Raw genomic sequence first — 63,583 nt, 5'->3', positions numbered from 1 at the left:
AAGTGACTGGATACTCTGTAGCAACATTCTATTGGATTTCACTCATTGAAGTTGACATTGATTGAATACCGAGCAGAAAACCGTTTACAATAAAAGAATAGTCAATACGAATTGAAGATCCTGTGCTCTTTAAACTCATCAGGCTTGATGAGAACGGTACAGAGATGGATGTTTTAATAAGCATTGAAAAGATCAATATGAGCATCCCATATATCAAGAAGTTAATATATATCATTTTCTCTAAAGTGTGTGATATTTCTTGTTTTTTTGCAGATGACTGGACGTTATGAGATGTATGCAGAGGAGCTGGCCAGGGTTACGAAACCAGACTTCCAGCCTGACATTGTACGAGAATAATGGGTAGAACTGGTACATGACATCTGTTACACAGCAGTTTTACATGTTCCAATTGGATATTACAACAGATGTGGAGAGAGCTAAAGTGATGGCAATTTGAGGCTGGGTAACCAGCAAACATGGTTTCATCTGGCTAATTATCTTTTCCCTGATGGAATTTTAAATTTAATAAACATAGCCCAATAATTCGTCTTCCATACCTATAATTGCAATTTAGATATTGAATCAGCTGCTAGCTTTATGCCATCACACATTGCAATAGTATTTAAGTTACATAATATCGAAAGAATCATGACAATATCTATTTAAACAAATTAATAATTTTCTATGCCATTATTATAGTATGGTCCTTAAAGGTTTGAACTCTTTTAAATGACAGGTGGAATTTAGAGAACTTGTATGCATTGTAATGATGTAATAGAGCATCATTTGTTTTGTTTTTAGTACTATAATATTATCATTTTGTTCAATATGTTGATTAATAAAGAAATTACCATCAAGTAAAGTAAAAAAAAAAAAAAAAAAAACACCTTTTACATTCCACTTCTAAAACAATATAATGGCACTAGTATTTTACAATCAAACTCTGGCTCTTACAGCTGATATGTAGTCTTGTTGAGAGCTCAATCCTTAATATTAACTAGTACGCAAAGGGCATAAACAGTGCTAAGAATGGACAACTCCTGTGTTAACCCTAAAAAAAAGTGTATATATCTGATGGTTAGAGCATTGGTAACATCACTAAGAAATGGGAAACCAAGGACAGACCAATAAGTGGTCTTGTCACCTAACAATGTATATCTACCTACTTCAAATTCTCATAGAATGAACACGTTTCAGAAGAGCCTTCTTTACCTCTAACTATCCCCTTTCTGTAATAGTAAAGTGCTGCAGAGCTATATAAATATTAATTATAACACTGTTGGTAATAAAGGTATTTATTAAGACAAGTGTCTCAATTAAATTATAGAGAGCTTGTCTGTGATCCTTCCAAAAGTGTTTTGTAACTATTTCATAAAGTATTCTGTACTGAATTATATTCACAAAAACTGACTGTTGTCTCTGAGGTATCAATAAAACTTATACCTGTCATTCCTTACCAATAGGCTGGGTTTAAAGGACCACTATAGGCACCCAGACCACTTCAGCTCAATGAAGTGGTCTGGGTGCCAGGTCCATCTAGGGTTAACCCTGCAGCTGTAAACATAGTTTCAGAGAAACTGCTATGTTTATAATAGGGTTAATCCAGCCGCTAGAGGCACTTCCGCGCTTCTCACTGTGAAAATCACAGTGAGAAGACGCTGACGTCCATAGGAAAGCATTGAGAATGCTTTCCTATGGACTTATTGAATGCGCCTGCGACTCTTGCCGTGCATGCGCATTCGGCGGATGATGTCGGAAGAGGGAGGAGAGTCCCCAGCGCCGAGGAAGCCCGGTGCTGGAGAAAGGTATGCATTTAACCCCTTCCTCCCCCCTTCAGCCCAGTGGGAGTGGGACCCTGAGGGGGGGGGGGGGACCTAAAGACCCTATAGAGCCAGGAAAACAAGTTTGTTTTCCTGGCACTACAGTGGTACTTTAAGGATATCAATGCATATGTATCAGTTGATTGACTGAATTATTTTATTTTTACATTTCTTAATTAGCAGATAATTCAGTCCAACTTTAAATGAGATTGACAAAAACACTGTGTTCATTGTTGGTGATAATTGAAAGGTTTGAAAAACCTTATATTTTCCTTTATGAACTGCTGCAGTATGCACTTTCCACCACTCAATGGCAGGATCACTTAGCAACAGACGACATTGAAGGCAACAAGTATTCAGTGCTTTCACATATTGTACAGTTTTGTAAGTGATGAGCTGTAGTTGTTTGTTCATGAGAAATGCTGCTCCCCCAAAGTAGAACTCCATGTAACTGTGTAAGATAATTACTATTAACCATACATATAGTAATTAACCATACAGATGATGAGTTAGGAACAGACTGGCTGGGAGTTAGAGAAATTTGTTATATATTACTATATCAGGGTAAAAATCATAAAGAATACATTTGATATTTCGATATAAAACAGACTCATCCGAGCACTCAATGTCAAAGTAAAATTGACTCTTCTAGATTATTAAAGGAACATTATAGGGTGAGGAACGCACACACATGTATTCCTGACCCTATAGTGTTAAAACTACCATATAGCCCCCTTGCTTACCTAAATATAGTAAAATCTTACTTGTATTCAAGTCTGCAGCTGCTGGCTCTGCCCCTGTCTGCTGACATCATCAGAAGTGGTGGCCTTAGCCAATCATAATTCTTCCCCATATGATTGGCTGAGACTGTCTAGGAGGCAGATCAGGGGCAGAGCCAGTACAAGTCAAACACAGCCCTGGCCAATCAGCATCTCCTCATAGAGATGAATTGAATCAATGTATCTCTATGAGGAAAGTTCAGTGTCTGCATGCAGAGGCTGGGGACACTGAATATTCGCGCTGCTTACTCTGCAGAACTGCCCAAGGAAGCAGCTATAGCAGCCATGTGAGGAGTGATCAGTGGAGTTATCACTAGGCTGTTATGTAGACACTGCATTTTCTCTGAAAAAATATTGTTTACAGCAAAAAAGCCTGAAGGGAATAATCCCACTCACCAGAAGAAATGCAATAAGCTGTAGTTGTTCTGGTAACTATAATGTCCCTTTAATATTGATTGCTGCGGGCACGGAGGTAAACCACCACAGCACTCTTGCCAAACATTGCTGTCTAAAATGCCAAGGCACCCTCCCATCCGAGTCCTCAAGACACACCAACAATCCAGGATTTATGTTCCCATGGGCAAACAGACAAAAAAATCTGGACCGTTTGTGTGCTTTAAAGGGACACTATAAGCACCAAGACCACTTCATCTCCCTGTCCCCCTTGGCCCTGCAATGTACAACATTGCAGTTTCCCAATGTAGAGAAGGCACAGTTTCCAGTTTAACACCTTAACAATGTTAGGACATGTTATTAAGTCCTAACTATATTGGGCTTTAATGCTGTCAGGATGTACTGACACATCCTAATATTTTGGTGTAAGCAGCAAGTCTCAAACATCAACCCATATGTCCAGTTTTAGTGGCCCCAGACTGACAGATGAGCTCTATACAGCATTCAATGTGATTGCTTAATACAGACATTTAAATGCCTGACTTCCTCACATCATGGAGTCTAAGGTATCAATCATTAACTGGGGCTCCCTTCCATCACACTTAGTGGGGATGGAATGGAGCCCCAGGTAATGATTGATACCTTAGACTCCATGACCGATGAGCTGTATGCAATGTGGTCAGTGAGCAGGATCCATAGCTCTTTCCAGTAAGTCAACATCCTTCCCCTTCTTTCAAGGTAGACTTCTTTCCATTATTGGTATCTGATATCATTGCATTTGTTTGTTCTAATTAAAGGGACTCTCCAGTGCCAGGAAAACAATCAGTTTTCCTGGCACTGCAGGTCCCCTCTCCCTCTCACCACCCATCCCCGGTTGCTGAAGGTGTGAAAACCCCTTCAGTGACTAACCTGAGACCCCACCGATGTCCCTCGGCGGTGGTTTCGGGTCGCCGCCGCTCCTCCCCTTCCTCACGTCAGCCGGCGGGGAGACTGATCCCGCCCGCCGGCTGAGGAGGCGGCATTGCCTCGCATACGCATTAGAGCTCTCGATAGGAAAGCATTGAAAATGCTTTCCTATGGGGAATTGAGTGACGCTGGAGGTCCTCACACAGCGTGAGGACGCCCTGCGACACTCTAGCACAGAAAACCTGTGCTATGAAGCAGGAGGTGCCCTCTAGTGGCTGTCTAGTAGACTGCCACTAGAGGAGGAGTTAACCCTGCAAGGTTATTATTGCAGTTTATGAAAATTACAATAATTACAGTTGGAGGGTTAAGAGTAGTGGGAGTTGGCACCCAGACCACTCCAATGGGCAGAAGTGGTCTGGGTGCCTGGAGTGTCCCTTTAAAAAAAAAAAAAAAATTGCGTTTCATGTAGGTATCGATAACAAGGTGGGTGAATATGCTCATGAGGTGAATTAAAGACATGATGTTATTCTGTTTAACTCAGATGAGTCGCACCAATTGATGTCATATATTGTTTAATTCTTCGTTGCTGTACCATGTGTATTGTGGTGTTATGTAATGAGTATCATTTTGTTGTGCTATTTTCGACCAAAAATTCAAAATTGAAAAAAAAAGAAAAAGTGACCCTGTTATAATACTTATTTTGGCTTTTCTATCCTTATGTCCCCTGTATCTTAATACTTCTACTAAACTTCATGACACTTGCCTTTTGCCGGATTCCAATTGCCGGATGCAGCCATATTCTTCTCCTTTGCCCATGATGTGTCCTGTTTGCCCTTCTGTGGGACTGATTTTACTAATGGATTTTGGGTAACTTTGACTGGCAACTGAAACAGAACTTTGTTTAAGCTTCACATGGTCAAGTTTTGTCATACGCGTGAGGTACCCAAACGGCAGTCCTCATGCATGGATAAAACATATGTAACAGTGTGGTATTCTTGGTTACGTGCACAATTTTTTGATTAAGTGGATACGTAAGGGTAGGAACATATGCAGTACAGGCTTAACACAGCTGACTAGCTACCACTATGTTGTGTAGTCTGCCTATGGTGTGAGAGGACATCACTATAAGTCAATGTGTTGTTGTTCTGTCTGAAACTGAAGCATATATGTAATACAGGATAGTAGTCACAACCATGAAGCAATAGACTTGTAGATTACTAAATATGATAGGCAAGAGAGTAAACAAGCATGTAAATAAACATTTGAGTTGGGTGAACCCCTGCCACGTTTTTAGGTTTTGTGCGAGGCAGGCGGGGAGTAATATATGGCTGCAATTTATTTTAGGGCGCATTAGGTCTTGGGCGGCAGGCTATGGATTTTGAGGCTGCTGTTTTTTGTGGATTGTGAGTGTCACTGTGCTTGCTAGAAGTGCTTGGTCCCCTGAGGCACTTATCTGGCAGCCCAGCAGTGCCCGATGGGGGTAGAGGGGACCGTCCAGTCCAGCTGGGTGTCTCAGGTGCTCTGCTGATTGCGGTAGGTCTCCTTCGTTTGTCAGGCATGATGTCCCCGAGAGCACCACGCTTGTCCTGCATGCGGGTGGTCATAGGTCCCCTTATCACAGATACGCCGCGGCTTGGGCTCGTCGCTCGCCTCCTGTTCCCGGCTCATCATTGGGCGTCTTGTTCGGGCAGAGGGTCTCTCTCTTTCAGATAGAGGTGGTTGGTGGATCTTTCAGGTGCCTTTCCTTGAGGTTTTCCACCAGGGCGGGAGGCGTGACTGCGGCCCACAGGGTCTCCGTGGTGTGGGAGAAGTTGGCAAAGTGCTGCGAGCCACCGCCATTTTGCGAGGCAGGCCTTGAGTTCGCTCTGCCCCTCAGACACCTCACCTTTTGGGCTCCCTCCAGTGGGGACCAGGATGACCCCCCCCCCCCGGTCCAAGTGGAGGGGGGGAGAAAAAGGGGCAGGTTAGCGACTCAGGCAGTCGGCATGTGGTAGCTGGGAAGGGAGATCCGGCAGCGGCCGTCCACCTCGCTCCCCTCCCAGGTAGGCCGCAGTCCTCGAAGCTTGTTGTGCCCCCCAGGGGGTCCAAAACTCCCGATCTCGGGGTATGCTACCTCTCCCACAGCCGTGGGCATATTGTGGGCTCTCTTTTTTTTTGTACAACTCTGCTCTTTGTAGCTTAAGAGGCCAGATTTCTCCAGAGCCTCTCCTGCATGCGACCGGTCAGCATGGCGGTCCGGCCCCCCAAGTTTTGTCATTTTAATGGCTATACATAAGAAAAAAATTAGTTCCTATTTTTCCTTATGTATTTTATGAAAGTTAGAGAGCTTAGGAAAAGAAATTTAGATAGAGTGAGTTATATACAGGGAGTGCAGAATTATTAGGCAAGTTGTATTTTTGAGGATTAATTTTATTATTGAACAACAACCATGTTCTCAATGAACCCTCAAAACTCATTAATATCAAAGCTGAATATTTTTGGAAGTAGTTTTTAGTTATAGCTATTTTAGGGGGATATCTGTGTGTGCAGGTGACTATTACTGTGCATAATTATTAGGCAACTTAACAAAAACAAATATATACCCATTTCAATTATTTATTTTTACCAGTGAAACCAATATAACATCTCAACATTCACAAATATACATTTCTGACATTCAAAAACATAACAAAAACAAATCAGTGACCAATATAGCCACCTTTCTTTGCAAGGACACTCAAAAGCCTGCCATCCATGGATTCTGTCAGTGTTTTGATCTGTTCACCATCAACATTGCGTGCAGCAGCAACCACAGCCTCCCAGACACTGTTCAGAGAGGTGTACTGTTTTCCCTCCTTGTAAATCTCACATTTGATGATGGACCACAGGTTCTCAATGGGGTTCAGATCAGGTGAACAAGGAGGCCATGTCATTAGATTCACGCTGTGGAGTACTTGGACGCGTGTGATGGAGCATTGTCCTGCATGAAAATCATGTTTTTCTTGAAGGATGCAGACTTCTTCCTGTACCACTGCTTGAAGAAGGTGTCTTCCAGAAACTGGCAGTAGGACTGGGAGTTGAGCTTGACTCCATCCTCAACCCGAAAAGGCCCTACAAGCTCATCTTTGATGATACCAGCCCAAACCAGTACTCCACCTCCACCTTGCTGGCGTCTGAGTTGGACTGGAGCTCTCTGCCCTTTACCAATCCATCCATCTGGCCCATCAAGACTCACTCTCATTTCATCAGTCCATAAAACCTTAGAAAAATCAGTCTTGAGATATTTCTTGGCCCAGTCTTGACGTTTCAGCTTGTGTGTCTTGTTCAGTGGTGGTCGTCTTTCAGCCTTTCTTACCTTGGCCATGTCTCTGAGTATTGCACACCTTGTGCTTTTGGGCACTCCAGTGATGTTGCAGCTCTGAAATATGGCCAAACTGGTGGCAAGTGGCATCTTGGCAGCTGCACGCTTGACTTTTCTCAGTTCATGGGCAGTTATTTTGCGCCTTGGTTTCTCCACACGCTTCTTGCGACCCTGTTGACTATTTTGAATGAAACGCTTGATTGTTCGATGATCACGCTTCAGAAGCTTTGCAATTTTAAGAGTGCTGCATCCCTCTGCAAGATATCTCACTATTTTTGACTTTTCTGAGCCTGTCAAGTCCTTCTTTTGACCCATTTTGCCAAAGGAAAGGAAGTTGCCTAATAATTATGCACACCTGATATAGGGTGTTGATGTCATTAGACCACACCCCTTCTCATTACAGAGATGCACATCACCTAATATGCTTAACCCCTTCACGACGGGTGACGGACGAGGTCCGTCATCCTGGGGATGCCCTTAACGACGGGTGACGGACCTCGTCCGTCACGCGGTAAAATTAACCCCAGATCGCCGCAATCGCGGCGATCGTGGGGTTAATGGTGCTCCGGTCTGCCTCTGCATTAGAGGCAGACCGGGAGCACCGGATCGGGCTGTCAGAGTACATGTGCCCGCTCTGACAGCATGCCAGAGCGGGCACATGTGCTCTCTATACTCACCTCCGCCTCCCTGCACTTCTGGGTTCAGTGTGAAGTGCAGGGAGACGGATCTTCAGTGATCCTGCCCCCTGCTGTTAAAAAAAAAAGTTAAATTAAAATCCCACCCCCCCTTTACCCATATTAATAAAAAATTAACCCCTTCCCTGCCAATTGATCACTGACTACAGTGATCAATTGGCAGGGATTACATTTTAATATGATCTGATTTTTTTTTTAACCCCTGAGGGTTAATTCTTTTTTTTTTTAACCCTCAGGGGTTAAATTTATTTTATTAATTAATTTAAATATTTTAAAATTATAAATTTAGCTAGCTGGGGAGGGTGGAAGTTAGTGGGGAATTGGGGGATTTAGTGTTAGGCTAACTAGGGGTTAACGTTAAAAAAAGTTTTAAAATAAGCTTTAAAAAGTTAAAAAATTAAGTAAAAAAAAAAAGTTTTAATAACGTTTAAGTAAAAAAAAAAAAAAAAAATAAACCCTTTACCCAGTCCAAATAAAAATTAACCCCTTGCCTGCCAGTCTATCACTGCCTACAGTGATCAAAATACAGATCACAGTATTATACTGTGATCTAATTTTTTTTTAACCCCTGACGATTAACTTTTATTTATTTTTTAACCCTCAGGGGGTAAATTAATTTAATTAACTAATTTAAATATTGTATAATTCAATATTTTGCTAGCTGGGGTGGGTGGGAGTTATGGGAAAATGGGGAATTTACTGTTAGTGCTGCTTACTGCTAGTTAGGGGTTAACGGTAAAAGAAAAAGCTTAGAAAAATGTTAAATCTGTAAAAAAAAGTTTTACGAAAGTTTAGGAAACTTTAAAAAAATGAATAAGCAAAACAAAAGTTTAAAAAATAGTTTTAAAAAGTAAAAAAAGTTTTAAAAAGTAAAAAAATACATTTAATAAGGTTCAAAATATGCCTTTTGAAATACCCTGGGATGTCTTCTTTAAGAAATGGTATGGCTTTATGGAGTATTTGGATTATATAGCCTGGTAAAATACTCTAAAATGGGACATGGGCACAGCGTAAAAATGTAAAGTTTGAAAAAAATGGAATGGCTGTGTCCCAAATGTGCCCCTCCGATGTCCACATATACCTGGCAAAGGTACATACGGGGGTATTTTTGTACTCAGCCGACATAGCTGAGCAACATATAAAGTATTATAGAGTGGTGGTACACAAAATGTTTGCAAAATATACTGTGCAAACTCACTTTGTGTGTCAAAAAGGCAGAAAAAACGCTTATTACCACTACACCTGGTACAAGCTAGCGGAAAAATTATCCCACACTAATTTTCAAAATATGCCTTTTGAAATACCCTGGGATGTCTTCTTTAAGAAATGGTATGGCTTTATGGAGTATTTGGATTATATAGCCTGGTAAAATACTCTAAAATGGGACATGGGCACAGCGTAAAAATGTAAAGTTTGAAAAAAATGGAATGGCTGTGTCCCAAATGTGCCCCTCCGATGTCCACATATACCTGGCAAAGGTACATACGGGGGTATTTTTGAACTCAGCCGACATAGCTGAGCAACATATAAAGTATTATACAGTGGTGGTACACATAAGGTTTGCAAAATATACTGTGCAAACTCACTTTGTGTGTCAAAAAGGCAGAAAAAACGCTTATTACCACTACACCTGGTACAAGCTAGCGGAAAAATTATCCCACGCTAAGGTTCAAAATATGCCTTTTGAAATACCCTGGGGTGTCTACTTTAAGAAATGGTAGGCCTTTGTGGGGTAGTTTGAATTTAAAACTTACGAAGATGCTTGGAAATTGCACATAGGTCCAGCGTCAAAATTCAAAGTTCTGTAAAAACGGATATGGCTTGGTCTCCAATATGCCACTGTAGCTTCACAAAATAGTGCCAAAGACATTCATTGGGGATGTCTTTTTACTCAGAAGACTTAGCTGAGCATAATTTGAAGGTTTTGAACTTAGTGGCACATATGAAATATACAAAATGCCCAGCAAAAATGCAATCCGTATGTCAAAAAATGCACAAAATTATTTTTTACCACATACTTTGGCATATATTGGTGAATAAATGGGGGCATGCTAAGGCACAATATGCACCTTATGATATACCCTGGAGTGTCTACTTTTACAAATGGTAGGCCTTTGTGGTTTTTTTTTTGAACAGTCAAACTGTTATAATACCCCAAATGGAAGCATAGGCTCATTAAATCCGTCTCTCAAAATTCTACTGTGAATACTGAAAAGGACAGGTCTCCTGTATGGCACTGTAGCTTCACGAAATAGTGCCATAGACATACAATGGGGGTGTCCTTTTACTCAGAAGACTTAGCTGAGCATAATTTGGGGGGTTTGAACTTAGTGGCACATATGAAATATACAAAATGCCCAGCAAAAATGCAATCCGTATGTAAAAAATGCACACAATTATTTTTTACCACATACTTTGGCATGTAATGGTAAAAAAATGGGGGCATGTTAAGGCACAATATGCACCTTATGAGATACCCTGGAGTGTCTACTTTTACAAATGGTAGGCCTTTGTGGGGGTTTTTGAACAGTCAAACTGTTATAATACCCCAAATGGAAGCATAGGCTCATTATATCCGTCTCTCAGAATTCTACTGTGAATACTGAAAAGGACAGGTCTCCTATATGGCACTGTAGCTTCACAAAATAGTGCCAAAGACATACAATGGGGGTACCGTTGTACTCAGCAGAAGTAACTGAAGACATAATAAAACTTTGTACAGGAATAGCACACAACAACTTTACAAAATACACATGAGAAGTTCTTTGTTATACGTTTGTGTGCGAAAACCCCCCAAAAACACAATTTTACTCCAATATTTAGCAGAGGTTGGCGGTAAAATGGCTACGTAGAAAGTGTCAAAACAACCTTAGGTAAATAATGAAACAAAAAAAATATAAAGTATATACACTAAGAGAAAACACGTATACTGAGGTAGTTTCAGGTGAACTTCACAACCACCTGTGGAAATATGTTACAAAGAGACAAAAGTGGAAACCACCCAGAATACGTATAATGAATGAAATACAAAGGGACAACCTGATAAGGATCCAATTCCCTAGAATGGGATCTGTGTGAAAATGAGAAACACTTTCATAGCGTAAAAAAGTAAATATAAATGGTGTTTAAGGTGAGATTAGAAATGCACTCACAAACAAACGATTTTTCAGGCCTTTCACCCTCTCAGGGGTAATAAGATGAACACAGAGGTCCTCCAGCACGATATATGTGGATATAAAAATGCAATAATAGTGAAGAATGTTTAGAAATATATAAATTCACATTTATTCATTGCACTTACAAATTTTCAGCATAAAAAAGGCATCTCTCCATAAACATATGGAACTCCTAGTGATGGTAATCGAGTATCCACAGTCCAGAGTCAGGAAGAAGATACAGCATACAAATAAAATAGAATAAAAACAATAAGTACTTCTCATTGACTTATGTACTATTGTTTTTATTCTATTTTATTTGTATGCTGTATCTTCTTCCTGACTCTGGACTGTGGATACTCGATTACCATCACTAGGAGTTCCATATGTTTATGGAGAGATGCCTTTTTTATGCTGAAAATTTGTAAGTGCAATGAATAAATGTGAATTTATATATTTCTAAACATTCTTCACTATTATTGCATTTTTATATCCACATATATCGTGCTGGAGGACCTCTGTGTTCATCTTATTACCCCTGAGAGGGTGAAAGGCCTGAAAAATCGTTTGTTTGTGAGTGCATTTCTAATCTCACCTTAAACACCATTTATATTTACTTTTTTACGCTATGAAAGTGTTTCTCATTTTCACACAGATCCCATTCTAGGGAATTGGATCCTTATCAGGTTGTCCCTTTGTATTTCATTCATTATACGTATTCTGGGTGGTTTCCACTTTTGTCTCTTTACAACCTTAGGTAAATAGCCTGTGATGTCTACTTTATATAAATATATACTTTTGTGTGGCAATTTTGTTTTATTTTATGGCTATTAGGCTTACAAGACAAACATACCAAATTCTAAAATCGCTCCATATTAAAATTTTATTTTACTCCTTGTGCTTTGTGACCTGTAACTACCAAAAAAAACTTAAAATCCCAGACACATTATATATTCTGTAAATCAGAACAAATAAATGAATTTATTTTTAATTACTTTCCTTAACCTGCACTAATTATGCACACATTATGATTGCAAAAACTGTAAAAAAAAAACAATATTTTTCATTTTTTTTGCATTTTTCTGTATTTTTTTTATAATAAGTAAGCATTTATATATTTATATGTTATATCAAATTAAAGCCCTTTCTGTCCTTTAAAAAACAGTATATAATATGTGTCGGTGCAATAAATGAGAGAGATGCAAATTGCAGTTGAACGCAAACAGCAAGAAAATGCAAAAATTGCTCGTGTCATTAAGCGTAAGTCAAGCTTCTGAAGCTCTGTCCTTAAGGGGTTAATTGGTAGTAGGCTTTCGAGCCTATACAGCTTGGAGTAAGACAACATGCATAAAGAGGATGATGTGGTCAAAATACTCATTTGCCTAATAATTCTGCACTCCCTGTAGAAGCAGACTAGATAAAGTTTATTTTGTCATTAACATGGATATAGCCACATTACATGATCCTGCCTTAAAAGAATAGACTGCCAGGGTTTGCATCAGACCGTTTGTATTTGAACAGTTTCATAAAAATTTAAGGCTCTCCCAGCGCCCACAGCCAAGCCCCTTTGGTGCGACTTGCTAATGTGCAGATGGACTTTGAAATTAACCTTTCCACTTCTGACATCAATGAGAGCATGTGGGTAGAGTTGACCCAGAACTCTTAGCCTAGTATTGCGAACCAAAATTATACAAGCTAATGTATAAATTCACTTAATGCAAGAATCAGGAGTATTTTGTTTTTTTGCCAAATTGTATGGTCCAAAATTGTCAATCCTTTGACAACCACTGAAGCACTAACTGCAGTAGTGCAATAGGAAGAAAACAAATTGTCTGTACTGTGCTTTCATCTTTAGGGCAAAGTTGTTGCTCCATGATGCTCTACGTGCCCCTGGCATCTACAAATATGTACCATGCCATTTTACACCACCACAAAGGCTAAATTAATTTTCAGGTTATGCGCTACGCCAGGGCTGCAAGATATACAGTGTAAATTATTTTTATTTTTAATACATATATCACAAAGCAGATGTAAAGTTTAGAGATATTTACTTACTTGGTCTCTCCATCAATTTGCCCTGCCTGGAACGACTTTCCCATGCAGGGCACACTTCCTCTGTAATGCTGGTAACGTTGCCAGCATCCGAATGATTGACGTCAGTTACTATGTTCCTATATGCCCCAGCCGGTGCTACCAGTGTCGGCTAGGGAGTTTAGTATCTGCAGCGCAAGCGCTGTGGTTACTATGAGTGAAGCGCAAGGACTGCCTATTGTAGGTCTATACTGCTATCTCTTGTCAGTCAGCTCTTCAGCATAGACTCTAAGAATTGATTGACAGGTGGAAGAAAGACCTAATTTAAAAATGTTTTTCTCCTAATCTATACATTTGCTCACAAATATGCTAGCACACTGTATAGATGAAATGTTATGCTCTTTCAGACGTGTTTATGGTTTAGGTACCACGACAGATACTATTTAAAATGCACAAGTTCAACTTAATTGATGATTTGTTGTCTTTGATAACTGGTGAGTGACCAATAATACCACCTTTCAGTGATAGTATTGCAGATGTCCTCTTTTTAGTATTAGTGTTAAACTGCATCTGAGCCAGTTGGAAATGTCCCATCAATACTTAAAAGGTCTTGTATATCCATGCACAAACTCCTGTCCTTTAAAAGATTTGAATTACTTCCTTATCAATGACAGTACAAAGGTCTGGAAGGTTTTTTTTTCCCCCTTTTCCTCAATAATACATTACTATAAAAGTATAATAAGAACATGAAACATTGCATGATATATAAAATCTTTTATTATAAATGGACTAGTGAAGTTTTGTGGTTTGGTTGCATCAGAAAAGGAAGTCTCCTCCCCCCCCCACAGTGTTGCTTTGCATGCCTGCGGACTCATGGTAGGTGCTATAACTGCTATAGGTCAGCGTGTTCTCAGTTTAACTCTAGCTCGCTAAACAATAGCCAAGACGAATGCATTTTAGGGTGTTGGGCAGACAAAAGCAATTTTTGTACTCAAGTGCAGCTGTCATGGTAGGATTTGATAGACTGACCACAGATTTGGTGGTTGCACAGGCTGAAGCAATAATTTAATGCCTAATTAAATATTTGACTATCTTGTTTAATCATATATGACCTGACTTGAGGGCTAGTTAATTAACTGTATTTAATTTCGTGTAACACCTTCTAAAAAGTCCTTTAAATACCCTGTGTGTTTCCAGATCTACTTCACAAAACCTGAAGTTTCTGTTAAAAAAAAAAAGTAAATACTTCTGACTAATGAAATAATCACTTAAATGCATACAGGTAATTTATTTTCATTCCTTAAGTTATCAGTTCTTATCTCATAAGAGTCAGTGCCCTCAAACCCTAGGTTGCAGGTGGTCCATTAAAAATGGCTTCCACTGGAACTACAATGGCTGAGGGAGCTCGACAGTGACTGTCAATAAAGCAATCTTATCTTAAAATAGGCTAAACCAGAAGAACAATGAGACAATCTGAGCTTACTGTGCAAATATACAAACTATGCCATACTACACTATCCACCCCGAAATAATATTGTTTTTTTTAAATATTACATATATTTGTCTGGTGGAGGTGTGATTAGAGTGCAATTCTGCTTCACAGAGTTTTGTGTCCAATGAAATCTCTCCAATGAAATGTCTTTGAAATACCAAGGAATGCAGAGAATGTTCTGCTCAGTAAGTATCTTAATCCTGAGAAAGCATGCGCCCCATTATGGGCACAAGTAAGAGGTCAACTTGCCACATAGATGAACAAGATGTCCTCATCAGTGCCATAGCTCCTGCGAGATTCCTCAAAATTTGTCACACTTGTACGACACAGCCCTAACAAGATAAATTAGAGTTAGACAGAACAAAAAAAACAATAGAAAAAAACCAAAAAACAGCCATGTACAAGAGCATATCGTGTAGCCAATACTTACTATCGGCATATCCTGGGTTGTTGTAGAACAAGCTACCAGAGCTTTTGTTATATCCACATAAAACAATGAAATGTCCCTGGTAGTCACTGCTTCTACAGAAGCATTTCTGCCCTATAGGAAGGAAACAGCAGTACTTGACACGGCTGGGGCACAAGTCACACAGCAGCACCACCGCATTCACTAGTACAATGGCTACATGTCCCTGGGAAAGGTGATCTTGCAAGTCCTGTATGGTCACAGTGCTGCAAAAGGAAAAAATAGTTGCAAATGCACTGCACAATATTATACAATTAGTCATGATCCAAGTGTAACCAGATACTTCTCTATCAATTACTCTTGTGTAAAGCTGCGTTAAAAAGCTTACAAACATCCTCATTGGAATGTTTCCCACATATCGCCTATATGGACAGAAGTATAGGGACACACTCTTAATTATTGAATTCAGGTGTTTCAATCAGATGCATTGCCACAGGTGTATAAAATCAAGCACCTAATCATGCAGTCTGCACTTACAAACATTTGTGAAAAAAAAAAAAAAGGGTTCTAAATTACTCAGTGAATTCATGCTGGTACTGTGATATGATGCCGCCTTCGTAAGAAGTCAGCTTGTGTAATGTCATCCCTGCTAGTTATTCCACCTTCAAATGCAAGTGGTATTGTTATAAAGTGGAAGCATTTAGAAACAGCAGCAACTCAACTATGAAGCGGAAGACCACGTAAAGTCATGGTGTGTAAAAGTTGCCAATGCTCTGCTGATTCCATAGCTGAAGAGTGCCAAACTTCCACTGACATTAATATCTGCACAAAAACAATCTGGTGAAAGCTTCATGAAATTAGTTTTCATGCCCGAGAAGCAGCATGCAAATCTCATATAACCAAGCACACCACCATGTGTCGGATCAAGTGGTGTAAAGCACACTGTCACTGGACTCTGGAGCAATGGAAACGTGTTCTGTGGAGTGATGAATCATGCTTCTCTGTTTGGCAGCCTGACTGGCAACTGAATTTGGCCGATACCTGCCTTACTGCATTGTGCCAACTGTAAAATTTGGTGGAGGGATAATGTACGTGGCTGTTTTTCAAGGGTAGGGTTAGGGCTCTTACTTCCAGTGAAGGGAATACCAAGCATACTAAGACATTTTGGACAATGCTATGCTTCCAATGTTGTGGGGACCATTTTGAGAAAGGGCCTTTTGTATTCCAGGATGACTTTGCCCTCCGGTGTACAAAGCAAGGTCCATAAAGACATGGCTGGATGAGTTTGGTGTGGAAGACATTGACTGGCCTGGTTAACATTATTGAATACCTTTGGGGTGAACTTCGTCCTACATCAGTGCCTGACCTCACAATTGCTCTACTGGATGAATTAGTAAAAAATTACCACAAATCTTGTGGAACACATTCCCAGAAGAGTGGAAGCCATTATATCTACAAAGGGGAACCGACTACATAGTAATGTCTATGTAGTTAGAATGCAATTTCAAAAAGTCCCTGTTGGTGTAGTGTAGTGTCACAATACTTTCGTCCATATAGTGTATATAAGAATTAAGAAAGAATTGCATATATATATATATATATATATATATATATATATATATATATATATATATCTCTATCTATCTATCTATCTATCGGAAAAGCAATTTATTTATTTTTTCTCAATCTTAATTACTAATAATGTACAAAGTGTCAGGAATTCCTAGTAAGCTGGTGTTTGACTAGATTTATAATAACTTAAGCAAGTCAATGTTTGTTTTAGTCTGGATAAACCAATTATTGAACCAATAATAAAATTTAAAAAAAAGATGGAAGTACCATTTCTCCACATGTACTCCGCGAGATTTGGCTTGGGCAAATAGTAGATTTACTCTGTTCTCCTCTGCATCAAAATGTTTCCTGTAGAAGGACTAAAAGAAGACATTAGTCAGTTGTTGCCAAATACTGCATGGCAGTGAACCAAAGGACTTTGGATTTTACTTTTGAATGATATTAAATTACAATGTTCTAAAATATAGGCTCTTCATGTTCCTTTCTTCTTCAGCCTATGTATGCCTAAGTCAGCTTGATAAAGACCTGGGAACATGTCGAAACTTTGCTGTGTACATTAAATATGTCTGGAATTATCACAGTGAGTGCCTGAGATTTTTCTCCTTTTGATATCTGGTTAAGGGGTATGCTGACCAATACACAGTCAGCACCCTGTGATTTATTTGAGTGAGTGCAACCCTCTTTTTCCTTCTGGTATGTATGCCTTAGTGTCACATTGGATGTGAACCTATTAATTCACTGAACAGTGCCTGGAACCATGTAAGTGCTTAGATGATGATAAACCCACCTACAGAGAACAAGTTGAATGGTTGGACTTTGATAAAGGTTCCCGTGGAGCCAAAAGGTATGTTTTTAAAATAAATATGCCTTAACACCATCTGTATGTGCCTGGTCCAACTTTCTTCATAATTATTAATACGTTGGGAACTGTCCACCCTGATCTGAAGGCACAGATGGAAAAATGTTTAGAGAATGCCACTCTACTTTATGAATATATAGGGTTGGACTTTGGGAAATGAAATTAAAATGTAAACAGCCCAATTCCGATTAAGTAAATGCCACTGAAGAAGTGGTACTAACCTGATTCTTGTATCCTTTATCTACACCTAGTGTCTGTGTGCAGAAACGATGCTGGACCCCAAAATGGTGCATAAGGTAGGCCAGGTCAATGGTCCATATGCTCTTAGTAAGGTGCAACTTCTGCATGGCATTCTGAAAGTCTTCCTCACGCAGGAGTTTCAGGTACCTTTATTACAAAGTACATGGTGAGACCATGGAGATGTAGATCATGATATATGAAAAATGGACTCAACATATCAATACATAAAAAGAACAAAAGTGACACCACCTACTTATGTAATGGAACAGGTCTACTTGAGTATTTTTTTCACATCACCAGCAGTGGTACAAACACACTACAATAAGTGACAACTCCTATATGCGTTGAGGTATTAAGTTTCTACACAGACTACTTGTTTAGCACCGACTTTAACAACCCTTTTCAAAGTAAAGAGATTACTCACTGTAGTACCATGCGGGCACATGCTAGACCACAATCCCAGTGAAATGACTGCTGGATGAGAGGGACCTTTAACTGGACGTGATCACCTGCAAAAGATCATCAAGAATTGGGTACAATTTTCCATACAACTTCCTGTACAAAACCTCAAGTGTCACTTGAATATTTACTAATGTGTAAATTATATAAATATATAAATTATTAAATTAATTATTCTGCTTGTACAATCTTTATTCCTGTTTATTGTGGGGGATTTGCCATCTACAAGACTAGCACAGGAGAGAATGTGTACTTAGCTCGGCTATATGATTGACAAACACGTATGAAAACAACAACAAAAACAAAAATGTACATTGTGTCATATTTTTTCTGGCAAAAGATATTTTCAAAACGGCTCAAGGCCAAAGAATCAATTTGAGCTCTCTTAAATTGCATATATCAATATTAGTAGTAAAACTTTTATTTTTATTATTATAACAGAACCCTGATGGAACCAGCTTCTTTACTGTGTTGTTTTAATCTACCTGTCCTCTCCTGATCTCTCCCCGTCCCTCTTGACTAGTGTCTCTGACTGCCTCTCTGCTGTTTCTAACTGGATGGCTGCCCACTTCCTTAAACTAAACTTGACCAAAACTGAAATTCTGGTCTTTCCTCCCTCAAGTGTCGTTACTCCTGTGTCTGTCTCCCTCCAAGTCAATGGTGCTACCATCAGCTCCACCACGCAAGCTCGTTGCCTAGGTGTTCTCTTTGACTCCGACCTCTCCTTCAAGCCTCATGTTCACTCTATCGCCAAATCCTGTCATTTCCATCTCAAAAACATTGCGCGCATCCGCCTCTACTTGACGCCAGATGCGACTAAGGTGTTGGTCCATTCCACTGTACTTTCTCGCCTTGACTACTGTAATCCGCTTCTCAGTGGTCTTACGTGCTCCCAACTTGCGCCGTTACAGTCCATAATGAATGCGGCGGCGAGGCTCATCGTCCTGTCCGCCCGCACCTCCCATGCCTCACCCTTCTGTCAGTCCCTACATTGGCTTCCTATAAAATATAGAGCTCAATTTAAAATTCTGCTTCTTGCAAATGTCTACATAATGCTGCTCCCACCTATCTATTCTCCCTAATACACAAGTATGTCCCGTCTAGGCCCTTACGATCTGCTAAAGACTTACGTCTATCTTCTGTCCGTACTCCCACCTCTGATGCTCGCCTTCAAGACTTCTCGAGGGCTGCACCGTTCCTGTGGAACTCGCTTCCCTCCTCCGTTAGATGCTCACCCAGTCTCCACTCCTTCAAAAAAATCATTAAAAACCCACTTCTTCATAAAAGCGTATCAATTAAACTCTTAATAGCTCCCAACTGATTCCTCTTCTGCAACTGTCACTAGTCTAATACTATCCTTACCTTGTGTGTCATTTTACCCCACTCCCTCTAGCATGTAAGCTCATTGAGCATGGCCCTCAACCCCTCTGTTCCTGTATGTCCAACTTGTCTGGTTACAACTACATGTCTGTTTGTCCACCCATCTTAAAGCGCTGCGGAATTTGACGGCGCTCTATAAATAATATAATAATTATAATATTGTGGACTTTCCCCCCTGCGGGTTACCTTAAAGCTGTTGCTTCTTTACCGGTGCACTGTGAGTCTAAGGCCAAGTACGATATGAAATGAACTGACCTGGAGTGCAATTTCTTTCTTGCAGAGTAACGCATCTTTTTTCTTCCCCACAATGTAAAGGCTAACCTACATTCTAGTAACACTGGGGTGGATTTTCTGGAAGGTATAGTCATAATTCCTGTACATGGAGGTTACATAAGAGGATGAAAAAGATAGTTTTGACATATTTTGTCTTGAGATGGTTGAACTAAAGTGTAACTAAACTGGGAACTCTAGAGAATTGACAATGGCACTGCTAAATGTAGGCTGAAGTACCGGTAGATGCTTTTGAAATTCTTTTTCAAGTTTGGTTATTTTCAGGGACAACATGCAATGCCACTGTTTTGTCAGGTGACCTTCTTTGAGGTGGGCATAATAGATGTACTTTAAGATTCCTGGTCAAGTACATTCCCCTTTAGAAAGTTTAGGCACTTCTTCTGCAACCCAACAAAACGTCAAGCACTGTATTAAGAAGACATCACGGTAGAAATCAGGTTGAGAAAGTCCACTAACAGATTCGATTGATATGAGTTACACAAAAGTCTGGCAATTATAAAAAAAAAAATAACCCAAGAGAGTGGAGATGCAGATCCAGGTATAAGAGGTCCATCTACAAATTATAAAAGAGTATTCACTATTGAAACATTGCTGTAAAACAAAAACGGTTATTCACTAAACTGTGAATTATTGAGGATTGCAAATTTAACACCAAAATAGATTAGCTGAAAATATAGATATACATGACAGATTTTATTTTTTTAATTAACCCATTTAGGCTTAACCCCTTAAGGACCAAACTTCTGGAATAAAATGGAATTATGACGTGTCAGACATGTCATGTGTCCTTAAGGGGTTAAAATGCTATTTGCCATGTGAACTACTTATAATTCACAGTTTAGTAATGCACATTGATAAGTTGCAGTGCAGAGAATCTCAAGTTCTGCTACACACACTGACCTCCTAGACAGGGATACCTGCTGTACCCCCACTAACACTTACCATTTGCACCACAATTAGTGATTAATAGCGCTATAATGACACTTATGAGGGCACGGTCCATCACAAACTGTGCTATGGCACAACATTATCAACAGATAAAAATGGTGTATGGGGTAACTTTTATTAAACTGGATATAGAAACATGCTCTATACAGACAGACTCTACTTGAACAGTACATATAGAAACAGGCTCTATACTAACAGTACATATAGAAACAGGCTCTATACTAAAAGTACATATAGAAACAGGCTCTATACTAACAGTACATATAGAAGCAGGCTCTATACTAACAGTACATATAGAAACAGGCTCTATACTAACAGTACATATAGAAACAGGCTCTATACTAACAGTACATATAGAAACAGGCTCTATACTAACAGTACATATAGAAGCAGGCTCTATACTAACAGTACATATAGAAGCAGGCTCTATACTAACAGTACATATAGAAACAGGCTCTATACTAACAGTACATATAGAAACAGGCTCTATACTAACAGTACATATAGAAACAGGCTCTATACTAACAGTACATATAGAAACAGGCTCTATACTAACAGTACATATAGAAACAGGCTCTATACTAACAGTACATATAGAAGCAGGCTCTATACTAACAGTACATATAGAAGCAGGCTCTATACTAACAGTACATATAGAAGCAGGCTCTATACTAACAGTACATATAGAAGCAGGCTCTATACTAACAGTACATATAGAAACAGGCTCTATACTAACAGTACATATAGAAGCAGGCTCTATACTAAAAGTACATATAGAAGCAGGCTCTATACTAACAGTACATATAGAAGCAGGCTCTATACTAACAGTACATATAGAAGCAGGCTCTATACTAACAGTACATATAGAAACAGGCTCTATACTAACAGTACATATAGAAGCAGGCTCTATACTAACAGTACATATAGAAGCAGGCTCTATACTAACAGTACATATAGAAACAGGCTCTATACTAACAGTACATATAGAAACAGGCTCTATACTAACAGTACATATAGAAACAGGCTCTATACTAACAGTACATATAGAAACAGGCTCTATACTAACAGTACATATAGAAACAGGCTCTATACTAACAGTACATATAGAAACAGGCTCTATACTAACAGTACATATAGAAGCAGGCTCTATACTAACAGTACATATAGAAGCAGGCTCTATACTAACAGTACATATAGAAGCAGGCTCTATACTAACAGTACATATAGAAGCAGGCTCTATACTAACAGTACATATAGAAACAGGCTCTATACTAACAGTACATATAGAAACAGGCTCTATACTAACAGTACATATAGAAACAGGCTCTATACTAACAGTACATATAGAAACAGGCTCTATACTAACAGTACATATAGAAACAGGCTCTATACTAACAGTACATATAGAAGCAGGCTCTATACTAACAGTACATATAGAAACAGGCTCTATACTAACAGTACATATAGAAACAGGCTCTATACTAACAGTACATATAGAAGCAGGCTCTATACTAAAAGTACATATAGAAACAGGCTCTATACTAACAGTACATATAGAAGCAGGCTCTATACTAACAGTACATATAGAAACAGGCTCTATACTAACAGTACATATAGAAACAGGCTCTATACTAACAGTACATATAGAAACAGGCTCTATACTAACAGTACATATAGAAACAGGCTCTATACTAACAGTACATATAGAAGCAGGCTCTATACTAACAGTACATATAGAAGGAGGCTCTATACTAACAGTACATATAGAAACAGGCTCTATACTAACAGTACATATAGAAACAGGCTCTATACTAACAGTACATATAGAAACAGGCTCTATACTAACAGTACATATAGAAACAGGCTCTATACTAACAGTACATATAGAAACAGGCTCTATACTAACAGTACATATAGAAGCAGGCTCTATACTAACAGTACATATAGAAGCAGGCTCTATACTAACAGTACATATAGAAGCAGGCTCTATACTAACAGTACATATAGAAGCAGGCTCTATACTAACAGTACATATAGAAACAGGCTCTATACTAACAGTATATATAGAAGCAGGCTCTATACTAACAGTACATATAGAAGCAGGCTCTATACTAACAGTACATATAGAAACAGGCTCTATACTAACAGTACATATAGAAGCAGGCTCTATACTAACAGTACATATAGAAGCAGGCTCTATACTAACAGTACATATAGAAGCAGGCTCTATACTAACAGTACATATAGAAGCAGGCTCTATACTAACAGTACATATAGAAACAGGCTCTATACTAACAGTACATATAGAAGCAGGCTCTATACTAACAGTACATATAGAAGCAGGCTCTATACTAACAGTACATATAGAAACAGGCTCTATACTAACAGTACATATAGAAGCAGGCTCTATACTAACAGTACATATAGAAACAGGCTCTATACTAACAGTACATATAGAAGCAGGCTCTATACTAACAGTACATATAGAAGCAGGCTCTATACTAACAGTACATATAGAAGCAGGCTCTATACTAACAGTACATATAGAAGCAGGCTCTATACTAAGTACATATAGAAGCAGGCTCTATACTAACAGTACATATAGAAGCAGGCTCTATACTAACAGTACATATAGAAACAGGCTCTATACTAACAGTACATATAGAAGCAGGCTCTATACTAACAGTACATATAGAAGCAGGCTCTATACTAACAGTACATATAGAGGCAGGCTCTATACCAACAGTACATATAGAAGCAGGCTCTATACTAACAGTACATATAGAAGCAGGCTCTATACTAACAGTACATATAGAAGCAGGCTCTATACTAACAGTACATATAGAAGCAGGCTCTATACTAACAGTACATATAGAAACAGGCTCTATACCAACAGTACATATAGAAGCAGGCTCTATACTAACAGTACATATAGAAGCAGGCTCTATACCAACAGTACATATAGAAACAGGCTCTATACTAACAGTACATATAGAAGCAGGCTCTATACTAACAGTACATATAGAAGCAGGCTCTATACTAACAGTACATATAGAAACAGGCTCTATACTAACAGTACATATAGAAGCAGGCTCTATACTAACAGTACATTTAGAAGCAGGCTCTATACTAACAGTACATATAGAAACAGGCTCTATACAGGCAGGCTCTATATACTAACAGTACATATAGAAGCAGGCTCTATACCAACAGTACATATAGAAACAGGCTCTATACTAACAGTACATATAGAAGCAGGCTCTATACTAACAGTACATATAGAAACAGGCTCTATACTAACAGTACATATAGAAGCAGGCTCTATACTAACAGTACATTTAGAAGCAGGCTCTATACTAACAGTACATATAGAAGCAGGGTCTATACAGACAGGCTCTACATACTAACCATATATATAGAAGCAGGCTCTATATCGAAACATGCTTATCTTGATACATAATAAAGCTTAGTCTATGGCAATGAATGCTGCCTGGTTATGTATTGTATATAGCCCAGTCATTATTCGTGGCCGGCACTATATAATGTCAGTGTGATGGGCAGCATGCCGGTAAGTGTGCCATGCACGGTGCTGCCCATTCTGTGTTTATTGACATACACCCGGTGGCTGTATCCGCTATGCAGGCAGTGCAGGGCGCTGTATGTGTCCCGGTAACGCGGCCCTTACATGAATACACACGGTTATCGTTGTCCTGGTTGCTTGGGGGTTGCACAGCTCCCTTGCCCCCCTCGGGCTGCCCCGGATTCTTCATGGCGATGGCCGTGCTCCCCGGGATCTCCTCATACCGACCCCCTCTCCCGGGACTCCCTGAGTGTCCGGGGCGGAGCCGGAAGCAGCACCGAGGGCGGAGAGTCACAGTGATAAACACAGACTGTACCGAGCTCGCCCAGTGACACCGAAAGCGATACCGGTGTAATGACTTCTATATGTAGTGACTGAAAGCTTTATATCGGCAGACACTAAAATCACTACATATAGTGACTGAGAGCCTTATTTCGGCAGACACTAAAATCACTACATATAGTGACTGGGAGCCTTATATCAGCAGACACTAAAATCACTACATATAGTGACTGAGAGCCTTATTTCGGCAGACACTAAAATCACTACATATAGTGACTGAGAGCCTTATATCGGCAGACACTAAAATCACTACATATAGTGACTGAGAGCCTTATATCGGCAGACACTAAAATCACTACATGTAGTGACTGAGAGCCTTATATCCGCAGACACTAAAATCACTATATGTAGTGATTGAGAGCTTTATATCGGCAGACACTAAAATCACTATATGTAGTGACTGAGAGCTTTATCTTTATATCCGCAGACACTAAAATCACTACATGTAGTGACTGAGAGCTTTATATCAGCAGACACTTAAATCACTACATGTAGTGACTGAGAGCTTTATTTCGGCAGACACTTAAATCACTATATGTAGTGACTAAGAGCTTTATATCCGCAGACACTAAAATCACTATATGTAGTGACTGAGAGCTTTATATTCGCAGACACTAAAATCACTATATGTAGTGACTGAGAGCATTATATCCACAGACACTAAAATCACTAAATGTTGTGACTGAGAGCCTTATATCCGCAGACACTAAAATCACTATACGTAGTGACGGAGAGCTTTATATCCGCAGACACTACAATCACTACATGTAGTGACTGAGAGCTTTATATTCACAGACACTAAAATCACTATCTATAGTGAGTGAAAGCTTTATATCTGCAGACACTAAAATTAATATATGTACTGGCAGAGCTTTTTATCTGCAGTCAATAAAAGCACTATATGTCGTACCTAGAAGGTAATCATCTGTGTGCAGGGAACTGGATAAAAAGGCTTGAAATCTGGGAGTATTTATATATAGACTAGAGGAAGGTAGAGTGATAGATATCTGTCTTTTCCAGGAAGAATCCCATTACATTTGACGAAATGTATAAATTAGAGCAGGGATTCCCAATTAATATTTCCTGTGGAACCCTTTGACATAGTGTACTCTACACAAATATTAGTGTTTTAGAGAAATAAAATGTACTATACCGATAATATCTGTGAAATGGCAGTTTATGTATGTAAAATGCAAAAAACAAATATAAATTCTAATTTTGGCAAGGGTTTGTGACTAAGTGGCTACTAAAAAATACTGGACATTTGAATACCTTGGGTTGTCTACTTTTACAAATGGTATGACATGATGGGGTTAATTTTCATTCCTAGGCTGCTATACGGTCTCAAAGGCAACATAGGCCCCGCAAAACAATCTGGCAAATTTCAATGTGCAAACATGGAAAAGGGGAAAGACCTACATTTGATCTCTGTAAGTTTGCAAAAACCCATAAAACCTGAACATTGGGGGCACTGCTGTACTTGCTGGACACATTTTGGGATGTTCTTTGTCAGTAACACATAACAGGAACTGAGAATCCATGCCTAAACTTCAATGTGAAAGAAAAATAACACAAAAAAATGACTACCCAAAAGTTTGACAAAGACTGGTGGTAGAATTAGTGCATGGAAAGTGTTAAAATACCACCATTTGAAATACCCTAGGGCAGTGTTTCCCAACCCAGTCCTCAAGGCACACCTACCAGTCCAGGATTTAAGGATTACCCAGTTTTGTCTAAGGTGTTTTTAGAAAAAAAAGAAAAAACACCTTAGACAAAACTGGGTAATCCTTAAATCCTGGACTGGTAGGTGTGCCTTGAGGACTGGGTTGGGAAACACTGCCCTAGGGTGTCTACTTTTCAAAAATAAATGGTTTGTTGGGAGTAAATTATATTGGCTGGCTTCAATAATTTCCCAAATAGGACATGGGTGCACGATGACCAGCTGTGAAAATTCCAAGATGGAAAACTGGAATGCGCACCCTCCAAATAAGGTATTTTAGCCCCCAGAGAACCTGACACACCTATACATGGGTGGTATTGCTGTACTCGGGAGATGTTGCTGTACACATATTGGGGTGTTCGTTGGCAGTAACCCTTACAGTTCTCAGTATATGTATTCTTAAATTGCTATGTGTGTCAAAAAATCACCAAATATATATATTTTTTTAATTTGGCATAGTTTGGTGGTAAAATGGTTGCATGAAAAGAGCATGAAAAGAGTCAAAATACCCCAAGTGTAATGCATTAGGTTGTCTTCTTTTAAAAAATATATACATGTGAAGGGTTATTCAGGGATTCCTGACAGTTATTAGTGTTACAATGTAACTTGCGTTCAAAAAAATGGTTTGGAAATGGCAAAGTGCTACTTGTACTTATTGTCCTATAACTTGCAAAAAAAAACTAAGAACATGTTAATATTGGGTATTTCTAAACTCAGGACAAAATTTAGAAACTATTTATCATGGGTGTTTTTTGGCGGTTGTAGATGCGTAACAGATTTTGGAGGTCAAAGTTAGAAAAAGTGTGTTTTTGTTTACATTTTTTCATCATATTTTATAAAAAATTATATAATAAATTATATGATATTATGAAAATAATGGTATTTTTAGAAAGACCATTTAATGGCAAAAAACAACGGTATATAATATGTGTGGGTACAGTAACTGAGTAAGAGGAAAATTACAGCTAAACACAAACACCGCAAAAATGTGAAATAGCCCTTGTCCTTCATGGTTATAAAATTGAAAAGCAGTATGGTCACTAAGCGGTTAAAGACTTTTCTTCAAGCAGCATTGAGACGTTTGTGATCGGCATGAGAGCTTGCATACAGTGTGTGTTTTAGGACTGATTGTCTGCTTAAAAGCCAGGCAGTGTAACAAGGTTAATTTAGAAAAAATGTTTGTAAAATGAATAAAAGAGGACACACTCGTCACACATATAGCATTTCAGCAAATTGCCTTAGGAGTCTGGAATGTTCCTGCAGAGTGTTTAAAGATGACTCTCCCAGTAGACAGAATAAAGATATACCCCGATTCAATAGGACTGTCACAATTTGAGGTCATAGGGAAACCACAGACAGGTCTCACCAGATGCTTTTGCACTGTGCAAATTGCCCTCATGGCGTATAGTCAGTGCAGTTCTCACATGGGCTACACTGAGTGGGGCTAGCCAGCAGGGCTGCCGGTTAGCCTGGTGTACATACACACTAGGCCGACATTATAACACCTTTTTGGAAGCCCTACACACAAAGAGATAATAAACACATTCTTTTTCGCATATCCTCTGTACCGCATTCTTACAGCCCAATAGGAGGTATGTAAAGGTAATGCAAATAGCTATTGTATGAAAAGAAAAAGTCTAAAATAAATGTAATTTTTTTTAGCACTTAGAAATATTCTGATCTCTCTTCAGCTCTGTCAGCTTCCTGTGCCAAAAGCCATCTTTCTAAAACTCCTGGAGAATTAGTATGCCAGGAGCCATTGTCACTACTGTACTCTTGTGCATGCGCAACAAAAAAAAATAGTCTATAGTCTGTGGAGGATTCTGTGAAATCTTTAATAAATAATTTTTTAATTAGAAAGAGAAAGATAGAGAGAGTATGTCAGACTGCTGAAGCAAAAAGGGGGGTAACCCCTACTGAACAACTGAAAAGGAAAGAAAAAAATTCAGAATAACCCTGAGGGTACACTAATATCGGAAAGTACACCTACAGGGTATTCTTATCGTAACAGCAGTCCATAAATGATAAAATATAACTTTTAATAGTCAATTTAAAAGCAAACAGGTCTGTAGACTAATAATAGGACAGAAATAATAAATGAGTAGAAAGAGTTGAAGTCAAGAGATGGCTCAAATAGGAGAAAATGGAGATAATTAAATAAACGAGGTCTGTGCAGAAAACCCCAGCGTGTCTGTGACGGAATGCAGTAGTATAGTCCACGATGTCCGCTGGTATCACAGGTAATCCACAGTCAGGTTAGAAAGCAAGGCAATATTCCCAATTCTCCCAATAACCGGACGAAACACAGTTTGGGAGTCAACTAACTGGCTTTATTCACAAGCTGCATATTTATACAGTTCCCCATGCAAGGGGTTTTCTTACAGATGTTCCAGGGGTTTTATCCCAGCATGCAGTATAATTCTCCCAGCAGACCCTGCTGCACGAGAGGGATACTCCCACTAAAATGGACGATTAACCCCTTAAGGACACATGACGTGTCTGACACGTCATGATTCCCTTTTATTCCAGAAGTTTGGTCCTTAAGGGGTTAAGTAGATTATCCCCTTGTGCAGCAAACCCGACAATTTACATTAAAATACAGTTTTTACGTTTTATTCGGTATTTTGACTGGGCCGAACGTTCGGTAGATAGCTGGGATCTGAGCGCATCTTTTGAGAGAATACCGCTCAGCTCCCAGCTGAAATAACCGAACGCCGCACCAAATAAAGTTATATATGGAAGTTCCCCTCAATCTGTCGATTGTATTTAGGGGAACGTTCCTACCGAACACCGGACTCCCGAACGGCCTGGAAGGGCAGCGGTGTTCGTGTCGTCGAGTAGCCGTTTTCAGTTCCAGGCGCTCGACGACAAAACACCGCTGAAGAATGGCGAATCCAAGATGGCCGACCGCCGCATGGTCGGTAGTCGAACGACGGCCACCTAGGAGAGCCTCTAATTACCGATTGCAACATTGTTGCAATCGGTTAACAAGTGCCACACGCCTCTAAGTGTGTGGTCTATCAGGGGAGCCCGGATTCGTTTGACGAACAGCCCGGATAGTCGCTGTTCGTCAAACGAAGTGTTCTGCATGCTGGTTGCTTACGGCTGCCAGCATGCGAACCACCATAATACCGTATACCTACAGCATAATATACACAGCACACAATACAGCCTACAGACAACCTTCTACATTGCAGTCCAGAAGTGGCTAGGTTTGCCACAGTGTCCACTCCCATACTGGATCCCAGCATAGCCATATTGACAAAAAACACCCCACTTCCCTGTATCACACGGCAAGAAGCTACCTCAGACAATAATCACTACTCAAACGTTATTGTATTCTGTCCTTGCTAAAATCCAACATCATAAATATTCCCCTTGATGAGCCGTTATTCGGTGAAACGCGCATCGGGACTAGGGACTAGTATAGGAGAGGGAGAAGGGACAGATAGCAATGATGCTGAATGGAGATCGTACAGATAGTCACCCTCTTCTAGACCTTTAACTTTTTCTTTTATTATATTGGATTTTAGCAAGGACAGAATACAATAAAGTTTGAGTAGTGATTATTGTCTGAGGTAGCTTCTTGCCGTGTGATACAGGGAAGTGGGGTGTTTTTTGTCAATATGGCTATGCTGGGATCCAGTATGGGAGTGGACACGCTGGGGTTTTCTGCACAGACCTCGTTTATTTAATTATCTCCATTTTCTCCTATTTGAGCCATCTCTTGACTTCAACTCTTTCTACTCATTTATTATTTCTGTCCTATTATTAGTCTACAGACCTGTTTGCTTTTAAATTGACTATTAAAAGTTATATTTTATCATTTATGGACTGCTGTTACGATAAGAATACCCTGTAGGTGTACTTTCCGATATTAGTGTACCCTCAGGGTTATTCTGAATTTGTTTCTTTCCTTTTCTTCAATAAATAATCTATAAATTCACAGTAAGGTGCAATAGGCATCTATTGTGTATCTCTGACATAATACTTTTTCTTAGAGCCTCAGTGTAATGGTAGCAGAAACAGGCCATTTTGTCAATATTGGCAATCACATGAGAAAAAGTAGTCTATACATTGTTTGCATAATTTTTAGCTTTTTAATTGTGTCTCAGCTTTCAAAGAAGTTCCATAACAGTCAAAAATAACTATTTTATGAATAATACATCAGTATAAAAAGCTCAAACATGAAAGAGTGGCTGTAAACCCAAAAGGTAATCATAACATTAACCCGCACTGGGCTCCTCCCTATTTCTATATAAAGAGGGCTTTGGTAACCCTGCTGCGTAGGATCGTTTTAGTTTGTCGCGTGTTTCCGGTCGGACTAGTCGCGTTGCACCATTCCTCAGGAAGTGAGCATTTTCTCGGCAGCTTCCGTTTCCTATTCCTGGTGCATTGTGGATCAGGCGGGACGCCATTTAGTCGTTGAACAGCAGCCACGCTAGTAAGTAACCGGCTCATTGGGAAACTAATAATAAATCAATGGAGAAACACCCCCAGAGATGGGGCCTTACAGTGGTGGGAGTGTAAGGAGTAAATGCTTTATTACTGGGCAAGAATATCGCAGTTAAATACGGGGTGAAGCCGGGAAACTCCAATAGAATGAATTGTATCAATGTGTTGTGTAAATAGAATGCCGGGGGACGGTGTGTTGGTGTCTCAGTCAGGTGGATACTTGGTGGTTATATGGAATACACTGAGACCAAGGAAAATCAAACTTACGGGGCTTGCTAAATCTGGGCATTGTATGAAGGGGGACGTACATATAGACCGTGAGCTGGGCTCTGGGAGGCAACTGGACGGCGAACGATTAGACGAGTTATAAAAGGTGCAAGGATGGGGAGACCTTGTGTAGGAGGAGGTAAACTGGCATGGCTACTGATGGACAATACAAATTTGCCGGTTTTGCTGTAACACTTAAATTAGGCATGTTATGCACATATCTGTAAACTTGTGTTTTATCAATTAATTTGAGACTCAATAGATAACGTCAATTTTAGGGTTATTAAGTGTGAATTCCACGTTTAAGGCCAAAATGGCTGAATTGACATTTTTTTTCCAAGTAGTGTATGTTTTCTCTATTGGCAAACTTGGCTGAAATTGTAGTAATTTACACTGAATTCTCTGCAACTCACACCTTTTTATGTCCCTTAATTTTGTGTGATTTGCATTGAGAAACTGTCAGTTGAAAGTGGAGTTGTTACTAGCACCATTGTGTGAAATGCTGAGCAATTCCAATAACATTTTAAAGGGGAACTGTCCAAATGTATGTATTCATTCTAGGGCCCCAGGTAAGAAGGTAAACCACTGCAACTTCCCCTACATAACCAGGACATAGGTGGGATGTACTGGTTATGGTGCTTAGAATAAAATTTTAAAGGACCACTATAGTGTCAGGAAATCAAACTTGTTTTCCTGACACTATATAATCCTTGGGGGGGCTCCCCTCCTGCTGGACTGAAGGGGTTAAAACTCCTTCAGCCACTTACCTTAATCCAGCTCTGTGCTCCCTCTGCGCTGGTGACCTCCTACCCCTCCGATGTCAGCTCCCGAGTGGAGCTGCATATGCGGCCAGTGCAACACGTGCCTTAAAACCGCCCATAGGAAAGCATTTCTCAATGCTTTCCTATTGACGTTCTGCGTGCTCAATGCCATTTTTGCATTAAGCGTCGCGAAGCGGCTTACATGAAAGCTGTGCTGGGTTAAAACCTGGGGGACCTGGCACCCAGACAACATGAGCTATAGTGGTCCTTTAATGTATTTTGCCAAGTTACCAGCAAATTGCTATGTAATAAAATGTATAACATGCACTGTTATCTTACGGTCTCATATGTCTGGAGGAGTACCTGATGAACCCATGCAGTAGCTCCTCCTGTAGCATACGTGAGGAATATAGTGGGGCTTCATGGCAACTTCTTCTGATGACCGGGTGGGAAGCTGTACACAATGGTATCCTCAGCAGTGTTTATTAGCTCTGCCATTCTGCTAATTTGGCTACACGTTTGATGCATTTCTTTTGTCTTAGGAGTACTGCAGTCTGTTTGCCTTGTAGATGGTGGTTGTGTGTTTTGTTTTTACACGTTAACTTTATATTACAGTAATGCTCCACTGCACATATTGTCCAATAAAATTAACGGTTTAGTACAGTGGTAGGAACCTTTGGCACCCCAGATGTTGTGGACTGCATCACCCATAAAGCTGGCAAAGCATCATGGGAGGTGTAGTCCAAAACATCTGGAGTGCTGAAGGTTGCTTATGCCTGGTTTAGTACAAATGCCCCCAGTGAAAATCATGCATGCCATCCCCTTTTAACTCTGCTCAGACTTTTTTGTGGCTGTCCAATTAAACATTTCCCAATGCAGTTCAGTGAGAAGGCTTTGCAAGGCAGGTGCACTTGCCTGGCTCTTGATTGAATTTTCTATTTTTGTTTTTTCTTCTGAGCTAAGCAATCAGGAAGTAACATGATTTGTTGTCTGACAGCCTCGGAAGGGGAATGTAACAAACAATTTAGAAAAGTTCCAGTTCCTATTGAAATCTCATGTAACACGAGACACATAATACACTTTAGCAAGCTGAAGTGTTTTAGGGGTGCGATATGTTCCTTTCAATAGCTCTGCAGGGTAGGTAAAGGCTTTGGGCAGAATAAATATGCTGGTGTTTAGGGACTTCTGAAACTGTGACTTTTCTGTACTGGTCTGTCTGTCTTACTTACATGTGTGTTCTGCAGGTTTGTCACCTTGAACCAACAAACATGTCTATTGGCGTGCCAATCAAAGTTCTCCATGAGGCAGAAGGACACATTGTGACATGTGAAACCAACACTGGTGAAGTGTACAGAGGAAAGCTGATAGAGGCAGAGGACAATATGAACTGTCAGGTGCGTTGTGTATAAAAGTAATTCATAATACTCCTAAAATGCAGTGGCATCACTTTGCTTATTACCACTGTTTATAATTTGCATTTTGGGGCAAATACTTAACCTCTTCACTGAATTGGGGTAATTGTTGCTTTTTGCCAAAATGTTTAGAGTAACTTATGATGAAAAAGGGAAAGTGTTCACTTTACTCAGTGATTTAAGGTACTGCTTTTTAAATTTATAGACCCCAAAGCCAAATAGCTTTAAATGTTCTGTACCTATTCAGATAATTTGTCTGCAAATAACAGGTGTTTCCTCTATTGATTACATGTGACATGAGTCACTGCTGGATGTAGAAAGTAAACTATGATGAACATGGCGCCGTTTCACATTAAAGTGTGAAGGTTCCTTATATTGGATAGAAAATGTATCTTTAAGTGACTAGTTAATAAATGGTGTTGCTGTACTACCTGTGTTGAGTGAATCTGATAGTTTGGTACTGGACTCTCCTCCAGGTGATAATCGGTCTCCATATGCAAATGTTATAACTCACTTGCGCTTTTATCGAAGTAATCAAACTTTTTATTTTAAATTTTTTGGAGACTTTTTTTTTTTTTTAGTGGGAATTGAACAGACTACTGGATTTGCCTAGGGGAAACCTATTTTGATGCCATAAGTTAGTCAGAGGAAAACCTGCATATGTGCATATAGATGTATTTACATTTTAAAACCCCCTTACAATAAGTTCCTAAAGGCTGACTGCAAGCTTTTTTGTATGTAAAACATAACCCCCGAGACATGCTTTCAAATCTGTTAATAAAGATCAGATGTGTACATTACAGCCTACACATACCTCCACTGGCCACTCAGATGGCTACTAGAGGTGCTTTCTAGGGCAGTGTGCAGCACTGACATTTCACATCTCTACCCTCTGCATGAAGACACTGTATATGCGGATTGGCCAGGACTATTTGGCTTGTGCTGGCTCTGCCCCTGACCTGCTTTCTTAAAGTGACACTATAGGCACCCAGACCACTTCCACTCATTGAAGTGGTCAGGATGCAGTGCCCTTTTTGCACTTAGTGCTGTAATGTAAAACATTGCAGTTCCAAAGCCTACCAGACAGCCATTTGAGGGCTTCCTGAATCTAAACAGACCTTTGGTCCGGTACCTGACGCTGGACGTCCTCACACTCTGCATGAGGACTTCAGTGCAGACTTCCCCTATAATAAAGCATTGATTCAATGCCTTCCTATGGGGAGGTCAAATGCATGTGCATAAGCACCTGCTTGTTGCGGGACGTTGGAGAGGGGGGAAGCATCTACTCAGGTAAGGTAAATGAAGGATTTTTAACAATTTACCTGGTATGTGGTAGGGATCGACCGATATTGATTTTTTAGAGCCGATGTTCTGTGAACTTTCAGGCCGATAACAGATTTAATTTGCCGATATTCTGTACATTTACCATTTTGGAAAATAGAAACTATTTCTAAAGGTAAATGCACAAAACATACATGGCGCGGTGTGTTTATTATATACACACACTCCATTAAATATAGTGTTTGTGTAGTGTATGTGTATATAATGGAGTGTGTGTTAGGGGGCATTTTGTTAAATTATTTTTTTTTATATTTAATTTATTTTTGTTGTCCCCCCTCCCTACTTGTTTCCTGGCTAGGGAGGGGTGATATAGCAGTCCCTGGTGGTCCAGTGGCATTGGCTGAGCTGTGGGGGGCGGGCAGCAAGCATTTACTCACCTCCCAGCAGCTCCTCCAGCTCCCAGTGTAAGTATCTCGGCCAGTGTGCCGCGCGGAGTGTTGCCATGGTAACACGTGGCAACGCTCTGACAGCCGCGGGTCTCGCAAGATTTACACTGGGGAGCTGCTGGGAGGTGAGTAAACGCTTGCTGCCCGCCCCCCCCCCAGGACCGCCAGGCTTGTAATGAGCCTGGCGGTCCTAGGAGGTATTATTGGCAATATCGGTATCTATATTGGCCGATACTGATATTGCCGAAAATACAGAATATCAGCCGATTATATCGGTAAAACCGATAATCTGTCGATCCCTAGTATGTGGTCGAGAGAGGGCAGGGGGAGCGATAGTGCCAGGAATCCAGTTTTGTATTCCTGGCAATATATAGTATCCCTTTAACAAGCTGAGCCAATCAAATGCTTTACTATGGGAAAGCATTGTGATTGGCTCACGTCACCACTACAGATGGGATTTTGTCACCTTTATAGGACAAAGGATGCCATATTTTTGGTTCCGATAGTGTCCGTATTATGCGTGTAGGGTTTCTGATGTTGCTTATAAGGTAATTTTAAAGGCATAGGTAGCAAAATTGGTGGTACTGGACCTATCGGAACAATTTTATCCTTTTGACTTTTATATTATTTTTTTTAATGTTTGTATTTCTTGTCTTAATACTTAACATTATGGGATCATTCTTTTTAAGCTATTAAAGGAACACTATAGCATTAGGAATACAAACTTGCATTCCTAATGCTATAATGTCACTGTCCGTTCTTTTTCAGGCTTTTTCTTTTGTTCACAAGTTATTTCTAATGTGTGGCAAGGAGTTTAGAGTTTATTTTTTTTATTTTTCTTTCTAGATGTCAAATATCACAGTGACCTACCGGGATGGCAGAGTGGCACAACTAGAACAGGTCTACATCAGAGGCAGCAAAATAAGATTTCTCATTCTTCCAGACATGTTGAAAAATGCTCCTATGTTAAAGAGTATGAAGAATAAAAACCAAGGATCTGGAGCAGGAAGGGGAAAAGCTGCTATTCTCAAAGCTCAAGGTCGGTGTAATTTTTAAGACCAATGTGTTTTTTGGGCTGTTATCTCAAAATCACAAACCCTTGTCGGTTATCAAAATCTTTGATAATATTGTAGATTTAGCCAATAAGAGGTGAATCTGTCATGACAGATCTAGGTTTGCAGTTTTCTAACCATCTGACTTGACTAGTTTTATATTGGGTAAAGGTAAAATGTAGTTACCTGAATATACTTTTTTTTTTGGAGTGGGACCCGCCATAGACAGAGCCAGTTCCCTGCAGCTGTTGATGGCTTTCAGGATTGATGCTTGGACTCCGCCCAGAGGCCATCAATGTTAATTCTATGCATATTGTACTTCTCTCATCTGTGTTGTCTGCAGATGTGACAATATTCTTCCTTGTAGGAAGAATGCCTAAAAGGGAAGATTGCTTCCCCCTCCCATCCATGGTGCGCTCTCCTGTCTCTCAGTTAAAAAAAAAAAAAGTGCAGAGCTTGCATATGTGATCTGAGAAGAGCTGTTAATCTTAAAGATTTTCTTGCCCTGCTCTCTAGCGTGCTGTTTACTGATGCCTGGGCTGGAGTGAGGTCCTATAGTGGCATCACGGAAGGGAGCAGAGAAAAGAGCAGGAATTATCACATGGGTTGCCTGCACCCTCAGCGGGCTGCCTCTGTTGAACGGGCTGGCAAACACCCAGGCATCAGGATAACACTTTTAATCGCCCTGGCACCTTGCTTTGTTGAGCCCTGTTTGTATAATGTATGTGTGTATTTTTAAAAAATATTTATTTATTACTGGTATTCTATAAAGCGCCAACAGATTCCGCAGCGCTGTACAATTAGTGGCGAACGTACAATATACACAGACAAATACCAAAGGTTGAGAGAGTCCTGCCTTTAAGCTGCTATTTAGCAATTGGAGCTCTTTTATACAAAGTGCTTAGCTATACTGGTTTAGCAGTAGATGGCAGTATTGGTCTACATCAGGGGTAGGCAACCTTCGGCTCTACAGATGTTTTGGACTACATCTCCCATAATGCTTTTACAGCCATATTGCTGGCAAAGCATCAAGGGAGATGTAGTCCACAACATCTGTAGAGCCGAAGGTTGCCTACCCCTGGTCTACATCAATATATTCTAGTTCTAGGTCACTTAATGACCTTAACCCGCTGCTGCCATACCCACACTTCATAATGCAAGTTTGCATTTTTTTTCCCCCCCGCAGTTTTCATTTCTTAATAATTTCACAGCGTATATTGGTATAGAGAACAAAATAGGGTGTGAAAATATTAAAGGACCACTATAGGGCCAGGAAAACATACTTGGTCCTTGGGTCCCCTCACCCTCGTGGTCCCCCTCCTGCCAGGCTCTAGGGTGAGGAAGGGGTTAATCCCTTACCTTTTTTCCAGCACTGGGGACTCTCCTCCTTTCCCTGTCATCAGCTGAATGCACATGCGTGGCATGAGCCGCGCGCATTCAGCCAGTCCACAGGAGAGAATTCTCAATGCTTTCCTATGGACGCTGGTGTCTTCTCACTGTGAATCAGTGAGAAGCGCCTCTTTGGCTGTCAATGAGAGCCACTAGAGACTGGATTAACCCATATGTAAACATAGCAGTTTCTGTGAAACTGCTATGTTTACAGCAGAAAGGGTTAATCCTAGGTGGACCTGGCACCCAGACCACTTCATTAAGCTGAAGTGGTCTGGGTGCCTATAGTTGTCCTTTAAGAAATGAAAACCTGTTAAATTGATAAAATGTTTGTCCATATACCGTATATACTCGAGTATAAGCTGACCCGAATATAAGCCGAGGCCCCTAATTTTACCCCCAAAAATTGGGAAAACGTATTGACTCGAGTATAAGACTAGGGTGGGAAATGAAGCAGCTACTGGTAAATTTCTAAATAAAATTAGATCCTAAAAAAATTATATTAACTGAATATTTATTTACAGCGTGTGTGTATATGAATGCAGTGTGTATATGAATGCAGTGTATATGAATGCAGTGTGTATGCAGTGTGTATGAGTGCAGTGTGTGTAGTATGAATGCAGTGTGTGTATGAATGCAGTGTGTATGAATGCAGTGTGTGTGTATGAGTGCAGTGTGTGTATGAGTGCAGTGTGTGTGTATGAGTGCAGTGTGTGTGTATGAGTGCAGTGTGTGTGTATGAGTGCAGTGTGTGTGTATGAGTGCAGTGTGTGTGTATGAGTGCAGTGTGTGTGTATGAGTGCAGTGTGTGTGTATGAGTGCAGTGTGTGTGTATGAGTGCAGTGTGTGTGTATGAGTGCAGTGTGTGTGTATGAGTGCAGTGTGTGTGTATGAGTGCAGTGTGTGTGTATGAGTGCAGTGTGTGTGTATGAGTGCAGTGTGTGTGTATGAGTGCAGTGTGTGTGTGTATGAGTGCAGTGTGTGTGTGTATGAGTGCAGTGTGTGTGTGTATGAGTGCAGTGTGTGTGTGTATGAGTGCAGTGTGTGTGTGTATGAGTGCAGTGTGTGTGTGTATGAGTGCAGTGTGTGTGTGTATGAGTGCAGTGTGTGTGTGTATGAGTGCAGTGTGTGTGTGTATGAGTGCAGTGTGTGTGTGTATGAGTGCAGTGTGTGTGTGTATGAGTGCAGTGTGTGTGTGTATGAGTGCAGTGTGTGTGTGTATGAGTGCAGTGTGTGTGTGTATGAGTGCAGTGTGTGTGTGTATGAGTGCAGTGTGTGTGTGTATGAGTGCAGTGTGTGTGTGTGTATGAGTGCAGTGTGTGTGTGTGTATGAGTGCAGTGTGTGTGTGTGTATGAGTGCAGTGTGTGTGTGTGTATGAGTGCAGTGTGTGTGTGTGTATGAGTGCAGTGTGTGTGTGTGAGTATTTTCTTAATTATTATTTAATTATTATCTTAATATTTTTTTTTGTTATTTTTTTTAGGTAATTATTTTTTTATTTTATTAATTGTATTTTTTTTTTGTTATTATTATTTTAATATTTTTTTTCTTATTTGTTTTATTAATATTTTTATTTTTTCGTCCCCCCTCCCTGCCTGTTAGCTGGCCAGGGAGGGGGGCTCTCACTCCCTGGTGGTCCAGTGGATGGGCTGTAGGAGGGGGGCTGGCAGGAAGCTGTAACTTACCTTCACAGCAGCTCCTGTCAGCTCCCTTCTCTCTCCTCCGTCCGTGCAGCTCCCAGGTCAGCTTCCTCTGCAACTCTCGCGGGCGCGCGGAGCGTTGCCACGGTAATCCGTGGCAACGCTCTGACCCCGCGGCTCTCGCGAGAGTTGCAGAGGAAGCCGACCTGGGAGCTGCACGGACGGAGGAGAGAGAAGGGAGCTGACAGGAGCTGCTGTGAAGGTAAGTTACAGCTCTGCCAGCCCCCCTCTCCCCCCAGTCTGTATTATGGCAATGAAAATTGCCATAATACAGACACTCACTCGAGTATAAGACGAGTGGGAGTTTTTCGGCACAAAAAATGTGCTGAAAAACTCGTCTTATACTCGAGTATATACGGTAAGTTTTGAGCGTATTTTGTCTGGAAATTTCAGGGTTATGTTCTTACAATATATTGTACTAGTCTGTAATGCCCACAATTTGAACATTTAAAATGCGTTCTTTGGTTAATAGGTTTAAATCTTAATCTAGAATGTAATGTAACTTTTTTTTTTTCTTTTTTCTTGTTCCAGTGGCAGCAAGAGGCAGAGGACGTGGCATGGGTCGTGGAAATATTTTCCAAAAACGACGATAACAGTGTTTTGTGTTTTAATTGCCCCACCTGACTGTTTAAGCAACCCTTCTTCTGTAGTGTTTTTTTTTTTTATTAATAAAATTGTTCACAAAAAAGATCTGTCCCTTTAATTATCCCATGTTTTGAAACTGGATGAACCTCCTTAAAATGATGCTAACTGTCTTCATATGCTAAACTATGATGAGGTTCTTTTGCTTTTTGTATAATTTTAAGGAATTCAAAGTGAATTTAGCATTTTATGGCAAATTTAGCTGAACTTTTGTCATTGACCCTTAATGTTTACAACTGGAAGTGAGATTTGGGATACTGGGGAATCCATACGTTTTAACACCACTCCTGAGCAGCTTTGCCCAGGCCACACTTGGCAAAAGGCTAGATTGTATATACCCCTCTTAAAGTACATGAACAAATAAAATGCAATGGTTTTTGTTTCTTTGAGCCCATATAGTCACAACAGGCATGTATCGTGCTACAGGACACTGCATCACACCTAAGTTTGAACCTTGCTCCCCTTAACTGGTTGAGGCTTTGTCCTGATTGCTTCACTACTATATATTAAAAAATAAATAAAAATCCAGACAATGGTTAGCATGGTCTTGCTATAATTATTGCTTAGATTTACAATTGTCTTGTTCTGTAATGTTTAATATACATTTGATCTACGCATGTGAACTTGGGCGGCATACATTTTTACTAACCTTTTTAATGATCAAATGAGAAGTAGAATCCAGTCCTATTGATTCTGCTAGCCCTTAATATAGGTTTTGGTTACTGAAGTATGAGCCAGGAATAACTGAATACATAAAAGCTACATTTAAGGATATTAACTGCTGTCCTAAACATTAACAGTAATACATTCCAGTTGTTGGCATTTTATTTCCCCAATTCAAAATATTATGAAAGGCTTAAAAGCTTTGTGCAATATTTGTGGAAAAACAATTTTATCAAATAAAATCACTCAACTCCATCTTTTCATATCTTGTACATTCGATTAGTGGGTCATTACAAAGCTTTTCTTTCATGTGTATAAAAGCCCTATTGTCTATACTGCAAAGCTAAAAATCACGTCTTGTTCTTCCCATTGTGTGTGGTTGTCGCTTCGTAAAACAAAACCTAAAAGAAGGCAATCTCTATCATTTCCTCCATGGTCTGACCTATTGGGACTTATTGGAGCGTGTTTATAAGTTGTTCAGGAAACTGCAGTTGATAACATTGTAATCTATTAATGACTCTTGTTTTGACATGGTTCTGTTTGGATCCTACAAGGTAAGTTTTATGAGCTCACTCCAATGTTTAACTGCGATCTAGACTAATTTTGTTTTGAAGTGAACATTTCAGGTTTTGTTCATTTTAACATACAATATCATATAACAGTGACTTGAGGCCCGTTTAGTGGGTGTTTGCGTATATGCACTTCTACATGCTTACTGATAAGGCCTCTTTGATAAGCAAATGTATTTGTGGTTGTGGAGCTTCGCAATAGACTGTGTCCCTACCAATATTTATTTGGCAACGTACAAAGCAACTACTGTTCCTCACTTCTTATTCTAAACTCACAAGTTTGCATAGTATTGTATCATGAGATTTTGACAGTCGTTACGTTTGACTTATTTCCCTCCCTTTAACATGCTAGCACATTGTAGATATTAAAAACTTCAATAATTTATATGTTGTGCTTATTGTAACTTTAAAAATTAAAATATGCCAGTAGAAATTCTAAACTGTTCTATTCAGCCCGATAAAGGGAAACCAATTATACTGGTTCCAGTGTGTATGTAATCCAAGATTGCAATTTCTAAATAGTCTGTCAGTACAACGCTTCATTTAAATGTAAATCCACAATAAGTGATATATTGCATTGTATGAAGTTATTATATGGCTCTCTGCAGGATATCGAAGTCCCCTCCTCCCCAATAGTTTTGTAATACTCTAAGGCTGTTGCAATGAGGTTTGCTGATAAGTGAGACTGCCAGTCTGAATAGGGCCTACTAGAGAGACCATGTTTAAACCAGCATGCCCAGAGCAATCCTTTGCTGTTACTCAAGGGTCCATATGGTGTTACCTCCAGCCAGTGGAAACTACTTGTACTTTGCACAGGTAACCATGGCAATGCTGATTTCGAAGTGATATGTTCCACAGGCTCTACCCAGGGATTAACATTAACCCCATAGCCCCCTGCCTAGCTTCATTTATGTCTTCATTGAAAACTTTTTAACACTCATCTAATTACCCGGTTGCTGCTGCTTCCCTACCACCCAGAATCCACCACTGGTGCAAAATACAACATATAACAAGTGATAAACAGCCTTTATGGGGTAATTTACATATGTCGAGTATGTATTTGTGCGCGTATATATGATTACACAATCCAGCGCACTTGCTTATTCACGAAATATGATTTCAAATCTCAGATTGTAATTTTATTTAAAAACCTCACCTAGGCAAAAAATAATGGGGGTTTAGTTACATTATGATATGTAGGCATAAGCCTGCCACAACATCAATGTACCCCATTCTTGGTAGGTCATACTCAAGCCGCCTAATGCCTGCTCTTATGTCATATATTGCAGAAGCCTGCCACAACGTCAATTTATCCCATTCTTGGCTGGTCCCAGGGGTGGACTGACAATGGCCTGGGCTTCCTGCAGAACAATGTGTATGTTGGTGTAGCTGTAGCGTGTATTTGATTGTATATGCATGTAAAGTGTTTCTGTGGGCATTCATTGTGAGTCTTGACGTCAGTGAATATTTTTGTCTTTGTGTGTCGTGTCAGGATTTGTGAACTCAGTATATAATTCAGGTACATTTGTTTGTTTAAATAGGGTTGTATTTTTTTGATGTGTATTTGTGTAGTATGGCAGTATGTATAGGGGAGGGGGTATTCGTGAATTTTGGCATGAGCTGTGCAGGCCTCCAAATTTTTGCGTCTTGACTTACAAACCAGGTGATAAATGTTATGAGCCACCTTAAAGGAACAAATTAACACTAGTGTCACAAATGCAAATGTGTGTGCCTGACTAGGGATGTCGCGAACACAACATTTTCGGTTCGCGGACGCGAACTTCCGCAAACGTTCGCGAACCGCCATAGACCTCAATGGGCAGGCGAATTTTAATACCCACAGGGACTCTTTCTGGCCACAAGTGATGGAAAAGTTGTTTCAAGGGGACCAACACCTGGACTGTGGCATGCCGGAGGGGTGTCCATGGCAAAACTCCCATGGAAAATTACACAGTTGATGCAGTGTCTGGTTTTAATCCATAAAGGGCAGAAATCACCTACCATTCCTAAATCACAATGGATATGGATTGACACCTGTCCTCAGGGACCCTGACACAGGGCAGAATAGGGACTGTTCCTTCTACATAGTCACTTGGCAGGTATGGATTGACACCTGTCCTCAGGGACCCTGATACACACTGACATAGAGCAGACTAGGGACTGTTCCCCCTACATAGGGTCACTTGGCAGGTATGGATTGACACTGTCCACAAGGACAAGCTGCAGGCTTCCTGGCAGGGCCCATACAAGGTGGTAGAGCAGGTTTGTGATACCACCTTTGTGATCGGTGCGGTCACAGGCACGGGAGGCAAGCGTATGCTCCATGTGAACATGCTCAAGCCATACCACGAGCGCACGGAAGAGGTAACCTCCTTAGTCCGCCCCTGTCCCCATCTCAGCCCTGTGCCCTTAGTCAGCCCCTGTCCCCATCTCAGCCTTAGTCAGCCCCTGCCCTCTCCTCAGCCTTAGTCAGCCCCTGCCCTCTCCTCAGCCCCTGTCACCTTCCTCAGCCCCTGCCCCCTCCTCATCCTCTGCCCCTGCCCCCTACCTCAGCCCTGTCCCCTTAGTCAGCCCCTGTCCCCATCTCAGCCCCTGTCCCCACCTCAGTCCCTGTCCCCACCTCAGCCTTAGTCAGCCCCTGTCCCCACCTCAGCCCCTGTCCACACCTCAGCCCCTGTCCCCACCTCCCCTTCGTCAGCCCCTGTCCCCTTAGTCAGATCCTACCTCAGCCCCTGCCCCCTCCTCAGCCCCTGTCCTCTCCTCAGCCCCTGTCACCCTTCCTCAGCCCTGTCCCCTTCCTCAGCCCCTGTCCACTGGTTTTAAAAGTGTAAAGTTTGGGTGTGTGTGTATGAGTATGTCTGTGTGTATGAGTATGTCTGTGTGTATGAGTATGTCTGTGTGTGTCAGTATGTCTGTGTGTGTCAGTATGTCTGTGTGTGTCAGTATGTCTGTGTGTGTCAGTATGTCTGTGTGTGTGAGTATGTCTGTGTGTGTGAGTATGTCTGTGTGTGTGTGTGCCAGTATGTATGTCTGTGTGTCTGTGTGTGTGAGTATGTCTGTGTGTGTGTGTGTGCCAGTATGTATGTCTGTGTGTCTGTGTGTGTGTGTGTGCCAGTATGTATGTCTGTGTGTGTCTGTGTGTGTGTGCCAGTATGTCTGTCTGTGTGTGCCAGTTTGTCTGTGTGTGCGTCAGCCAGTATGCCTGTGTGTGTGTGTGTGTGTGTGTGTGTCAGTATGTCTGTCTGTCTGAGTCAGTATGCCTGTAACAGTGTGTCTTTCTGTGTGTGTCTGTGTGAGTACCAGTATGTATCTCTGTGTGTGTGTCAGTATGTCTGTGTGCAAGTATGTATCTCTGTGTGTGTGTCAGTATGTCTGTGTGCAAGTATGTCTCTGTGTGTGTGCCAATTTGTCTGTGTCAGCCAGTATGCCTGTGTGTGTCAGTATGTCTCTGTCTGAGTCAGTATGCCTGTAACAATGTGTCCTTCTGTGCCTGTCAGTGAGTGTGTGTTTAGGTGACTGCCTCCCGCCCCCCCCCCCCCACACACACACTTTCAATCACATGGGAAAGGTGGTTTTACTCTCCTCTTGGTGCAATGGGCCACTTGACTGGATTTGCCCCCCAGGCCTAAGGCTGCCAGCCCTCCCCTGTGCGTGTGCGAGTGTATTGTGTATTATGTATGCAATGACATAGTTGTATTGAGGGTCTGTTTGCGTTTGTAAAGCCAAGGCTATGTTTGCATGTAGTTTGAGTGTGTGAACACAGGTTTGCATGTGTGCAGGGTCAGAGTGTGTGAACACAGGTTTGCATGTGTGCAGGGTCAGAGTGGGTGAACACAGGGCCATATGTTTATGAATGCAGGGTCATGTGTGTTCACAGTTTGTAAATGCAGGCCATATATGTACAGAGTGTGAAATGTGCAAATTTTTTTATTTTATTTATTTTTTATTAAGTGGTAAATGCACAAAATATACATGCCAGTCAGATATTTTTTTTCCTCAAGAATATTTGTGTGTAGTGGATGCAATGTTTTTTTTTTTTTTTTTCTAATTCTTTATTTTTGCAGTGCGTTGCATGAGCCATACATAAAACAGTATTTTGTGTAATAGAGGTTCCGATATATAACATTGCATGGGTTGTGTAACTGCACCATTTTATACATGCTGTAAACGTGGACCTAGGTCCTGCTATACGTGTTACTTGTTTGGTTATAGGTGTGGGTCGCTTAGTCAGTCCTAGCATCCTTGTCCCGTGTGCTGGGGGGGCTAAATAGGAGGTGGTACGTCCGTGGTTATTGCACACTTGGGTAAAGATATTTAAAGTGAGAGTGTCTTGTGAGCATAGAGGTGAGTGGACACAGTTGTGTGACCTCTGAGGTGTGTAGATAATCGGTTGTAGCTTCTCCTTCTTGCGGTAACGCAAGGTAATGATTGTGTTCTATGCCTTGGTTGAAAGGTACTCCTAACCAAGGGAGATGCGGGGAGGGAGGGTAGGTGGTGTTCTTGTCGCCCTTCTATATGTTTGGTGGACTATTTTGTCCATGGCTAGTTGGCCATCTATGTGTGTTTAGTGTCATGTCGTGAGGGGATGAGCCATACTGAACATGTAGTATCATACATTTAAGGTCAATGACAATATTAGGGTAGTGATGAGTTAGCAATGAAATTAGTTTTCAACGAGGACAATAGTATCAACAGAAAAAAAAAAAAAAAAAAAAGGAAAACATCATATAAGCCAATTCAACAGAAAGGTTGAGAAAAACAGTTTGTCCCCCATCTATAAGTTATGCCTGCCGACCTTAGTCTGCTAGTGAGAGTGCTGAAAGTTTTACGCCACATGAGGGTGGCTTTCGCGAGGTCTTGGAAGAAAGTCAGGCTTGCGCCCTCAAAGGTCAGAGGTGTTTTACATTTTAGCGCGGACATGATCTGTATCTTGTCATGGACCGTTAGGCACCTGAGTATCACATCTCGGGACACATTTGAAGGTGCCTTTGCTGATGTGGGTAGGCGATGACTATTTTCTTGACTGTGGCGTGAGGTAAGATTGTGGCCAGTAGGCCTCTTGTGTAGTGCGGCAGTTCGTCTGGTAATATTTCCGCTGGGATGCCCCTTACTTTTAGGTTCATGCGCTGTTGACATTCCTCCATGGCCGTCTGCTGTGCCATCAGGGCTTTGTTGTGCCCAGACTTGTTTCACAGAGTCTTGAAGCTGGGCTAAGTGGGACTTTATGTCCATGATGTGTTTTTCGGATGCTTGCACCCTGTCTGTGGTGGCTTTGATATCTTTTTTTGATGGGGGCAAGTTCTGCCGCTAGGATTTTGTTTTTGAGTTCGATAGTAATATTTTAGGTCGTGCCTGGATGTTGGGGTCATGTCTGCTGGAGGTTTGGGTTGGGATTGCCGGTCTATTTGAGTATCCAGGGTTGTTCCTGGCTCGGTTGTTCTGTGTAGTGAGAGTGATTTTAGTCTGAGTAGGCCGTTGGAGCATGGCCCCTATATCCCTGCTGTCTGCTGCTGCTTGTGGTCGCTGTGGGCAGGCTGACCTGGACCCTTTTGGGGAGGCTCAGTCCCGCGTTTGTCTCATTTCGTAGCTGCTGAATATTTTCTCCAGGCCTGGGAGTGTCAGCGTGGGGTAGGCCCCGAATTTCCGCCTCCGCTTCGGCTGGGTGGAAGCCGCAAACAATGGCATCTATCGCCTCAGGAAGAGGTAGGGGAGTCTTGCTGGTGGCGTTGTAAAGCTGGATTGGCTTAGGGTAGTGAAATTTTCCCCGTACAGCTCGATGGCCAAGCTCCGCCCCCCGTTGCAGTGTGTGTATGTTTGTGTAGTGGATTCAGTATGTTTGTGTGTATATATGTGCGGTAGGAACTCCCCTCCCTACACCTGTCTCTTAGTGCCCCCCATTCCCCTCCCTTCTCTTTTAGTGGTCCCCCCTTACCCCAGTGTTCCTTTTCCCTTCCCTGTACCTTAGTGACCTTCCTTAATGTTCCTCTCTCCCCCTAGTGTTCTTCACCCCCCTTCCCTGTCCCATATAGTTCTTCGTCCCCCTTTCCGTCCCATAGTTTTCCTTACCACTCACCCTTACATAGTGTTCCTTACCACCCCCACCCCCTGTTCCATAGTGTTCTACCACCCCTGTCCCATAGTGATCCTTAACACCCCTTCAACCCCCATCCCTTAGTGCCCCTCTCTCCCCTCCTTGGTCCCAGCTTCCTGGTGTGGCTCCTGGTAACGTCGCCGAGCGGAGCAGTGCACACTGTGGTACTGGAGATTCAATCTCCTGTACCGGGCAGTACTGACAGGAAGGTTTCTCTTCCTTTCAGTCTGGTCGGGTACAGGAAACATAAGTTCCTGTACCGCGGTGCGCACTGCTCAGCTCGGCCACGCTACACAGAGTGCCTGGCAGGAGGGAGCTCTGTGCGCCCATCTCCTGCTGTTCACTTCAATCTAGCTCCCCCCAGGCCGGTGCGCCCGAAGGCGTCCACCCTAAACCCCCATAAATTTTTGCCTAAGTGAGGTGTTTTTAAATAAAACTATTACAATCTGTGAGATTTTAAATGATTGTTTCGTAAATAAGCGAGTGCGCTGGATAGTGTTTTGTATGTTGCGTATTTTGGCCCCACCAGCACTCTATAATGTGTGCATGTTCAGGTGAGTGCAGCCCTAGCCATCTTTGATTTCATTTTTATATATATATATATATATATATATATATATATATATATATACCGTATTTATCGGCGTATAACACGCACCTCATTTTAAGAAGGAAATTCCAGGAAATTCCCATAGTATTCCCCCCCCTCCCATAGTATTCCCCCCCTCCCACAGTGTCCCCCCCTCCCATAGTGTTCCCCCCCCTCCCATAGTGTTCCCCCCCTCATCCCATAGTGTTCCCCCCCTCATCCCATAGTGTTCCCCCCCTCATCCCATAGTGTCCCCCCCCTCATCCCATAGTGTCCCCCCCCTCATCCCATAGTGTTCCCCCCCTCATCCCATAGTGTCCCCCTCCTTTCCATAGTATTCTCCACCCCCTCCCATAGTGTTCCCCCCCTCATCCCATAGTGTTCCCCCTCTCATCCCATAGTGTTCCCCCCTTTTCATCCCATAGGGTTCCCCCCCTCATCCCATAGTGTCCCCCCCCTTTCCATAGTATTCCCCCCCATTGTATTCTCCCCCCTTCCATAGTATTCTCCCCCCCCTCCCATATTATTCTCCCCCCCCTCCCATATTATTCTCCCCCCCTCCCATAGTATTCTCCCCCCCTCCCATAGTATTCTCCCCCCCTCCCATAGTATTCTCACACCCCCTCCCATTGTGTCCCCCCCCCCCCTCCCATAGTGTCCTCTAGTGCCCTTTCCCTTGTCCCATAATTACTTACCTGTCTTGAAGCATGGGCCGGCTTCACAGCGAGCACCGTGGTACAGGAACTTCAATTTCAGTTTCCGGTTTCCACACACTTGTGCACACTTCCTTTCAGTCCCGCCAGAAACCGGAACCTGAAATTGAAGTTCCAGTACCGCGGAGCGTGCTGAACACCGGCCCACGCTTCAAGACAGGTAAGTAATTATGGGATATCGGCGTATAACACGCACCCACGGAGAAAAAGTGCGTGTTATACGCCGATAAATACGGTATATTCTTGCTGATTGTGCCTCACCATTACCATTGTATTTTTTTATTGCTTTGTTGATTGACTTTTCAGACTGCTGATTTGCACAGCAAACATTTATAAAGAGAGCAAGGGTTTTTGCAAGTTAAAGTCCAGTTAATTATCAGAAATCCTTGTTGGTCTTCCTGATAACAAGAATACTTGGGCTACTGGAGAAACACTATAGGGATACTACCAGGGGCGGACTGAGAGCCTTTGGGGCCCCCGGGCAAAATTAGATCCCAGGCCCTTTGAATGCACAAATATATGTGCATTAAATAAATGTTAAAGGATCACTATAGTGTCAGGAAAACCGCTTTGTTTTCCTGACACTATAGTGCCCTAAGGGTGCTCCCACCCTCAGGGTCCCCCTCCCGTTGCGCTGAAGGGGTTAAAACCCCTTCAGCAGCTTACCTTTATCCAGCACCGGGCCCCCTCGGCGCTGGTGACCTCTCCTCCCCCGCTGACGTCAGCTCATGAGTGGAGCGAAATGCGCATGCGCGGCAAGTGCGCTTTCAAACAGTCCATAGGAAAGCATTTCTCAATGCTTTCCTATAGACGTTCTGCACGTCAGGATGACACCCACTAGAGGTTTGATTAACCCTGCTAAGTAAACATAGCAGTTTCTCTGAAACTGCTATGTTTACATCTGAAGGGTTAAAACCTGAGGGACCTGGCACCCAGACCACTTCATTGAGCTGAAGTGGTCTGGGTGACTATAGTGTCCCTTTAAATACAACTCTCATATAATACAGCATTCCTTTGGATGTGTATATTGTGAAGACCTGTGTATTCATGCATGTTTGTATTTGAGTCTGTGTGAATGCACTTGTGCATGTCTGGATGTAGTGTCAGTGTGAATGCATATGTGACAGGTGACAGAGTGTGTGAGGGAGAGGGTGACAGGTGGCAGAGTGAGGGGGTACCTGGAGGCAGAGTCAGGGAGGGAGGGGGTGACTAGTGACAGAGTGAGGGAGGGGGTGACTGTCCCCCTTACTCTGTCACTAGTCACCACCTCCCTCCCTCACTCTGTCACCAGTCATCCCCTCACTCACTCTGTCACTAGAGTGAGGGGGTGACTACTGACAGAGTGAGGGAGGGGGTGACTAGTGACAGAGTAAGGAAGGGAAGGGGTGACTAGTGACAGTGACAGAGTGAGTGAGGGGGTGACTAGTGACAGAGTGAGGGGGTGACTAGAGGGGGTGACTAGTGACAGAGTAATGGAGGGAAGGGTTGACTAGTGACAGAGGGAGGGAGAGGGTGACTGTCACTAGTCACACCCTCCCTCTGTCCCTAGTCACCCCCTCCCTCCCTCACTCTGTCACTAGTCACCCCTCCCTCACTCTGTCACTAGTCACCCCCTCCCTCCCTCTGTCACTAGTCACCCTATGCCTCCCTCACTCTGTCACTAGTCATCTTCTCCCTCTATCACTAGTCACACCCTCCCCCTCCCTCACTGTCACTAGAGTGAGGGAGGGGGTGACTAGTGACAGAGTGAGGGAGGGGGTGACTAGTGACAGAGTGAGGGAGGGGGTGACTAGTGACAGAGTGAGGGAGGGGGTGACTAGTGACAGAGTAAGGGAGGGGGTGACTAGTGACAGAGTAAGGGAGGGAGGGGGTGACACAGTGACAGAGGGAGGGGTGACTAGTGACAGAGGGAGGGAGGGGGTGACACAGTGACAGAGGGAGGGGTGACTAGTGACAGAGGGAGGGATGGGGTGACTAGTGACGGAGGGAGGGGGTGACTAAGGACAGAGTGAGGGAGGGAAGGGGTGACTAATGACAGAGAGAGGGGGTGACTAGTGACAGAGGGAGGGGTGACTAATGACAGAGGGAGGGGGTGACACAATGACAGAGGGAGGGAAGGGTTGACAGAGGGTGGGGTGACTAGTGACAGAGGGAGGGTGGGGGTGACACAGTGACACAGGGAGGGAGTGATTAGTGACACAGTGACACAGGGAGGGAGTGATTAGTGACACAGTGACGGAGGGAGGGAGTGATTAGTGACACAGTGACGGAGGGAGTGAGTGATTAGTGACACAGTGACGGAGGGAGTGGTGACTTGTGGCAGTGAGGGAGGGGGTGACACAGTGACAGAGAGAGGGGGTGACTAGTGACAGGGGGGTGACTAGTGACAGAGGGGGGTGACTAGTGACAGAGGGGGGTGACTAGTGACAGAGGGGGGTGACTAGTGACAGAGGGGGGTGACTAGTGACAGAGGGAGGGGTGACTAGTGACAGAGGGAGGGGTGACAGGGGAGGGGTGACAGTGACAGGGGGAGGGGTGACAGTGACAGAGCGGGGGTGACAGTGACAGAGCGGGGGTGACAGTGACAGAGGGGGGTGACAGTGACAGGGGGGGTGACAGTGACAGAGGGGGGGTGACAGTGACAGAGGGAGGGGTGACAGTGACAGAGGGAGGGGTGACAGTGACAGAGGGGGGGTAACCAGTGACAGGGGTGTGACCAGTGACAGAGGGAGGGGTGACTAGTGACAGAGGGGGGTGACAGTGACAGGGGGGTGACAGTGACAGAGGGGGGTGACTAGTGACAGGGGGGTGACAGTGACAGAGGTGGGGTGACAGTGACAGAGGTGGGGTGACAGTGACAGAGGGAGGGGTGACAGTGACAGAGGGAGGGGTGACAGTGACAGAGGGAGGGGTGACAGTGACAGAGGGAGGGGTGACAGTGACAGAGGGGGGGTAACCAGTGACAGGGGTGTGACCAGTGACAGAGGGAGGGGTGACTAGTGACAGAGGGGGGTGACAGTGACAGGGGGGTGACAGTGACAGAGGGGGGTGACTAGTGACAGAGGGAGGGGTGACAGTAACAGGGGGGTGACAGTGACAGAGCGGGGGTGACAGTGACAGAGCGGGGGTGACAGTGACAGAGGGGGGGTGACAGTGACAGAGGGGGTGACTAGTGACAGAGGGAGGGGTGACCGTGACAGGGGGGGTGACTAGTGACAGGGGGGGTGACCAATGACAGAGGGGGGGTGGCCAGTGAAAGAGGGGGGGTGACTAGTGACAGAGGGAGGGTGACAGTGACAGGGGGGTGACTAGTGACAGAGTGCCTACCTGTCTCTCTGCTCCCTCTTCTCTCCCAGGCTGCTGCTCCCTCCCCTGGTGGCTGTGATCGGGCTCTGTGTGAGAGGAGAATACAGGAAATGATGTCACTTCCTGGCTCCGCCTCTCCCATCACACAGAGCCGCATGGGACAGGAAGGAGGAGACCTGGCAGAGAGGAGGTGAAGCTGCCAGGTCTCGGGTGAGGGTGAGAGGGGGGTGATTTAAAGAGTGGTAGGTTGCTGGGGCCCTGCGCTGCATCAGGGGCCCCAGCAACCTAATAAAGGAAAATACTTTTTTTATTTTTTTGCCGTTCCAGTTGGAGAGATCTCTCCAGCTGGAGCATGGCTTTGCTGCCGGGCCCCTGGCTGCCTCGGGCCCTCGGTCCATGACCGATATGCCCGAGTGGTCAGTCCGCCCCTGGATACTACCGTTTGCCTCCAAGATCCTTGAGAGAGTCGTGTATGCGAGATTGACAGACTTCCTCGAATCCAACTCTCTGCTTGACCTGCTTCAATCTGGATTCCGTGCTCATCACACTGTTTAAACAGCTGTGATCAAAGTATACAATGATCTAATCACTGCAAAATCCCGTGGCCACTATTCTATCTTAATTATCCTCCACCTTTCTGCTGCTTTTGACACTGTTGATCATCAACAGTTTCTTCTCATACTCCGTAATCTCGGTCAACTAGATGAATCTCTCTCCTGATGCTATTTCTACCTTTCCCAGCGCTCTTTCAGTGTTTCTTTCTCTGTGGTCTTACGTGTTCCCAACTTGCCCAGTTACAGTCAGACAGTCAAAAAGGCAGACAGCCACACACACAGGTACTCACACACACACAGGCAGACAGCCATACACACAGGCAGACAGCCATACACACAGGCAGACAGTCACACACACAGGCAGACAGTTACACACACACACACACACACACACACACAGGCAGACAGTAACACACACACACATACACAGGCAGACAGTCACACACACACAGGCAGACAGTCACACACACACACAGGCAGACAGTTACACGAATGTGGCGGCGAGGCTCATATTCCTGTCATCCCCCTCTGTCAGTCCCTACATTGGCTTCCCGTAAGATATAGGACTCAATTTAAGATCCTGATACTTGCTTACAAATCTCTACACAATGCTGCTCCAACCTACTTATCCTCACTATTACACAAATATGTCCTGTCTAGGCCCTTATGCTCTGCCGTAGACCTACGTCTAACCTCTGTTTGTACTCCTACCTCTGATGCTCACCTTAAAGACTTCTCTAGGGCTGCACCATTCCTATGGAACACCCTTCCCCTCTCTGTTAGACTTTCACCCAGTCTCTACTCCTTTAAAAAAAATCTTTAAAAACTTTCTTCTTCAGGAAAGCATATCAAATAAACTGTGAACAGCTTTCCCTCCCTGCACCCTGATTCCTCTTCTGCAACTGTCATCAAAACAAAAATACTAAGCCCTCAATGACTACTATCCTAGCAACCTACTTTTCTACCCTGCCCTTACCTTTTATGTCACTATACACCGCTCCCTCTAGCATGTATGCTGATTGAGCAGGGCCCTCAATCCCTCTGTTCCTGTGTGTCCAACTCGTCTGGTTACAATTACCTGTCTGTTAGTCCACCCATTGAACAGCGCTGTGGAATTTGTTGGCGCTTTATAAATAATAATAATAGAAAAGGTGGGTTTATGGAGCTTTGACATTAGTACCAGCTGTGACCGGTGTACTACAGTGACCAGCAAATAGGAAGTATTTTAGATTGAAGGGTTGGAAAAAAAAATGTGAGATGTGTCTTTGGTTTACAGTACATTCATTATAATTGCCCTGTGAATGAACCTGACCTCTTTCAGAATCAATATTTGTACTGTTCACATGACAATAAAACCATGTAAGAAAAATGTCCTCCTCCTTACCCTCAGTACCTGTATATTTATTTAATGCTTCTTTGATGATATGCAATATGAAAGCTTAATAATTACTTTTTTGTTCCATTTTGTACAACTCCCAACATTTTGATGTAAATTTAAAAAAGAATGCTGTTGTGCATCACCTGCGTATCTCAAGTTGAACCTTGGGAAAGTCTGCCTTGCATATAGCAATTCCGTGAAATCATTTATCACAATTATCCCAGATTTCCCAGTTTGACATGCAAATGAGCACAGGCATGGGAGCATGGGCCAGATGCCTTTCCTGCAGACACCCTAGTCGAGGAAACACTGTTTTAAAAACAGTTTTTTTTTTTTAAAAATGCTTTATTTTTGGTGCAATAGATTTTACAAACAGGCCCGTGGTGCCACGACAGCAGACACAGGCAGGTTAATGCAGATATGGTCGTGACAGTATACAGTTGCACATTTTTTTTTATAGAAGACAGATTATAAACGTTAGTGAGGTCGTTGCAAATAAAACAGTTGTATCGGCATTTGTGAGATAGCCTTAGAAAAGTGATTAATGTACAGATTATAAACTTTGTACAGCACATGAGTGCCAGCAGTCGGGCACAGCTTCTCTATGTGATTGGGTGATAGGCTGCTTGAAAGCATGTTTGGTGTGTGTATTACAGCCATATGTATCTATGTAAGGCATACTGAGAGAATACTAGCTGTATAAGAGTGGTCAAACATTAAGCATTTCTATAAGGTTTTACATTGTTGGTAAGTCTCTTTTTAGGAGGCTGTAACGTGGTCTGTTCAGTGTCTGTTGTAGCAAAGGTTCTAGATGTGTACCTTTGTGGTTCCCATCTTGTGAGTCCAGTATCAGCCCACACCCAACAGAGGAAAAGTTGTAGGTGAGGTGTAAGAGTCCCACTGGGTCAAAGCAAGGTGCAGCGTCGCCGTTTTCAGCGGCTGACTTGTCAGCTCGTTGCGGTGGAGGCCTGTTCTGGTGACGCAGGTGAGTGGTGTTCCCCTCCGATACTCTGGGGCCCTCCATGGTTTCGGGCGGGTTCTGAGCTCCGTGGAGCACTTGCGCTCAGTCGATTGTGTTGTGGGTCTCGGGTGCATCCCGGGTCTGTGGGGGGCTTGTGGGCTGTTTCGGGGCAGACCTCCTTGCGCGGTGTAGTCTTGCTCGTTTATGTGCAGGCGGGAGAGGTCTCCTTCTCCAGCGCCATTTTGTGGGTCTTGTCGGGTGGGAGCCTGTGCGGTTCTGGTAGGTATACTCGGGTTCTCTATTGGGTGGGTGCCCTGGTTCTTCAGCCTGTCGGCCTCTGCTCGCCAGTTTCGTCCAAAATGCTTCGAAAAGGCATCAAGCTTAGCGTGTATGTGTTGCCTTTCCGTTTGACTATTGTGGGCATATGTGGCGTCCACCATCTTGTGGGCCCGTGTAGTGAGGTGTTGTCTGAGAGGTTCCCCTTGCAGTGCATGATTTAGCTCCGCTGCCTGGAGGGGTTGGACCGGGATCACCCCCACCGGTCCTGAGGGGGGGGAGTGGGGGGACGGGTATTCAGTAGTTTAGTACCTCCGGCGTAGGGGCGAGGAGAGTGGCTGTCTCCACCCAGCCCCATCCGCCGCAGGTTGCACCTTGGCCTCTCGGTTACGGGATGCACTCGAATCCGGTATCGGATGCTTCACCAGGGAGCCCCCGACATGGACAATTAAATGGAATTGCACAGCAAATAGCATAGGACCTGATACACAAGTGTAATTTTCCTAAAACTACAGGCCCAGTGACTTACAGCACATTAAGAGACATTATTTTATCAGAATAACCTACTGCTAAACACTTGGCTGATCTGATCTCTGTGTTATTTGACCACTACCAGCCTAAACCACTAGCGAAAGATGAACAGTTTAAATTTTACACAAACAAACAATTGCAGATTGAGAACGTCTCTCACCAGACAAACCTAATGCTAAACCCATTGCTGACCTTGGCCCTCTGATATCTCACCACTACCAGCTTAAACCACTAGAGAAAGCTGAATGGTTTACATTTTACACACACAGCAACTGCATAAGAACAGCATCAAATCAAATGTCATAATTTTAAAGAAATTAGCACATACCTGCAGATTTGGAAATTATTTAAACAATGCTCATATATTTGTGTTTGTGCTGCTGGACTCTACAGTACAAAAGAGACTGTTAACAGCGGATGATTTGACAATAAAGCGTGCTATAGATATAGCTACAGTGATGGGACTTCTACTAATTGTGCACAAATGCTTCGGCTCAAGCAGCATGTGATAAGTAAGAAGTGGAATTTTTTGTATCAGTATATACCTAAATAAGCAATATCCAACCCGACAACGAGTTCTAGATGTGGTGACAAACTGCATGGGAAATAGCACCTTCTATGGGTGTGCGAAGATTGGTCATATAAAAAGGGTTTGCAGAAGCTCTTCAGACAGAAATAAAACAAGGCATGTTCAACTTTTCATGTTAAAGTGAATAACTCATAAACAGATGTCAATGAATACATACCATTACACAAATTGTGAATCTACAGTCTTGAAAGACAATTCCTACCTGCAAGCAAAGGTTTATTTAAAAGGTAAATCTCTCACTATGGAAGTAGGAACAGCAGTTTCTGTCATCACATCTGCTGATTGGAACAGATTGAGACTAGAACAACCAATTGTTGTCACCATGCAAGTGTATTCAAATAAAGCTGTGGTGGAATCTCGGTAAAAATAAATTTTGTAGGCCGAGATTACCACGTGGCATGTGTACGTGCATATACTGGCGTATCGGTCGGTTGGTTGCACGTGGCAAAGATACGATCAGTAGTGTACGGAGCATGTGCAAGGATACCGGATATAGTATTCCCCTCCTCCATTGTGCTGGACAAGCCATGCGGTCAAGCAGGAAGTTAGTTCTTGTTCATTTTGATTGGTTAAGAGAATGTGCGGGTGGAGCTTAATATGGGAGGAGTTATGTGCCTATATAAGGAGCCTGCACTATTGTCCGGGGCCCAGAACTTGTTGTATTTTGGTGACATTAGTCCCTCTTAGTCCCGATCGGTGAACCAAATAAAGAATCTCTTCCTTCCTGAAGAAACCTGTGTCCATCTCTCTGTGCTTGGCTTCCGTCAGTTTCTCCGGTATCATTTGGTGCATTGGCCGGGAAGCTCATCGTTCAACGGTAGCTGAGAAGCAGCCGGTCTATCTTTGCCCACATTCTCTACGGCTGCACCCCTGAACTTCTGCGTGGACCTCCCTTCGTCTCGGCGCCACTGGTCTGTTGTCCAGGAGATCATCGGCCTCTACGTAGTAAGTGCTGGGGTGTCCCCGTCGATGAGTGTGAACTCAGGTTCAGGAACGAGGAGGTAAGACGACCGCTGTTTTAGACGGCGGACCCACTAGGGGTATACCGATTGTGCGGTAGGCCCATAAGGGGTTTGAATTGTGTACGGAATCTGCCCCCTCCAGTGGAGGGAAGGAGCGAAGGCGCACCGCTCAATTGAACGCTCTTTAGTAAGACCGTTTAATTTGGTTTGGAGTCAGGCGGGGTTCTGTGTAAATAGCCCTAGCCGGACACCGGTGTCTTGTCTAGACTAGCGTTCTAGGGTGTACCTTTTGTTCGCTAGGTCGGAGGGACCGGGAGACTAAGCGGCGTCTGTGTAAATTCGGTCCGCTAGATCTCAACCTATCTTGGCTAAGTGGGAAGGCGTGTAAATTTGCAACCCACTAGACTTTTGATAGAGTAGATAGACTAAGAGGGTTCTGTTGTAAATTCTGCCCTCTAGTTCGCTATATGTGGTGCTTGGGCAGTGTGGCTAACCAAAACGGATGTAGATAGTTTTAGGTAGTCCATCAAGGTACTTAGAGGTAGTATGTCAGGATCCTATCCTAACAAACAAGTACTTTTTTGTTCTGTTTATTCTGTTTCTTTAAAACCAAGTTCCTGCACTGATTATGCTGACCATTAGTGGCCTCCCTTGCCTCTAGTTCTGAAAATGTACCTTATAATCCTCACCTGCCTGGACTAATTGAGCAACCTACAAAAGGCTACACCCAACTCACCACATGACTTTTACATTGCAGTTGATGCTCATCCTGAAACACTTCAGATCCTGGCTCCTGTGGATTTCCCTTTTTTGCTTCAATCCTGCTTACTTCCAAACTTGCACAATACCAGCCTGAACTACTCCTCAATCCTGCTTACTTTCAACCCTGCTCAATACCAGCCTGAACTACGCTTTATCTTACCCACCTGATTTCTACCAGGCTGATCCACACAACTTGTCTGCTCCATACCTACCTGCATAACACCAATCTGGACTCTGTCTCAGAGTAATATTCTATGGTGTTATTTTCCTGCTTGATCAATACTCCTAATTGGGGGGTGATTAACTAAATTTCTCCTTTTCCTGCAACATATTTGTTCTGTTCTGTTTTATTTCTCCTTCTATTTTACTCTATACTTTTATATATAGGTTTTCTTATTATTTACTTTCATTCCTGTTTATAATCTATTTAGGGCATATTGCCAAAGCCCCTTTATTTCTGTTCTCTCTCTTTCCTATAATTTCTATTATAGGATATCTCCTGTTCATGTCTAAGAGCACAAATAAAGTACCCGAAGTCAACCCTGGCATAAGTCTCCTCTCTGACCTGCTCAGAAACATAACACTGTATAGGAATAATGCATACATGTGTCTCAATTCTTTGTTTTTACGCTCTAATCCCATGCATTTTATTGTCTTTTGCTTTAATTTAATTTTATGTTTGGCAGTCTTGCATACTGATTGCATTGCCGACATGAGGTAGATTTCCTAGATGGCTTAAACCCTCCCAGATTTAAATAGTCAAAGTTAAGCATTAAACCAATTATGTTACCTATTAACCCTTTAAGGACGGCGGGCGTGATATGCCGTCCTTGGGGACCAGGCTCTAAACGCTGCGGTGCGGCATAGCACGTCCCAGCCCAGGGAGACCCCCATGATGGCATACCATTTGCAATAGTAGACAACCCAAGGTATTGCAAATGGGGTATGTCCAGTCTTTTTCAGAAGCCACTTAGTCACAAACACTGGCCAAAATTGGCATTCGAATTAGTTTTTTGCATTTTTCACACACAAATATTAACGCTAACTTTGGCCAGTGTTTGTGACTAAGTGGCTACTGAAAAAGACTGGACATACCCCATTTGCAATACCTTGGGTTGTCCACTATTACAAATGGTATGCCATCATGGGGGTAATTCTCATTCCTGGGCTACTATACGGTCTCAAAGGCAACGTAACCAATCTGGCAAATTTAAATGTGAAAAAAACTGAAAAATGTAACATGCTATATATGACCCTGTTACTTCCCAAAACACCATACGACCTGTACATAGGGGGTACTGTTTTACACGTGAGACATCACTGAATAGAAATATGTGTATTTTATTGCAGTAAAAGCAAACAGTATGATACTCACAGTTAAAATGTCACGTAGAACAATTTAAAAAAAAAAAAATTCTCCCATTTTTAAAATATTTTATTCATATTAAATTATGTTTCATACCTAAATATTTGATGTTAAATAAAAGCCCTGTTTCCCCTGAATAAAATGATATATAAAAAGTGTGGGTGCACATAATATGAAAGAGGTGAATTACGCCTGAACAGACATATAGCGCAATTTCCAGGTTTTGTTTACATTTTGTTTTGATCACAACGTGTACATTTGGCTCAGTCCTTAAGGGGTTAATATGCAAAGATATTACTATATATGACATGCATTTGTTTTTTTATGATATGTCTATAACACCTGTCACTCTTTATGTCACATTGAAAATGTACCAGAATGTGCCCTTTAAATACCATTCTACCTTGTTTCGCTACAATATCAAGTATCAATTGGGGGGGAAAAAGTCTAAATTATTAAACTATGAGTTGTAAAGGATGCCTCAGCTTCCATATAGGAGACATTTTCCAGACTTGCTGCAAAGTTCTAAAAATGCACTAACCAACAATAGAATGTGCTTATTGGTTCTATAGGTATCTGTGGTGACTGGTTCACTTCTAGAACTTTTTCGGATTTTGTAAATCTCTTCCATGGTGTGCTCTACCTTACTAGTTTATACCAACAATGAATTAAGAAAATAGACGGTGATGCTAATACACAGTGCTATTTAAAATCTTTATTTGTGTTCTTAAATTGTGTTTAACACAATACCTACCACAGTCGCATGGGTTGCAGTTGCGAGCTAGCCTCTTACTCAACCGTGGGCCGTCTGGATACCTTATGGGCCGATGCACAGCCACAACGGCCCAGGTCCGCGGTTCCCGGAGGTCTGGCAAGAAGGAAGAGCTGCACTATACTGCTCCTCTCCTGCCTGTGTGTAGCGTGGCGGAGCGGTCTGACAGGAAATGCTCACTGTTAGAGCACTTCCTGTCAGACCAGGAACCGTGGCCAGTAAGATACGAGAGGGGAGGGGGAAGAGAGAGGGTTATGGGATGCAGGGAGAGGCAGGGGGAGAAATGGAGGGTATGGGACACCAGGGAGAGAAATGGTACGAGGGGAGGCGAGAGATAGGGAACAATGGGACACAGAGGAGTGAGAGGGAACAATGGGACACATGAAGTTAAATTGGGATACAGTGACTAGTACTTAAGCAAGGGGAATCAGGTTTTTGAATGTGTTAAATGACACCTTTATGTCACAACTGGTACAAGCACCAACTAGAAAGGATGCTTGTCTGGATCTCGTTATAACAAACAATGTTGATCTTTTGACCAACATTCAAGTAGGGGAGCATTTGGAAAATAGTGATCACAATGTGGTAATTTTTAAAATAAACTCAAAAAAGCAAAAGCACGTGGGGTCTACTAAAACGTATAATTTTTAAAAAGACAATTTCAATAAGATTAGGGCAGCTCTACAACATATCGACGGGCATAAACTCCTTAGTGAAAAAAACACTGAGGATAAATGGAAACTATTCAAACAAATATTAGAAAGGTACATTTCTCAGTATGTACCATTGGGTAATAAGTATAAAAGAAACAAATTGAAACCAATGTGGCTTAGTAGAGAAGTAAAACAAGAGATTAAAAATAAGAAAAGGGCATTTAAAGCATTTTAATCTAACAAATCAGAGGCATACTATATAAGATATAAGGAAGCCAATAATGCTTGCAAAAAGGCAATTGAAGGGGCTAAACTAGTAAATGAGAAATTGATAGCCAAAGAATGCAAAACCAACCCCAAACATTTTTTCAAGTACATCAATTCTAAAAAAAAAAAAATACAAATGAAAGTGTAGGTACACTGGAAACAGAGATGGGTCTTTTAGCTAATGAAGACTAGGAAAAGGCATACATTTTAAATAACTATTTTATATATAATAATGAGGATCCTATGGCAAGAGATATACAAATGATTGCTGCAAAAAAACTTGCAGATAACTTGTGATTGGATGACTCGAGACAGGGTGCTACAGCAGTTAAAGAAAATTAATGTAAATAAAGCTCCGGGGCCTGATGGTATTTACCCATGAGTACTTAAGGAGCTAAGTAGGGAAATAAGTGAACCTTTGTATTTCATTTTTCAAGATTGAAACAAAAGTGGACAAAAGTGGTAAGTGGTGTCCCTCAGGGTTCTGTTTTGGGACCGCTTCTATTTAACATATTTATAAATGATCTTTGAGTTTGGATTCCAATATTGTTGAATGGGTAAGGCAGTGGCTGAGTGACAGGCAACAGAGGGTTGTAGTCAATGGAGTATATTCGAAGCTTGGGCTTGTCACCAGTGGGGTACCTCAGGGATCTGTACTTGGACCCATTCTCTTTAATATTTTTATTAGTGATATTGCAGAAGGTCTTGATGGTAAGGTGTGTCTTTTTGCGGATGATACTAAGATATGTAACAGGGTTGATGTTCCAGGAGGGATAAGCCAAATGGCAAATGATTTAGGTAAACTAGAAAAATGGTCAGAGTTGTGGCAACTGACATTTAATGTGGATAAGTGCAAGATAATGCATCTTGGACGTAAAAACCCAAGGGCAGAGTACAGAATATTTGATAGAGTCCTAACCTCAACATCTGAGGAAAGGGATTTAGGGGTGATTATTTCTGAGGACTTAAAGGTAGGCAGACAATGTAATAGAGCAGCAGGAAATGCTAGCAGAATGCTTGGTTGTATAGGGAGAGGTATTAGCAGTAGAAAGAGGGAAGTGCTCATGCCATTGTACAGAACACTGGTGAGACCTCACTTGGAGTACTGTACACAGTAGTGACCAGTAGTGACCAGTAGAGACCATATCTTCAGAAGGATATTGATACCTTAGAGAGAGTTCAAAGAAGGGCTACTAAACTGGTTCATGGATTGCAGGATAAAACTTACCAGGAAAGGTTAAAGGATCTTAACATGTATAGCTTGGTGGAAAGACGAGACAGGGGGGATATGATAGAAACATTTAAATACATAAAGGGAATCAACACAGTAAAGGAGGAGACTATATTTAAAAGAAGAAAAACTACCACAACCAGAGGACATAGTCTAAAATTAGAAGGACAAATGTTTAAAAATAATATCAGGAAGTATTACTTTACTGAGAGGGTAGTGGATGCATGGAATAGCCTTCCAGCTGAAGTGGTAGAGGTTAACACAGTAAAGGAGTTTAAGCATGCGTGGGATAGGCATAAGGCTATCCTAACTATAAAATAATGCCAGGGACTAATGAAAGTATTTAGAAAACTGGGCAGACTAGATGGGCCGAATGGTTCTTATCTGCCGTCACATTCTATGTTTCTATGATCTTGAAATAGGCATTGAAAGCCATGTATCAGTGTTTACAGATGACACAAAACTTTGTAAAGTAATAAAATGTGAGCAGGATTTTCAATTGCTAAATTGCTTTGCTGCAGAGGGATTTGGATAGATTGGGGGACTGGGCACTAAAATGGCATATGAAATTTAGCGTAGAGAAATGCAAAGTTATGCACTTTGGGTTAAAAATGCACAAGCAATTTACACCCTAAATTGTAGTGAACTAGGGATAACCACACACGAGAAGGATTTGGGAATTGTTATAGACAACAAATTAGGCAGCAATATGCAATGTCAATCTGCAGTTGCTAAAGCCAGTAAGGTTTTGTCATGTATAAACAGGGGCATAAATTCTCGGGATGCAATATAATTTTGCCTCTTTATAAATCGCTGGTAAGACCACACCTTGAATATGCTGTGCAATTTTGGGCACCTGTTCTAAAGAAAGATAATCATGGCACTAGAAAAAGTGCAGAGACGAGCTACAAAATTAATAAAAGGAATGGAGCATTTTAGTTACGAAGAAAGGTTAAAAAATTTAAATCTCTTTAGTTTGGAAAAACGGTGCCTGAGAGGGGATATGATAACATTATACAAATATATTCGGGGCCAGTACAAACCTTTATCTGGAAATCTATTCATAAACAGGGCTATACATAGGATACAAGGTCACACATTTAGGCTGGAAGAAAGGAGAATTCATCTAATGCAAAGAAAAGTTATTTTTTTTTTACAGTAAGAGCAATAAAGATATGGAATTCTCTGCCTGAAGAGGTGGTTTTATCAGAGTCCATACAGATGTTTAAGCTGCAATTGGATAAATACTTGCAAAAACATAACATACAGGGATATAGTTTATAATTAGTGGGGTAATAGCTGCTTGATCCAAGGAGACATCTGACTGCTATTTTGGGGTAAAGAAGGAATTCTTTCCTAGTTTGTTACAAAATTGGAAGTGCTTCAGACTAGGTTTTTTGCCTTCTTTTGGATCAACAGCAAAAACATATGTGAGGAAGGCTGAACTTGATGGACGCAAGTCTCTTTTCAGCTATGTAACTATGTAACACACTCTCGGACAACTAAGGGAAACCACGACAGCGCAATGAGGAGAAGTAA

At 42.0% G+C, this 63,583-nt stretch overlaps 3 protein-coding genes across 4 annotated transcripts in view; 2 read left to right on the top strand and 1 right to left on the bottom strand.

Moving 5' to 3' along the window:
• Positions 1-563, top strand: part of UPB1 (beta-ureidopropionase 1) — a 26,321-nt gene extending 25,758 nt beyond the window's left edge. The window contains exon 10 of the mRNA XM_063457057.1: positions 274-563. Coding sequence (XP_063313127.1) covers positions 274-357 — 84 coding nt within the window. The 3' untranslated portion in view covers positions 358-563. The remainder of the gene's footprint in view (positions 1-273) is intronic.
• Positions 564-13,878: 13,315 nt separating this feature from the next.
• GUCD1 (guanylyl cyclase domain containing 1) lies at positions 13,879-24,671 on the bottom strand. Of its 2 annotated transcripts, none has more exons than XM_063454521.1 (6): positions 24,452-24,671; positions 18,113-18,197; positions 17,670-17,835; positions 16,857-16,948; positions 15,042-15,283; positions 13,879-14,943 (listed from the first exon to the last, which is right to left on the bottom strand). In XM_063454521.1, the coding sequence occupies exons 1-6, from the start codon at positions 24,534-24,536 to the stop codon at positions 14,852-14,854; spliced, it is 762 nt and encodes a 253-aa protein (XP_063310591.1). In that variant the 5' UTR covers positions 24,537-24,671; the 3' UTR covers positions 13,879-14,851. The 2 variants fall into 2 exon arrangements, with proteins under 2 accessions (XP_063310591.1, XP_063310592.1); XM_063454522.1 differs by having other exon boundaries at positions 24,464-24,671.
• Positions 24,672-30,717: 6,046 nt separating this feature from the next.
• SNRPD3 (small nuclear ribonucleoprotein D3 polypeptide) lies at positions 30,718-40,350 on the top strand. Its single transcript, XM_063454519.1, has 4 exons — positions 30,718-30,852; positions 33,136-33,285; positions 35,877-36,069; positions 39,701-40,350. The coding sequence occupies exons 2-4, from the start codon at positions 33,160-33,162 to the stop codon at positions 39,760-39,762; spliced, it is 381 nt and encodes a 126-aa protein (XP_063310589.1). The 5' UTR covers positions 30,718-30,852; positions 33,136-33,159; the 3' UTR covers positions 39,763-40,350.
• The last annotated feature ends 23,233 nt before the right edge of the window (positions 40,351-63,583 follow it).

The sequence above is a fragment of the Pelobates fuscus genome, chromosome 5, assembly GCF_036172605.1.
Source record: "Pelobates fuscus isolate aPelFus1 chromosome 5, aPelFus1.pri, whole genome shotgun sequence".
NCBI classification, from domain to species: domain Eukaryota; kingdom Metazoa; phylum Chordata; class Amphibia; order Anura; family Pelobatidae; genus Pelobates; species Pelobates fuscus.
This window is presented reverse-complemented; position numbering and strand designations above follow the sequence as displayed.

Excerpts from the sequence above, each read along its gene's own strand:
- GUCD1 (XM_063454521.1), bottom strand. The coding sequence starts at position 24,536 with ATGAAGAATCCGGGGCAGCCCGAGGGGGGCAAGGGAGCTGTGCAACCC. Across the intron at positions 17,836-18,112 it reads TGTGCCCGCATGGTACTACA|GTACCTGAAACTCCTGCGTG; the intron begins GTGAGTAATCTC and ends TTTGTAATAAAG. Across the intron at positions 14,944-15,041 it reads CAACCCAGGATATGCCGATA|GGCTGTGTCGTACAAGTGTG; the intron begins GTAAGTATTGGC and ends TTATCTTGTTAG.
- SNRPD3 (XM_063454519.1), top strand. The coding sequence starts at position 33,160 with ATGTCTATTGGCGTGCCAATCAAAGTTCTCCATGAGGCAGAAGGACAC. Across the intron at positions 33,286-35,876 it reads AGGACAATATGAACTGTCAG|ATGTCAAATATCACAGTGAC; the intron begins GTGCGTTGTGTA and ends TTTTCTTTCTAG. Across the intron at positions 36,070-39,700 it reads TGCTATTCTCAAAGCTCAAG|TGGCAGCAAGAGGCAGAGGA; the intron begins GTCGGTGTAATT and ends TTCTTGTTCCAG.